Consider the following 72,089-nt stretch of genomic DNA (forward strand, 5'->3'; position numbering starts at 1 on the left):
TGTGCCTCAGTCTGATGTTGCACTGTCTCAGTACTGCTTACTTCTCCCTTTGGGAAGAAATCACTGCTGTCTCAAAAAAGATGAAGAAAAAATTACTTCAGTGGAGCAGATAAATTGGCAAGTAAAGTAGCAGTCAGTAGCCCTAAAACTTTAGAGGAGCATCGCTGAAACGTACCTCAACATCTGACAGTTTGAATTGTGCCCTTCAGGTTTTAAAGCCACAGAAACTTTGGTACACACCCATGTGGAACAGTTTATGTTGCTCAAGCACCACTTTCAATTTTGGCTAATAAAGAAATAAAAATGCAAACCAGCTCCATGACAACCAGCATATAAGTGAGCGAACTGCCCAACTGTGCCTTAATAAAGTTCCTTCCTCTCCTCTCACTGCATGTTGAAGGTCACTTGTTTTAGATAAGCACATGAAGTCATGAAAAGGATGATTAATTTAAAAGCTTGATAACTTTTTTTCCCTTTTTTTGGAACGTCGGTGAGGACTGAGAGCCAGATTAACAAACTAACCGAGAAAGGAAAAAGTGTTCATCCTGGCCACAATGAAAATGTCTAAAACTTCCCCCCCCCCTCCCCTCCCACGGTTCTCCCAGTGACGCCTCCCCTGAGCCAGCGTTACCTAACTTTCACACAAACACGCAGTTTTCAAACAGCTCTGGCTTTCTGTCTGATCACATCTCTGTTTAGGGGAGCACAGGCAAAGAGCTACTACTGAGGGGTTCTGCAGCAACTCTACAAGGTAATCAACTTGTTGGATTTTTACTTTTAGTTTGTAATGCCTAACTAGTGGTTAAGTAGATGGACCAAAAAAATCTTCCTGGCAAACTGTTTGGCTGGAATTTGTAGTAGGAGAAAAGTCTCAATACAAACTCAAAAATAGACTAAACAACACTTTGGCTTGCTTGCTTCCTGCAGGGAAAAAGGCAGTTTTAAAGATCAAGATGTAGTGTAAAATATAAAATCACTAGTATTTCTTTTAATCATGGCTGTCAGTCGTATGTGTTTAAACATGCGTATGCATTCTGATTTAGTTTCAATTCATCACATTAGACAGATTTAGAAAGCAGCAGTCCACGGGGACCATGCTCCAGCTGTTTTGCTCAGCACTGCCACAGGCTGAGTGCCTTTCTGTCCAGCCATACTGCTGCAAAAAGCTATTAATTCTTTGTAGCTTCTTGTACCTTCTGCAGGTCAAGATGCTTCTGCTTCTTTCTGTGGTCACTGGGCTTGCCCTGTCTGCCTCTGGTGTCATGATGGACAAAGAAACTGATCCAAGACAAGAGTCATTTCATGATATACAGAAAAAAGTGAACGACCTCTGGCAGAATTTGCTCTATCCGGTAATGCCTGGTAATGAGACTGATGGGATGATTTACACTACTTGTGAAATGAAGCCTAGCTCCAAAATAGATGCTGACAAGCCACAAGTGACTGGACAAGTCCTATTCAGGCAGTATTACTCATACGGAAGATTAGAAGCCATTTTTTACTTGGATGGGTTTCCGCTGGATAATGATCAATCTGGTAGAGCTATACACATCCACGAGCTTGGGGATCTCAGTAACGGTTGTGACTCTACAGGAGGACACTATAACCCTTTCAGCGTGAATCACCCCCGTCACCCAGGGGATTTTGGCAACTTTTTTCCTAAAGATGGCAAAATCAGAAAATACAAAACAAATCTCTTTGCCACTATGTTTGGTCCATATTCCATCATGGGCAGATCCATTGTGATCCATGAGCAGGAAGACGACATGGGCAAGGGCAACAATAAGGCCAGTTTGGAAAATGGAAATGCTGGGAAACGTCTGGCTTGCTGCGTGATTGGGATATGCAACAAGAACTTGTGGGAAGAGAAACTGTCTGAGGTTACGGACAAGAAGAAGAGAGGGCTCAGTAAGCGAACATAGAACCAGGCTTAAGTGAAGACCAACAAGCCAGCTACAGCCTGGGCAGCACTAAGTACCTTAGGCTGCACCATTGGCCACTAAGATATATGGCTAAAGGATTCCCATTTCTCTTTGCTTGCTCCTCTAAGAAATGCATATCACTTTGTAGAGCCTCCTTTCTGTAAGCCCATCAATAAAACCAGCATCAACTCAATGTTGTGATGTATTTTCTGGAAGAGGAAAGATTCCCTTTTAGGCAGTTTGGGAGCTGAATGTATATAAGAGTACTAACGGATATGGCTGATAGTCTGTAAAGAGTCTGTGCACTGTAAGAGGCTCTTAAGGGATCATAAGTTAGACACCAAAGGAAAAAAAAGTTAATATGAGTAAGTAAGAAATTGCCTCTCATTAGATGCTATTCTGTATTTAGCTGCAAATCTGAAAGGCAAAAAGATCTCTATGCTTTCAACAGTGTTCGGTGTTGTGTTGCAAGACCTGGATAACAGACTTCCCCTAAAAATAAGGGAAAGTACAGACATTTCTGTTTTAAACTTTAGATCCATTACGCTATTCTACTTCTGTTTTCAGGTTTTATTCTCAAACATGTACAAGCTTCTTAACTATTTTTAATTGTCCACATGGCTATAGCTAAGACACACTGTTTACATCTGAAACCAGACTTAAAAGAAATATTCCAGTTTACCGTCACTCCCCAGCAAAAATTCCTTAAAGTTTGTGCCTGTTAGTAACTAAGTTGTATATAAAAGCTTTAATGCTGCTTAGACAATGATGATAAAGTTAGCAGATCAGAGATAAATGTTATTTTCAAAGCCAAAAAATGCTGAGTGTGTTTCTTCATACAAAAATGTAGGAAGTAAATCAGTCAATTTAGACTGGGAGAAGTGACAGTGAAAATATTTAAATCAGATAACTTTCAGACTTAAAACTCTCACTCAATAAAGATTACTTTTTTAATTTAACACAACTCACTGAAAATACTAAAACACTACCTCATGACTATCATTCATCTGATACTGAGAAAAGGAAACAAGCAGGTAGCACAAGCGTATCAGGAAATGTTTTTATTAAAGATGACAAAATGTATTAATATAGTTTAACCATGTTGTGCAGTTAATCCAGGCAGCAACAAAAGAGAGGTTTGCAAATAAATTAAACTGCATAATTCCTAAAGTAAAACTACAAAACAGAAGCTGGTAAACAAATTCATATCTTTTAGAAATGTAGCAGACTTTCAACTTAATCTCAGTTAAGATTTTGATATACATTCCTGAGCTCATACGGATTAAAGAAATCCCACTGTCTTTATTATACAAATTCCCATATGCTTAAAAATAGTCTCACTTAGAAAAGAAGCAGCATTCTAAAAGATGCTTCTTAATCTGTCATTTTCACACACTCACTTTACAAATTCAGTGAACATTGTTTTTCAAATAACCACAACATTGTACTTTCAAATGAAATCCTTCTCATGGACAATGCATGAATTCACTTTTAGGTGAGACAATCTCCTTAAAATCAGTTTGCGAAACGCATCTTCTCCATACCCCTGCCACAACATTCCCTTCTCAATTTGCTTCCCCAAAGCCCAACACCAAAAAGGTTTATATGTCTGGATGCGATTTCTGCATTTCTGAAGTCTTGGAAAAGGGAATACAAGTCTGGAAAAAACCAAACTAACCAACCCAACCACCACCAGCACCACCCCCCACCCCCAACCTAAAGTAGCACTGATTCCACAACAAGACACTAACTACTTTATGGGGGAAAAAAAAAAAAAAATCATTGCTCTAATAGCACAACAATATCAATTAAAGCAATATCCAAAAAAGATACTGACAAGAATATTCAGTTAGTTACCACATAGTGCAGCAAAGATGTCTTACTTTTACAAGTCTCCTGGCTTTGAAGTCTTGTGTTCCTGGGAGAAGGCTAAAAATGTAGCTAGAATAAACATTCACCAGGGCAGAAAGGAGAGGGACAGTATTGCAGCAGTGATATAGCATTAAAAATGAGGTTTCCAGAGATCTAGATATCTCACTGGAATTTAATGATTGCAAAGATATAAAAATGGCATCTAAGAGGGAGAATGGTGCAAGGATAATAACCAAGATGTCCTAATTGCTGGGTTGTACATCACTGTTTTCTCACAGAAAAAACATACTAAAAAGAATCAATGAATGAGGCACTGAAAAGCTGTTGGTCCAGCACCGCTTCTACCTGCTCAAATTTTTGCACCAAGGTCTTCATTAATTAATAGCATTAACTGGCTGTTAAGGGACCAGGAGAAAAATGCTAACTCACACAACAGTGGGTCGGGAAAGGCCCAAGACAGGGAAACAGCATAACACCGTCAACATTTCTGAGCTCAGCTATGTGAAATCCTGACCTTCTTATTCGCTTGCCTCAGTTCTGACTGCACTGATATTTAGCTCTGCGCAGGATTAGTCTGTGAAAGATGGAAAAGAATACATCTTGAATAAAATGCTACCTCATGTGACATTCAAGCATTAAAGGAAAAAATCCTGCCACATTCTCCTGGAGATTTCAGTTTCTGCATCTATTTCTCTTCCGACTTGTCAGTACTGTCAGTTTAAATGAGTCAATAATGCAGTCAGTTACAATTAATGGGCACTGCATAACAATCTTTCAAATACTTAAACTCCTCTTGGTTTTTCAGGTGATGAGGAACTTAATGGTGATCAGGATAATGAAAGAAAAACTTTTTATTGCTTCATGTCCCTAATACGTTTAAATATATAGATGGTTTTTGTTCCTAAGAGCTGCTGCTTATTATCAGTGAAATGCTGCAATGTCAAATTACCTTTAAAGAGAAAGGAAACATATTTGAGGAGCACTGTGAGTATGGCTTTATTGGATGCAGACAGACACTGAAAGGGTTACAGGAATGCACCTGCTAGGGAAAACACATGAGAACAGACAAGCCACATTTTTCACCTTCCCACTATCATTCCTTATATTTATATGTAATAATTTACATACAGCCTTTCTTCTGCTGAATACAAACTGTTCATGGACTCTGACACCTTGATTATTGCAGCACCTGCTAGCTCATCTTCCATCTACAGAAGAGTTTGTCAGTATTGCTAATATAAACTCTGTTTATTCAGTAGCTGACAAGTGGGCCGTAAAAATTTGCAGCTGGCAGTTATTTGTCAAAGGAGGACTCAATCTGGGAGGGATTTTCCTTTTTATTATTAGTATTTTATTAAATTTGGGTTGATTCTCTCTGATTGGTTTCAAGTTCTAAGAGTGAGAAATGAACATTTACAGACAATTAGGTCCCAAGCCAGCAGAAAAATTGCCTTGACGGCTGCTGGCCCATAGAAGCTCCACAGCTGCAGAGACTATTCCTTATGCTACAAACAGGAGAGGAAGGACGTGCCTCCCCTTCTCCAACAGCTGCTAACTTCAACGTTAAGTATTCCCTTGTTGCTGCCTTCCTAGGAGCAGAGTGGCACAGCTCCAGCATCAGGAGCGAGCTAGGGAATGACACAGCAGCCTACAGTTATTATAGGGAAGTTTTCCTATAACTAAACATCAACAAGGGAAGAAGTTTAAGAAAGCGGCAACAATGCAAATAAACCTTCTACCACACCATAGACTGGTGAAACGAGGAGGAAAGGAAGACTTATCCTTAATTCCCAAACATAAGAAAATAAAAAAAGACACAGATTCCTTTAAAAGGGAGGGCATAGATGGAGTAGGCTGAAATCTACCACCCGTTACTCAGCCTGAAGGCTGTTCTGGCTCCTGTAAGTTGAGGACTAAAACTCCAGTAACTGAGAGAGCCAAGTAGGTGGACAGCACATCACAGGTTCTCCTCTTGCTGTTCTCCTTGCTTTGGAACAGCATTGCCGTTTCTCACAGAAGGACTTTTGGCTTCTCTGATGATGTTTCCTTCAGAGCTTCCTTAAATTGGATTCTCAGTATCTGGTGAAATAACTCCCTGCATTTTCATGAGATGAGCTGGGAGAGGGAAGGAAAAATTTTGTACAGTTGAGAAGATATCAAGGTTTGTAATTAGAGAACTACATACATGCAGGGATGGTTTTCAGAAACGTCCTATAAGGGAATAGTGATTTTATTCTAAAGATGTATTTACAGTCACCATATGTAAAGAGACATGGAATCCAGTCTGAGAAACAAGCAAAAGCTTGCAGCCTTAAGATGTGTCTGAATTTATAACTCCAAATTTTTCATCCTTGGAAGACACTTCTAACCATTAAAATACAGTCCAGCACTAGGACCACACATGTTACAGAAGCCTAGTGATAACATGATCAGCCGCTATTGTTGGTCTCTTTGCTACACTAATATAAATTACATCAATCTATGTAGAAACTTCAAATCATTACAAAAAACCAACATGATTAAATCTTATCACTGATTCTTTCCCTTAGGTAATTTATGTTTTTGGTACACTGTAGCCAAAACTAACAGAAAAACACCTTTGTTAGAAATATATTAACAGTTCAAGGTAAAAATCAACCCTATGGCACACTGTTTCACTGATCATACTCACAGAAGCACAGACACTGCTAAAGGATTACAGTGAGATGCTCGAGGGCCTGGATTTCATACCTCAAGCCAAACTGTTATCCAAATATTCACAGTTTTCAGCAAGACTGGATGGTTTCTTGTTTACAGATTCAGGGGGCTCCTCAAAGCTGTTATTTGTGGGTGCAGTTGTAACACTGAGCTCTCCATGCCTTCCAGGGTCCTCGGTACGCACCACATCCACGGTGCTGTTATTTTGACCCCCTCTTTCATTTGGAATTTCACAGTCGCTCTCTGAGGTTTCGTCATTGTCTTTCAGGGCCTCAGTTTCAGCTGTTTGTTCATTCTCTGAGTTGGAGGGATCTGTGGGGTCAGATGGGTCAGGGCTGGAAAGTGGGAACTCTCCCTCAGATGAACCATTAAGCTCTGCTCCAACCACGGTGTTCCGCTCCCCTGCGGAAGCGTCTGCTCTTTTCCCTTCCAGTTCTGCAACTGCCTGCTCTGTCAGTTTAATTATCTGACTTCCAAGCTTGTTTATTTCTTCTTCCTTGGAAGGTAGCTGGGGTAATGAAGGATAAAAATGTTTATTTTGGTTTCTGTTATTTAAGTTTGTTCCCTCTGGAGCCAGGGACTCACTTGCAACAGCACAAGTTTCATCGCGTTCTCCCTTCTGTTCTGCTGAAAGAGAAATGGAACAGAGATGCTCTGGTCAGTCGCAGGTATTTATTATATATCTGACCTGAAGACCATCACCACCAGTGCCAGACTACAGACATATCTACCCCAGTAAGAGTGATTCCCTATCCCATCCCAGACCCATTCTTAGATGATAAGCAATCAACACTAAGTTTCTTGCTGGATCTGGCCCTGTTTTGGAGCCTGTCTTTCCCTAACACCAACAGCTCTAAAAGAGTCATAGTCAATACCATACTGTAGAACAGCAGGGTCAGGCAAACTTTTTCTAAGCAATATCAACTCTAGACAGGGCACTCAGCTACAGAAATTTTTGGCACAGCTTAATGTAAATCCCCACAGCTCTGCCACCTTCAGGGGTTAACATAAGCTCCATTGATTTGGAGCTTTTCACAGGCTTTCGTCCAATAATGAAGCTTCATTATTGGTCCTACAACATTTCTGCTAACATAAAAGATTATTCTAATTCGGGTAGCAGCATAAAACAAAGCAGGACTGGAAGAATTTAAAATATACCATTATACCAAAAGGCAAACACTGAACAAAGTGTCAGAATAGAGAAAACAGCAATGTGTAAACAAACAGCTTTGTGAAAGAGAGAGAATTTGTCCTCATCTTAGTTAAGCACGAAAAGCCTCACTGAAAATAAACTTGTGGAGTCAAGGAAGAAAAATTAGGAAATGCCAGAAGTACGGTTGCATCGACAGCTTAACATGACTCTCATCACGCAGATGCATTACCTTTTAGTATACGAGCATTTACTCTATTTTTCCCCACAGGAATCCTGCCTCGTGCAATGCAGGGAGAGCCTGGCTGCAGGGAGGGACCCGAGCTACACAACACAGGAGCCCACTGTCTCTATCAGACCCTCCTCGTTTATAATTTGGGAGCTGCCGAATGAGTGAGACACGGGTTAGCATGAAGGGAACAGGCACTCTTCCTACCGTTAAGAAAGCTAGGAATGCTACTCTGAAGAGCTGGAATTTAAGTCTGTGGAAGAGGCAGGGATAAATTAACTTTCAAAAGGTGATCACCCACTGGATCTAATCCTCATTACCTGAGCGCTCAGCTGGAAACCTAGGAGCTTGATTTGCAGTACTGCTCTGCTCATGTTGTATATCTAAACACACATACTCCAAGTGCTCCAAAAAAAGCCAACACTTACGTACCTCAAATTGACACTCGAAATTAGCAGGGACACTACCTTATTCTTTGCGTGCCTCAGTTTCCTCCCTCCACAGTGGGATAACATCATCCCACCACCTTGCTGAAATTTTCTGAAGATAAATTGTTTCAAAGCACTACATCACCAGAGAAAAGTTCATAGAAAAAAGGTACTTTTGTCTTCAGGGAATGCTTGAAATAGCACACAGGTAATACAACAGGAACAATGCATTCAACAATGAAGAGGAAAAAAAACAGAATAGCTGTTCATTAGTAGTGTGACGCTAAAGTACAATCTATCCTGCGACACTATCCATCCTATGGATTGGATAAAGTGAGATTTGGTGGCACAGGAGTCTTTAATTTATATGATTGTACCATGTCATTATGCATTTTCACACAGGAACTGCACAGTATATCCTACAGACTTCGACCACCCAGCTTAACTGAAACAATGATAACAAGTACGGACTAAAACAGGCCTTGATGAGACCAGGGTAAGCAGATAGATTAGATAAAAAAAAGCCTGAAAAGCCCTCTGATTACCTGTGGATCTAGCTAGAGCAACATTTGATGTATTATAGAAAGTTCTGATATAGAATGCATGTTAGTGCAAAAGCTAAAAACATTTCCTGGGCCAAAGAGGCACCAAGTATCGATGGTACTATTTAAAGGACCATAGCTGACCGACATAATACCAGGCCTAGCATTTAAAGATATGCATGAATTTCATGGCTATTCTGCTTATCAACTGTTTTCACTCAACTGATCATTCAACTAATAGGAAAATAAAAGTGGTTTTGTTTTTATTTCTGGAATACTTTTAAACCAAGGGCATACTTGCTTGGTAAACAAAGGCAGATGAACACATTCCTATGTTCTTCCCAGCTGCCAAGCTCCCCCAGATTTTGGAGGTACACTGTATAGATGAAAAATTGCAATATGCACCAAGCTCCTAGAATTCAACAGCAGACAGTCATTCTCTATGCAGAGGTGACTCAGTGTATCATGACTCAGTTTTGCTCCCATATAGCTGCTGAATGCGGAGGAGCTGTGTGACTCCAAGCACAGGAACATGCCCTACAGATGAAAACACACTGCTTCCTTTCCAGGCTTCAAAGGGAAGATGGCAGCCCCAACTGCCATTGCTCCACCTACTGCTATAAGCTATGGTGTCCCCTGCACAGCTGGTAGTATATATGTGCTCATCTATGTCTCTGAAAAGTTGGCCCAGTTTATTTAAACTGTCACAGAGGTGAATTTTGTCTGAGTTCTCACTGCATGTTATCAGGTACACTGGGCCACATGCAAAGAGAAAAACCAAGCTGGTTTTTCAGGCAGAACAGTAATTTCTTAACCTACTCCAGTTTAATGACAGGATTTCTCTGACTGATCTTGGCTCTGTTAAGGTTATGGGATGCAAAAGAGGAAAGAGGGTGACAACCTACTGGGAGCTGATTCTTCCCATGACTGCCACAGGCCTAATTCTTGTCTGCCTTCTCCTCTCCAAGGCTGTTTTCTTCTACTCTTCTCTTCCCCTGCCTAGCTCTTTGTTCCTACCCCATATCCCTTTATTTATCCAGTTCCTACACTCACTCTGTCCATTTCCAATCCACCTTTCAATCTTCTTTATCACACCTTGTTTTCACTGTCAGCATTTTGATTCTTTACTCCTATGCTCTGACCTCTGCTCGGTCAGATGCAGGTCGCCCCTCACTCAGACTTCCTTCAATCCCCATCTACCCTAGTCTTCCAATCACTTCAGAGTCCTGACCTCAGCCTTTCTTTCCTCTCTGCTCCAGGTTTTGTTCCCTCTAGGTTTATATTATCTTGAAGGAATCATGCATGCAGAGTTTTACCAGTGTTGGTGGCACAAAACAAGCTCAACAGAATCATTGGTTTGTTTTTTGTTGTTTTTAGCAGATGAGATTTGAAAGTGAATGGTTTAGAATGGGGTAGAAGCTCCAGCCTGTTTTCTCAGGGTGGAAACCTTTTCCCCAGATTTCAAATTCCTTTCAATTATAGATATACTAAATGCTTGCATGTTAAAATAAAAAAAAAAACAACAAAAACCCACATGGTCATCAGAATTTAACACAAAAAAGTGATTTGGCTGACATTAAAAAAATCAGCTGAAGTAGAAAACACAGCATGGAAAGCTTCAGCCCAGAGCTAAAGTTTGGCACTGTTACAAAGCAACAGAAACAGGGTCTGATGAGATTTGACAAGCAGCTTTAATCAAAACTGTAATACCAACCTCACCTAGGACAAATATGTAAAGGAAAGAGCATAATGCCACCAAGTAAATACTTTCAGTAACTGCAGATTTAATTAAAAATCAATGATTAAGCAGGCAAAAAATGAATATTTATGAGTTATTACTCATTGGAGAACTATTCACTAAAGTTTCACTTCTTATTTTTAGCAAAAATATCAGCTGATCAAGATTATAAAAAATTGTCAGTCTGGCTGTCAAGTTTTATCAGATGATGACATGGATAATAAAGTCAAAATTAAGCCATAATCTATTTACTTTCAGGACTAACAAATAAATTGTTTATGATGCTTCATGGTTAGCTGAGTAAGATCTGGGCATCCCAAAACGTTATGCCCATTAAAGAGCTTATCCAACCGCCAATAGGCAAGCATAATAATCCATCTCCCATCCATTATGAAAACTAAGGGGGGGGAAAAAAAAAAAAATCAAGGTTATCAGCAAAACACTATCTTCTGCTACTGTCAAATAAAGTTAAGCTTGACTTTGGAGAGATGTTAAAGCTTGCTATTGGGGAAGGATTTTTAACAAAACACACGCAAGACTGTAAAAAAAGGAGTCAATTTCTTTGGGAAAATGAGTCAGGTATGTCAATTTACTGGGTGCAATCAGGAAGCCTTTCATCTAGATATCAGCTATAATGCAGGAAAGTGCTAAGCCAGTTCCACAGACTGCTTTCCTACTGTGCATTTTAACTGAGGGAAGAAGAGCAGGAGGCAGTTAAGTGTAACATAGATGGCATGAATAACTTCTCACAGTATCAAGTTATATGGCAGGAAAATTCTTTGAGGTGTAAGACCTGATCCCTAGCCCTTGTGCAATCTATTCAACAGTCATTTTTCAGCTGTTTCTTTGCTATTTGTACTGGGACCATCTATCCATTTTACTTGTGGATGATTTATTCAATCTCTGTGACCACTGAAACTTTGCCTTCTACTACCCCAGCATGAAAATTTATTACTTTTTATTTGGAAATAAATGACTGCTCAGCTCTCATCATGTTCTTTACAATACAGGTGCTCACCTTGTACTTCAGTTTTCTGTGGCTTATCAGTAAACGCTAACAATGGTGACCTGGACCGCTGTATAACAGGCAACGTGGGGTCACTGAATGTTATGGTATCCTTTCCACCTGAAACAACCAAAGTGTTAGAACCATTAATTCACCAATTACATCCATTCTGCACTAATGATATTCAAATATATCCTACTGTTTTTTTGCAATGTTATTGAAAAGTGCAGAACAGGAAAAGCATCTCAAATGATCCTTCTACAGCATGGAAAAAAAAAAAAGCTCTGTTCTGGAGCTGGAATATGCATGTCAAATACAGAAAAGGTGTATGTTTTTACCCACAATACGGAGTAAAGGACAGATTTTGAAAGAAGACCAGCTGCTGTATGCAGCTAATTGTATTAGCAATTTGCATTCAATTCAGAATATTAATAATCAGATCATACCAAAAGTTTTACAAAGAGTAATGGATCATTTGCATGTTATTACCAGCAAGTGTTCAGCACTGCCTCTTTACTCTCTATTACTCTGCCTTGATGACGAACCTGCTCGTATCACATACGTAGTTTTACACTACATACACATATTATCCTACAATGCTCCCTTAAAAGAAATATTAAAAGCTTAGCATAACTAAGGACTGAGGGAGCAAACAAGTATACATTGCTGGGGAACAGGATGGATTTTAATCTGAAAATTCCAAAAACGTTTCAGAGGATTTTTGACTTAAACCAAATGGAAAAGGGTAATTTTCCAGCTCTTTCGCAGACAAGATAGTGCAAGAAACTCTCCAGCTGAGGACTGCTGTAGATGCTTAGTCTTTACATATTTTAGCAATACAGAAAGCAACACCTGCAGATCCTTTAGGAAGTCCTCCACTATTCAGGATGCTCATGTTTTTAGTGACTGACACTACCTTAAACCTAGAGGGGAAATGGCAGGAAATGTGCAAGATCAGCTAAGCCTGGTGTTTGTGTGGCCTCCAGAACAACTGCCAACCGATAAGTAATGGCTGGGGAGGCAGCAAGCTACTGCTCTATTTATCTCCATAAGAATGGACATTTATGTAACAACTACTTCTCCCCTCTAAATCTGTTTGTACGTTTCACCTTAAGGCAACATCTTAAATCTAATCACCCATCCAAGACAAAGACTTTCAAAAGAGCACCAGGTCAGGAGATACCCCGAATAAATCCAGCTCTGAGAAAGTTCTGGTACCTGCTAAGAAATAATGAAAGTCAAGCTGCTCCCATGGAGTCTAACTGGACTATTCCAATCTCTAACTACTTTTGAAAGCACCGGCTGCAAATACCTTGATCCCGAAGGTATTAACAATGGTTTTAGATCCTTAACATGCTGGGGTATATAATGCAGCAATATGAATGCAATTAATGCTTTTGAAACATGGATCTTGTCAAGCTTTGATCCCCCTGTCAAGTATGCATCAGAATTCTGCCTTCACCATAGCAAGTAATAAAAAATAATATTAACTAACAGCAAAGTGGAGAACGCCCCCAGTGTAAGGCAAAATTAATTAAAAAGGAAAAAAAAAAAAAAAGGCAAAACAAATCTGACGGCTATTTCAAAATGCAAAAGCCCCTAGACAAATGCACTTTCCTGTAACAGTGAAGGAATTTTGTGTTGGAAGAACTAAATCATACAGGGAGCTAGAGGTATGAAAACATCCAATAGATATTCACACACAGTCAAAAGTAGCCACATATCCAAAAAGGTATAAAAGAATCCAACAGTGTAAAATTCAAAAACATGCTGAATAAAAAAAAAAAATTGTGGGGGGGGAAGCTTTAACAGGAAAATAGAAAGCAGAGTCTTTTTCTTTCTTTTTTTTTTTTTTTTTTTTTTTAAATCAAAAAAAGTAAAGCCTGAGCTAAAGTCCCTGAAGATTGCAAGACAAGCTTCAAAACCAGAAACTTCTTGACTTCCAGCCAGCATTTACACAGTAAACACATTTACTTTCACATTTTTCTCTGAAAACCAACTTGGTTACAAAAAGTAAAGCTAAGCTCAGTATCCACACATCTAAGCAACAGATGTGGCCCACAGAGTCCGATGCATACTTATTTATTAACAGCGACTCACATCCATTCACGAAGAAAGGACGTGGGGGTATTGCTGCCCTATAGTCTGTGAATCATGATCTGAAGTTGGGTTACACACAGGGAATTTCAACTAGCTGCCATGTAAGCTCAGTTTCATAATTTACATAGCTTTGTGTTCCTCTATTTAATGAATTTTTCAGGGACTTCCGTGAAAAGTATACAGATCTCAAAATAAGCAAACAAATATGTTTTCAGTACTAGCAATTCTTAATTTTCTTCTCCAGGGTTGGGTATCCTCTTATACCTGCTGCTGCACCCTACACTGCTGTCACTGGCTATGCCCACAGCAGCTGCTGAGCCCATTAATTCTACCGTGTCTCTGCTCCACGCTGATTACTGCAGAGCAAGAGGCAGTGCTGAAACCTTCTTATCATCCCACAGAGAAAAAGGCTGAGTCATGATTGGCTCTTTTCTTGGGCTTTTTTCAGTGGAAATTTGAAATTTTCAGGAAATGATAAGCTTACCTGAATGTCTAGTGACATCAAACTGTGAGAGGAATAAAGGTGGTGTTTACTATGTACTACTACTGAATACACTTAGTATATTATGAATGCATATTTGAACCACAATGTACCTAAGGCAAAGCAAAGAATTAAATGCTTCTGCGAACATCACATTCTTTGCTTCCTTCTCAAGGCAAGTAGGCTCATAAGAAGAAAATCAGAGCCAAATCTATGGCCAAGCTTGCTTTCTTTTCAGCAATGAACCTCACAAGAAATTTGCTTAATTAAAGCCCATTTTCCAAACAGGGGAAGCTAAAGTTTGGGGTAGGTGGAACTTCTACAGAAAATGAATTACGCTACCAGTTTCACCATTTCAAAAGTTAAACATGCACTTCCTCTTGATTTAGCTTCCCCATAGTTCATTCATCAAAAAGCAGATGACAAATATGTTACCTAACAAAAAATTAGAGGCGGTCAAGCTCTTTCTTCAATAGGATAAAGTTTATTAACATCATTTATTAAAACCATTTGGAAAATATTAATATTATGGTGACAGCAGATGTTATAAATGTTATATGGACAATGATGCCTAAGTAGGAACATTAACTTCAGATTAAAAACCTGCAATTTATAACATGTGTTTATTTCAGTGCTAGATTGAACATCAGCTTTCATCTGCGTATTTTTTCCAATGACAAAAAGTTCAACTCATAACTAAACAATAATTTTTTCTCTCTGGATTTAAGACTGACTAGATGAGATACTCTCCATGCTCTGCCCCTCACCCGAGCCAACATTCAGCTGCAGAGTCCACCGTGGTAGTTCCCACGCTATTTGTTACGTGCTGCTGTTTTATGGAGCAGAAGCTTTCAGTGCTCTGAAAAGAAAACTGGCGACACACCAGGTGTTGCAAGACTCTTTCTGACCACCTTGGGACTAGAGTGCACTTGGAAACAAAAGTACACTCTCGATTTAAAAGGCAAGCAGCAAATCAACAAAGTTTGAGGCTCAACAGAACTCGCAATCCAGCGTAAAATTCCTTTACAACTATTTAAGATCATACTTTCTTACTATTTTCCTCAATTTAAAGGAACTGTCTTGTAGAGCAGCCTCCATTTTTTTGTGGTCATCTAACTCATTTGACTGAACACCTTAATCTGCTGGATATAAAAATGTTCAGATAACATTTCCATTTATTTACATGCAGTGACAATATTTAACGTACTGCTAAAATCAATTACTTAATATATACGTTAAGCAGAACCTACTCCCAAATCCCACTGAGACATTGTAGCTCAGGCCTTCAGGCAGCAAAAGAAAGGAAGGAAAGAGACAGTTGTTATTGTATAAACATTAATTTGATGTCTTACCTACACAGACCGACAATGGTGCAAGAAGTTCCCACTGTTTCATTTTTTTTAATACATTTTGCAAAGATTAGAAATGTTGCATTTATTAGCATATGAATTTCATGGAACACTATTTTTGAAGAAAAAAACTACAGTACCTTAAACTGGTGAGTTTATGATACACATTTGTACTCAGATACAAAACCACATTAGCAGGGTCTTAGACAAATATTTCACCTGCATCTTTTGGAGAATGTGTGGAGGGACAAATGCACTAAGTACACTAGGTGACTAACTGAAGAGTATTCCACGGAAACAAATTTGTGACCTTCAGTTCTGGAAAGCGTCAGGAAGAGAGCCAGTTTCAGGAAGGTGACTAAGAATGCCTACAATGGGCAAGCTACAGTGAAAATATACCACATCAGGCCAAACAGTTGAACAGCAATTGCTTGTCACAAGGTCTCTTCAGCTTTGTCAAATGTCTTCTTCTAGATGGAAAGGTTAGGTGGAAAAAACAGAGACAAAAAAACTACAGAACTACACTATCTCCCACCCCCAGTAGCACTGATAGGAAGCCATAAACAGCAAAGCCTAATGATGCAAATACCAACAATAGAGTAGCATAATTTACAGTGGTTAAAGAAGACACAATTAGGTGTAATGGGAAGAAGGGAAGCAAAAAGTAAATGTAAATTAAATATTGCACATTTTCCTAACAGCGAGGTCTATTAGGAAGCAGATTAATCTCCCATTACTTGAGTAATTCAAAACCAAATACAATACTTAAGATGCTACAGGGAATAAGCCTGTTCTGGAGAGATGGACTAGAAAATTTAAGATCATTTACATTTCCAATTTCTCAGAGTTTATGATTCTACAGAAAAACATTAAAAATACAGTGATAAAATCCATGGAAGTTACAAGAAGTATAAAATTAGTAAATAAAATTTGTTGAAAAGCATAATGGCCAATATCCTTGTGTATCATTTTACACAATTGTTTAAATAAAATAGTTCTTTTTGCCTGCATACTACAGAGACAATTTGATTATTTCCAGTATTTAAAACTTTTTTTTTTTTAGTATACTTATTTGACTTATGAGTTTAAAGAGGCTAGTGATTTTTGGTTTCAACTTAACATTTATTAGAGGTTTCTAATTTTGCAAATGTGCTTAACAGTACATTTGTGAAATCACTGTCATTAAAAAAATTATAGCCAAGCTTTTCTTAAATGCAAATATACCCTTGAAAACTAAATAATGCAAGCTGTTCTCTTGAATTTTTACTAACCTGGAAGACTCCACAAGCCAGCAATTTCCAAAGTCCTTAATTTCTTTTCTAGTTCTGCCACTCGATTACCTAGAATTCTTCAGAAAAAGAAACAAAAACAAAAGCCAGGGATAGTGAGCTGAAATTCCTTGTTATACTAAGGTAACCAAAGCCCCATTGCTTACAGGACTACAGTTGAATTTTTAACTTGTTACTTAACTAGTGCAGTATGCCTGTATCCAGTCATCTGTTTTCACTAACGCAATGGACAAACTTCCCCAGAGTTAAAAGAAGATGAAATATAGTTGTCCAATCTATCTCATGTGTTGTTTTTTTTTTCTTAAAAAAAAAAGGTCTAGGATGTACTGGACATTCAATCTTTGCCCTTTGGTAAAGACAAAGAATAGCAAAAATAGCAACTCACAATATTCATATTTCCTTGCCTGCAAATATTTCTTCCTGGTTACTTTTACTTTCTCTAGAGTTAAAATCAGAAGGTAAAAGCTATGCAGACAAAATATGGAAAACTCAAGACAACATCTAGATTGATTCTGAAGTTCTAAGACACAATTTTGGCCTAGTCCTTTATTCACAGAAGTTTCTCCATCACTACAATTTCTTAAAATGGCAAGGAATATCTTTTCCACTACATCTTTTCTTTTAGTGCTGAACTCTGTTTTCTACTTTACTAAAAAGCTTCAAGCTCTTTAGTGCCTTTATCACCCACTCTTAGTTTTCACTGCATTTCTTGGGTCATCTCTTCTTTTGTATCTGATTCCTACACAAATACTATTTGCAGTTAGCTCTTCTACAGGATTTAACTTTTAGTCTTAATTCTCTCCCCAGATCAAATGAGAGATTGCTATCTTGCAAAGAAAGCTCTTTTTTTCCAATGAATTTTTGAAGTGTTTCTCTCACAGGCACAGCAAGTCTCCTAGAGTCAGAAGTCTTTAGATAAATCCCAAACAATACCCAATAGAGTGAGAAACCTAGACACGGCAGCAATTCTAAACATGACAGCAGAGATAATGGACAGCAAGTTTTACTCATCAAATTACAGGAACAGGATAAGTCAGTTAAATTTGAACTGAACGCTGAGAAGCAGCATATCACAACACAGAAAGGCAATAGCATCTTCCCATGCTCACCAGAGCTGTGTACTACTGCACTGCGTGCTCTCCAGTGAGGGTTTTTATGCTGCAGACATTTGAGCATACTGGGAATGTCATTACTGACAAGATGGCAGAGTCTGGGAAGGATGTGAAGAACAGCAAACCCAGCAAATATAAAAGGGGCTAGAAGAATTGATTAACATGGACTAAGTATTTTTGAAACCTCTACTGTGAGGGCTTGCAATGACACAATAAAAGTCTGTAAGTATTTTAAAGATTCCAAAATAAGATGAGAGAGAGAATGTAGAAGAGAAAGAGAAAGCTTATAATAAATATCAAAGAAAGCACTGAGAACTACAGGGGTGTATATGAATTAAAAAGCAAACAGTCCATCACATTTACAAGCAGAGTAGAGAAGACATTTGGGAGCAGTTATGTTTATTTCCCCATTGAAACTCAGTAATCAGATACGTTACAAAGGTTATGATGGATCTATTAGTCTTCTCCAATTACAAGCAAAATTGTTCAAGTCTAGATTTTGCTTTCAGAATGCTTCCGTCTGGTATGAGAGACTCAGCCTTAATAACTCTATTTTCATATCTCAGCATATGTGCCGACATCCAGCAACTGCATTCTGCAGTACAAAGCAACAGGTAACAGAGAAAGGCATAGAGCAACCTTCAAGAAGCTCTACCTTGCACACAGGGAGCCCACTCCCACCTCCCTGTCTAAGGCCCCACCAAGGGTCAGCTGAAGAACGTGGAGTTCCCCTGGCTTAGAGGGGCATGGAACAGACAGAAATGATGCAAGACTTCTTCTGCATCAAGTTAGCTCAGCCAGGGAGACAACAAAACAATGTTGATTTGGCTAACGATTGTCACCACAAATGGGTCATCAGTTTAGTACTTCTGCCAGGAAAAGAAAAAGTCCTTATTATTTTCGTAAGTAGTTCACCAGTAGATCCAGGGCAGAAAAGAGGGGAAAGATACTGCCCTCCCTGGCAGCTAGCCATATCACAGAAGGAAACTCAACCCTCTGCAGCAAGTTCAGTTATGGCTACTGCTCTTGTTATTCAGACAACAACAGCAAAGCTACTTTTCTCTTGCTTCTCTTAAATTCTATAATTATCAGCTGTACCACACTACCTCTAAAGGTTTTGGAGCAAATATATCCTGGTAATTCCTACTGGATCCCCAGAAGAGGCCCTGAGCTATTTTTTAACCTTTGTTGCAGGTTCTCACATAGAAGGATCATTCTGCGACTCTGAACAAAGGTCGACAAAAAGAGAGGACAATACTTAACACTGCTTCTTTCATTCAAGGAGACAGCAAACTACATTCAGTGATGAATATGATTCTAGTTTGCTTCAAACCACATTATCTGAAGACAGGTGTAGGAGAAATGAACCCTACATAAAACTGCAAATTCTTATAGAAGCATTTTTTGAAAAATAAACGTGTAAGCAATCCTGAACACAGTGTGGTTTATCCCATTCCTTCCTTTCCCCTGTGACTTCCAGATAATTTGCCACCTCCGTATGTATTGTGGGACGCTGTGGTGGCCTGGAACAGTATGTATTTTTAAAAGGGCTGCATGAGTTGGTAGCATCAAATTCCCTAATTTATTTTTTTTTATCTCTAGTCATAGTGGACCAGATCTTTGACTAAAACAGAAGGATCGTGTCATGGACAACCCTGCCGACAGCTATTTCTGTTTTCTTCTGGTCATGTGTCTAATGCAACAATGGAGTTAGTCTAAACCTCCCTCCAGGATTATCCTGGAAGGTTTTACAGAAATCTGCTGTTCACGTAATAGCAGCAATGCTCTCACCTGAATTTAGAAGCTCCCTTCTGGCTCTCCCATGCTTCCCAACATACATGGCCATAATCTGAAGGGAGCTGTGCTGATTACATCACCTGAGCTCTGTTCACCTCTATTTTAACTTAGATCTTGCTACAGAAGACATATACCCTCATACAGACACAATCACCCAAACGCCTGTAAATAGGGTCCATCACAGTCACATATCTAGTTCTGTACATCACATGGAAACATTTACTCAGTTACAGACTGACACAATCCTTTTTGTAGTTTTGGTCATGACTGAGCTTGCCCAAGTTAGAAACGTTAAAATTAGTGCAACATGTCTAAGCAGCAGAGCAGCTTCTACACTGATCTGGCTTGCATGGGTGCTGGCAATTTCAGGAACAAATTACACTAAAAAGAACATCTAATAAATGGTTTATTGCTGGCAGAAGAAAAAAAGATTTTTATCGACTTGCTAGGCAGGGTTAGGACTGTTTATTTTTACATTTATGTAACTATTTAATCTTGCAACACATTACTGCATACAGAATTCATTTACAACTGCCTTTTCAAATTAAGCTAATGTGCTTGTGAAGAAAAACATAGGACGTTACTTAAACTTCGCAGTAGTAGCTACCAATCAGCTGGGGAAAATGAACTGTTTTCTTCCCAAACAAGTTTGGTGGGTTTTTTTGTTTGGTTGGTTTTTTTATTTTTTTTTTTTTAAAAGTGGTGGTAAAAAAATAAAGACTGGATTTAGCCTACTTGTTCCTAGGCACATACTCCCACACCTCCTTTTATCATGCCACATATTCAGAAAAGCAGCAGTAATAACAGTGTGTCTGGTTCCAAGAGAAAGTGGCAACGGATGTTTTTAACAACAGTATAACAGCAGAAAGTCAACTTCAACAGCACATCTGAATTCTAATCTAAGTGAAAAAAGCCCACTGTCTTGTTATTGCTTCAGTTAATCAGAAAGCAAATCTACCATTCTGCTATTGTAAACTTATAGAGCCATATCTCAATCTGCAACCAACAAAAGAGGTTTTGACTTCAGAATAGGTTAACTGGAGGAAAACAAGTTCATACAGTCTGAAAAGTCTCATTTACTGATAATAGAATCACTAATACGTCAATCATCTATCAAATATCAAACCCAGACTTTCCTCCCTGAATGAAACAACCACCCCAAAATCTCCTGTTCTTTACCCAATAAATCTCACTTTCTTCACAAAACAATCTCAAAGAGTAACTGTGTCCTCCATACTCTTTGCACAGGGAAAGCCAGGCAAACAGGACAGAGTGGTGAAGATCATGTCTTCTACCTTCTGATTTACATAAAACCTTTAGTCATTACAATTCTCTCTAACCCCATATTCTTCTCAACTCCCTACTTTGATTGAAGAAATGTCTTCAACAGAAAAATGCATCTTCTACTGTACCAGTTTGTGGACCCGTCTGTTTTACTTGTGCACTGACCTCACTCTCACCTCTAACCTTCTGCAACAGGTGGGCAGTTTCTTCCCCATTTTCAGAAGTCAGCAGACTTTACTTGTAACTTTTTACATGGCAAATAAGTGCTCCCAACAACCTGCTAATGCACCTCAAATAAAGGATGTCCTACCTGCATTTCCCTTTTTCACTTTAACTCTTCTGTGTCTTAGGTGTTTCTACCTGAAGTAGTTTCCATTCCTCCTAGCTCCTTAAAAGCTTCTTTAATCCAACTAAACATAAAAGTGTCAAAATGAACGTGCATACCACATAGGAGTGTTGCTGAGGCTCTTCACTCAGCTTGCTCAGGATTTATCTTTATTTTTTTTCCCCTGAAGCATCCTGAACTGAATATACCACTACAGCTCTGTGCACACTCCTGACCTGGGAGGGATGTGTGTCACCTCCCTTTAAGACTTGATCTTCTATTGGGCATAGAATACTAGTTTGTGTAGGCACCCAGTCTCTAGTCCCGTGGCTATATATGGCCAGCTGGACATGCAGCTAGAAGAATCATACCTCCTTGTAAAGGCTTATCTCAAGAAAACCCATACTCAATAGTTGAAAGCAGAGACAGTGGTACCAGAAAGTGAAGCCATCATTGCAATGATACATTTGAGAGATGCAAGAGGCTGCACGTGAACAAAGAGAAATACAAAATTAAGAAAGAAGTTTGCTACGGTTATAGGCAAGAGTATGCAAACTAGAACACCAGGTAATGATACAGTATCAGGATGTGAAAGGCAAAGATTGGTTATACCTGGAGTAAGAAAAGTTGTTCTCTGGATGTTTTTGTTCTGATGTTACATCAGCAGTAAGAAGTGAGTACGCAGGTGTTAGCCGTTCATTAGCACTGCTCAGTGCAGGAACTCCTCTTGCATTACATGACACACTTACAGCATGAATTGACTGAGCTGCCATCAGTGAGACCTGAGCTACATTTTCACCACTTTAGTCTCCCTTTAGCTGATCAGGCATTTGCTTTCTCAAGAGTATCAAGAGTGGCTATACACTGCTCCTCCACTTCTGTTGCCACATCACTAAGAATTATGCAATGGAGTCTGCCTAGTATCAGAGTTATCAATTTTCAAAATGAATCATCTATTGTAGTGTAATACAGTTTACTTCAGTACTACTCCTTCCTTTCATGAAAGATGTCTGCCTGTTTCTGGCATCTGGTCCTGATGTGCTTTTGAGAAGCCTGAATAACCTCTGATTACCAGTAGTGACTCAGTGCTTAAAAAAAAAAACCAAAACTGAGCACAGAATCAAGGAACACTTCCTAGCTCTGATTTTCATATACTGTATAAGGACACTAATATCAGAATGTCAGAAAATGTGTCAAAAATTATTATATTCTGCCATGATAGGAGCTGTGCAAGACACAAGGAATAGTACTGATGAGCAGAACAGCTAAGAGTAAACAAATTCTCCTTGAAAGTTCAGTTCAGATTTAAAAAAAAAAAATCATATAGTAGCAATCCAACTGTGTTTATCTCCTACAACTTTTGGCAAGGTAACTATAGGAGCAACTGTTATCATTTGTATGACACATAGGCCGCTAGACTGTGACAAACGTTTTTAGATCCTTTCCTAGGTGCAACGTTTACTATTCCCATCAGTGTTCATTAGCAAATTCCTACATTAACAACGAATATCACATGTCTTCTCCTCCAATTCAAGAGTGTCCTTCCTCCCGGCAGCTTTTCTTTAGCCCTCCCTACAGACTACCTGCTAGAAGTCCCCCCTGGGTTATTATGGTTTGTCTTAAACCTGAGCAGCAAACCAATCCTTGCCTAGCAGAAACAGACAGGTCTCTGTCAACCCCAGACTTGACTTTGAAAATGTAATTTTTCTCTAAACACAAACCTGATCTTAAAAACTAAAGAAATTACCAGTTAACAATGACAGTGAATTTTCTGTGAAAATGGATCTTCTTTCCTATTTCCCTGAAACTCCCCCAAACTATGACTTTTCCATAGCTTGATAAGTTCTGTTTTACTTAGAAGTCATGCTACCTACTTGTTGGTTTGCCTTTGGTGTTGTATGACCATGTTTTTTTCATGGATAGTTTCCAGCAATGCAGTGGCCAGTGATTTGAGATCGGAAATGGACTGTGGTGTGGCTGGTAGGCTACATCCATGATCCTCTGACAACAACTCTTGGACTATAATGTTAAAAACACAAATGAGTTTTGGCTTCTCATGCACAGAGATGTGACACAAACATTTACTTCACATTAAAGAACCATTCCCATTACTTAAATTAATACATTTTTTTTTCTTTCAATTAACAAACAAAGCCAAGAGACAGAAATATAATCTCTAGCAGGCATAAAGATGGTGGCTTTCTAATCTGATCATTATTCCCACAGCAATTGCCAGAACAAGTACAGGCAGACACATCTTACATTAATTCTGCTTTTGGAAAATTATTTTTGTTCATAAGGAACAAAACTCATTCTTCTACGGGCCTACAGATTGGTAAAAATCAGTCATTTCTCTCCCACTTCCATTACAACATAAGCCCACAAGGAAGCTTTCATATTACTTTTTAGAATTATTATATCCTTCAGGTTATTTAATACTGATGTGAAAATAATCACCCATGAACTCTTCCTCTGCAGCTTAGAGCCTGTGCCTCCCAACCACACCAGGATGTTTACTATTATCATTAACTTTGGTAACTAGACTCTGGTTCTGCCTCTTTATATATATATATATATGTATGTATGTATGCATGCATGCATGCAAGTACATAGAGAAGAGGACAGAAAAGAAGTCAAAACCAGAAAATCCAGTTTCAGCTTACCATGACAAATACTACTGATCTTGTGTGTGTGTATGAATACACCAACACCTAAACAGTAGGATGCCAGGTATACTCTTTGGCTCAAAGAATTTTCTCTTCCCCTTTCTTTCCTAATCTTGATATTTTCTTTGAAGGGGGAAAAAGAGATTACACCATTTCGCTACCCATGAAGAAACATGGGACAAAACAATTTCTTGCAAAACATCTGAATGTATAAAGTTTCCAAGAACATTAACAGAAAATCTGAATTAGGGCCCCTCCCCTACCACCCAGTCTATTTTGCATTGAAATATGAATTGTGATTACCATCGTTAGCAGAGCAAAGAGATGAACAAAGAAGTGATTTGTCAGGGTCAAAGTTGCAGAGGAGTTTAGAGCTTAAAAAAAAAAAAATTGATAAAACTGACAGGGGAGAGAATGAATGGCAAAAGAGTAACAAAAGGAGAAGCGCTTAAGAGGTAAATTTTATATTGTCAAGTCAACCGAGAAAAGGACAAAAATTAGCACATAGTAATAAACAGGAAAGAGAAGAAAGATTTTGGTTTGGTTGGTGAGGAAAGCGTTACTGAAATTAAAAGGTAAGGTGGAAGGAATTCAATGAGATATGCAACACCACTCCGCATTTACGTAATACCTTGCTTTGCAGACAGGACTCCAGTCAGAGCACTGCTACTGGATCTACTATGAGTCTTTGAATTTTTTCGTCTCTCTAGTGCATTCTAAGGAAAGAACAAATATCTTATTTAGAAAAACTGTAGCCAACAAATCCTTTCACTAGGAGTAAAGAATCTGGAACTTTGGCTTCTGGTTTTAGAACAACTCTGCAGGGCCTGGGGCTTACACCCATAGTAACCTATGGGAGTGTGACTCTCCTGGAGTATTAGTCTCCAGCCAAAACTGTCTTTGCAATGTTACAAAGACTCATTCTGTCTCATTGCAATATCTATATTGTAGTCTCTCCCACCCACTTCCCCCAATGCGTTTTTAAGACTTGCCTATTTTTTTAATAATCTGTTGAGTGCCAGTGAAGATACTGCAGTATCCTGTAGAGAATATCAGTTGGGAACAAAATCAGACTTTTCCCAGCATTTCTTTGGATAGGCTTCAAACACAAAGCTCAGACTCCTCTATCAGGGCTTCTAGAAGCCTTTTTAGTAGCAAATACTGACTTTCAGGAATTAGTAGTAGAATCATCCTGCTACAGAAGTCCAGCTCTTCCAAAACAATTACAGTTCTGTGAAACCTGCCAGACCACAAAGACGCTCAGTTCTTACCAACAAACTAACTCACACTCCGAGAGACCCAAATTGTAAGCGTGAACAAACACTAAAATGAACTTGGTACTTCGAGGAGCTTTGCTCACGCACAAAAAGCAATTAGTGCTGTGACTGCTTCATAGTGGCCTAAATGGCTAAGAAGTCCTATTGACAGTCCTAAGACAAACCTTCTCATGCCCTGACAAGCAGCCCTCCCCTCCCACACCCAAAATCACTTGCAGAAGAAAAGAGAGTGCTTGAGTTCAGGGAAGAGCAAGAATATTTTGCCCTCAGGATTCAGTCCTGAAGGTTTCATGCAAAACAGCATATATCTTAACCCAGGAACAGAAGAACAATGAAGACTTAGCGATCATTAAGATACGTGAAGAAACAGTGCTGCCCTTAGGGAACAGGGCGACAAGACCTGCTTGTGACAGCAGCACAGCTGCAGTCATTCACCACACTCTGCATGACTTGCTACTTTTCACCTATCAGTAGGCTGGAAGGCTGATCACCCCACCCTCAGCAGGAGAAGGGTTCCCCCACAGAAGTTAAAAAAATGTATTGAATTAATTTTTCAAAATACTCTTAATGGGTATCCCTTTGTACTATGTTGGTTAAGAAGCCTACAAGGAAGCCTGAGCATGTCATATGTACACGTACTAATACTGTCAGAATGTTAATGGTGGATTCTTCTTGGAAGACACAACTTTGTTCTTTAAATGCATATAACATGAGGATGAACAATGATCTCCATGAATAACAAAGCACAGTTTAGATGATACACTGAGAGGATCTTACCTTGTATTTAGTAATATTAGACTTAAGAAGGTTAACTTCCTCTTGAAGTTGTTTTAATCTCTCTTGAAGATACCTGAAAAAGAAATGTAATCCTTTACTTCATGCTACCTTCAAGTACTGCCTCAAGCGTTCCTCTTTACTATTTGGCATGTTCTCTCTTTGAACTACTGAGAGTTCTTTTCCCTCTACAGTTCTGTGAGGGATAAAATAACAAAATCTTACTGCTCTTGACCCCATAAAACTTTAAGTAGGGAAACAAATTGCATCAGAAAAGGAGGCTGCCCTTCTGTTAGATTTGTCAAGCACGCTGCACAACCGTTTTATATCGGTCCTCAGGTTTTTGGGGAGAGAAGCTAAAAGGATATATTTATGTCTAGAGGAAATAGTCAGGAAGCATTAACTCGTGTCCTCTGTATTTGAAGGTTTGTGAGATGGACACATGAAGATTTGTATATATGTCAACACAAGACCCAACTATGCAGAAATTTTGCATTGCAATATCTATCACTTACATGGCACTTCTCATTAGCAATCACAAAGTAGAAAATTTAACAGTATAGCTGAAAAATGGTATACAGTTAACTGAAACAGTACGGTTCTTCCTAATAGAATTTATGCACTTGGATTAGATGGCTATTTATACATAGGAAAATATTTTTTTCATGTATAAAGGGTTTATAAAATATCCTCTTTCATGTAGTGCAACTGCAGCTGTATTAGGGTTTGTGACAATTTAACTATTTTAGAGAAAAAAAAAATCATACCACTGTCAGGGGAGCAGGGGGCTTAAACTGATACAAAACTCTGTAGGCCATGCAAAACTGAAAAAAACCCTGCAGTTGATGGGAGGAAGTAATGCCTTTGGTATTACACTTTCCTACCTGAAGCACAAGTCTCTGTAAATGGAAAGTGTTTTACAAGATCTATTTCACTTTAAGGTAATTGTTGACATTAAGGGAGGTACCTGCTATGACTCTGTCAATGACTCCTCCCTGTCATCCTTAGCAGAGACCATAAAACACATTCTTTTCCCAAGGAAGTGGTAAGAATATCTGCATGGGTGATTTCACCAGCAACTTTTGTTGGCAAATCACTTCATGTTGACAACCTCTCCCTGCGGTGAGAATTATGTCCGAAACTGTTAACTCCAGGTACTCAAAGTTCCTGTTTCCAATCCAAGATTAGCCCATACAGCCCACTGAGTTTCTGAAGACACCGATTTTTAATATTCTTGCTTTTGGTGCAGTACAGTGATGGGCATAAAAGGTCTGCACTTCTCCTTTTCCTTGTTTAGCTCTGTTTGTGAATATCACTGACATCTCTGTAGCCAAATAAAACATTGGTAATTTTCTGCAGCTTAACTTTCTCAATATTATTTGATGGTTAGCTACAGTACATACAAAACAGACATAACAAATTACCAAAATCTCTTAACTATTATTCTTAGGTATATTTTCTTTAAAGTTTTGTTGTGACTGACTTCCTGATGCTTCTGTTAAAGCAATATACTGCTTCTTCTAGGGAAACAGTAAGGTTTGCAATGCACTCACCTGTTCTCCATACATAAAGCATCTACATCGATGATACGGTTTTCATGCCCTCCTAAGACATGATTAAGTTCTTGGTTTAGTCTGTCAGACTTATCTTGGTAAAAAGAGCGTTCCTCTTTGACATCCTGTAACTCATCCAATGCAGCCTGAAGATCATATCTCAAAGTCTCAATCTGAGAAGAAAGGAGAGCTGTATGACTATTTTGAAGTTTAAACAAAATATTACATAGCACCCAAACTGAAAACAGCAACAAGCACTGCATGTCTGAACAGGATTGATTTTGGACAGTCAAAAGTCCTTCCAAAGGTCATAAACCCCAGTACCTTTACTCTATTTTGGTATTACTTCATTAATTTGACCTTAAGTAACTTTAGCAGTTAGACATGTTTTACAAAATTTCTAGAAAACAACTAAAATGTAACTGCAAAAGAAACCTTAATCCATACTATAATTCTGCTACAAACATAGGAAGCTGGCTTTAGCATGTAATTTCCAGGACTCCAGGAATGAATTCAACTGAATAAGAATTTGGCAAATTTGGAAGATGAAAAAAAAGTCTATAAGCAAGAATTTATACTCATTCCAGGACTTTCAGCAATGAAGTTCCACAGAATAGGAAGAACTGAGAAAAGTATAAAATAAGCCAGCATGGAGTTGACAGGGTGAGCTTTGCTATCAAGCAAAAGGCTGAAGGAGTCCAGTATGAAAGATACTCAAGGACAAACTTCCAAGGAGAGGAAACGGAGAGTGTGAGAGAAATCTGCAATGAGTTGAGAAGTCTCCACTGGCACCTCAGAAAACACTGATAAGCCAGGAAGAGCAACAGAAGACCGCGTGAAAAGAGGCCAGGTGATGAACAGAGAGAGTGCGAGCTTAGGAACAGATACACCAGAAAGAATCCCACTGGAAAAAGAAGAAGTGCAGTCAACAGTCCTTCTGGTAAGCTAAAGTAGCGCTGCACTTGAGTGAAAACTGAAAAACAAGAAATATGCACCTCATTCTGGCTCACAGAATGGCTCATTCAGGGTGGAACTGACATTGGTAGGAATGAGCGTGAGAACAGAGAACACAAACCCTCAGAATTGTCCAGAAAGCTATGTATCAGTATTAGGAAAGAGTCTGATGAATTGGATGCTGCATGGTACAAAGTATTAACACAGACTATAATGAGGTACGGAAAAGAGGTCTGATGCAAGAATTTTTCAAAAGAGGGGAAGAAATAGCTAAGAGGCAGAAGGAAGAGGAGACTAACAACACTTCTGCAGAAAATTTGATTCAGAGAATGTCTTTAGGAGATTCACCAGCCACCACATACTGTGTTGAATAATTGTAACTGCTTTCGCTAAGGAGTCTCTTCAATGACATTCATTGACAATATTTAATTGTCACAAGTTGTTGCTGCACATTATAAAGAGGAGAATCAATAACCTAGAGAAGGAATTCCTGAGATTAGGAAACTCACTCTAACCACATAAGCATGTATATTAAGTTAGTGCTCAATAAGAACTATTTCAGTAAAAATCCCAACACCTTCACCACTATTTGCAATGTTAATCAGCTACCAGCCTTCCAAACACAATAGAAGCAGTCATTTACTTGCTACTGCACTAGCTCTGTAAAACATGACAGTATATGCCCATTTAGATATTACTTGTTCTCGAGCTTTCTCCAGTTGTTGAACAAGGTCCTCCCGTTCATGTGCTGCAAAGTGGCGAGCCCCAACTTCATCATCTCCAAGTCGCTGCTTAGCTATTGTCATTCGGAGGAGCTGTGATTACAAAACCAGATTCGGTAAGCATGAGAACACAGGCTGTAGCATCAGAGTGCATCTGCATTAGAAAGAGTAAAGCTGTCGTAGATTTCATCTCTTCCAGGCCAAACAGATGGTATTATTTAGACGAGAGGGAATTTTCTGAGCTGAGGACTCAATCCTGTTCTCAGTGAAAAATTCCAGTCAAACAAATCAACAGGAGCTGTATTAGACCCTGCAACAATAGTCACCAGAGTATACAAATGATGAAAGACCAAGTAAACACAGACACGTGGTCAACGTTTTTTGGGAGTGACAGGAACTAATTCCAGTCAGACTACAACTAGAAAATTCTCAGAAAGCCATTTTCATAGATAAACCTTAACATTCTCTGCAGCAGAGAACTCTTTCCAGTTAATAAAAAGGCATGAACTGGCTTGCCCAGCTTCATTTTACTGATACCACGTAAAATCCCACTGCGCTACATCAGTGAAGAATTTGCATTAACAGCTGCTAATACATTTGCTTGTGCATTATTTTTTCATCTACTCACAAAAGTTAATTCATGTTAAAAACAAAAAAAACAGGCCAACAACAAAAAGACTTGGCTAAAGTGCTCAAACAGCTAATGAACTCATGAGCTCTGACTGATGAAAACACTCTGACTTGAATTAATACACAGTTATATTCAATATTCAAAGCAAAAATCAACTACCTTTCAAGGATCATGGAGAATTAAAATAACAGTCTACAAGGCATTCAGCATTTACAATTGTTCATACTGAGTACAGCTAGGCAAAAGTGTTGCCTACCCATGGCCTCATTTGTAGGAGCTCCACAGAGACTAGAGAAACCCACCACAATAACCAGCTTGACTTTCCATGTATCTTTGACTGCACCAAGGAATTAATGTACATCATTATACTGCAGAGTCAGAAAAAAAAAAAATCAGTCTTCTAAAGTAGAAGATTATACATTAAAACCTATCTTTGGTATTTATGGAATGCCAGTCACCATAGCTGCAATGTGCCAATTAAAATCCTGCTGATGCAAGACAGACTACCAAAATCATCCTCCCCATTTATTTCAGCTCCAGTTCAGTGCAAGTCACTGAAGCTAGTACAACTTGTTCTGATACGCAGTTCACTTGTTGAAGGGAAGCTGTGCCCCCAAAAGTAACTGGTTTTGGCAAACTACATTTCCCTGTCCCCACGGGGAAAGTACAAACCACTGCACAGTTAGTAAGGCTGAATGGATCCTAGGAGATATAATTCCTATTAATTTCTTTATCAAAACAAATACATCAAAAAGGCAACTAGCAAATCCTGGAATGGCTTTATAGCTATAGGACTGGTTTTTTAAATGCTAAAAGGCTGATGAACAAAAGGTATGGTAAAGTGATTTAATTCAGTTAGATTAATTTCTAGAATCTCTGGCTAGTGAGAAAGGCAGTAAGAAAAAAATGTAACATTTTGAGGACTCAGTCTAGTTCAGAAAAACTGGAAATAGGAAGGGGAATCACACTTTACCTATGCCTCAAATGCCCACAGCAGAGCAAAACTTCTGCATAACGCTCAGCACCAGGCTGGGAACTGGTTCAGAGCTGTGACTCATGCACTGTGACCAACTCTCCTCCAGCCTGGGAGAGGGTGAGACATAAAATGCAATTACAACTGCAAGCAATTATTACTTGCAAGGTCAACCAGTCTGCCAATAAAAGGAGAACTCTTTATTTACTACTAATTTTTTGGTGAAAAAAAATACGTATGCAGTCTTATGAAAAGAATGCTTCTGAAATCCAAATTCAGCCCGTAAAAGCAGCAGTATAAACATACATAAAATAAAATACCAATCCATAAAATGACAGTGCTTCTTCCAGACAGTTGGCCAATCAGAGAGTTGACAGGGCAGAACAGGCCAAGTCCTTTAATTCTGCATTGTGAATGTCTCATGAGGCAGCACCACCTGCTATAAAATTCTTCCCTGAAAATGCTGTAACCCAAAGAGACACTAAGTGTTATGCCAGAGGGTTAAGGGTTTATTTCATGTATTAGTGCTTTGTTATAAACTTTATACACCTGCCCTCTGGATGCTGTATTTTTATTTCTGTCATTCAGAAATCACTGAGGAAACGACCGCTCAACTTCATTTTGCAGCTGGAGCTACCCCCCAGGATTCTGTGAACAGCATCCGCAGCAGAGTAGATTCAAATTAATGGCACCTTACCAGAGATAGCTACTGTTTGTCAAGAACCCATAGACTGTTAACCAAAACAGTCCCGTGCTGCAAGCCACTAGTCTTTATTATTTTAATATCACTGCTTTTTCTTAATCAGTGTCAGCTAAAATAATTATTAATAAAGTAGTAACTCTGTAGCAGCCCCACAATGCCCCAAACAGGCTTCACTGGAATAGCTGCTCTGTAGACTTGGAGTCCACAGACAATGCCTGTGCCAAAGTTGTACATCCCTGATTACCGATAAAGCATGCAGAACAAAAAGTGAAACAAGCACAACCAGTAAATTCTTCATGGAAGGCAAAAACCATCATGTTAAGCCACAGTCACTGCCAGAAAAAGTGGACCAGAACTATGCAAATTTGCTACCTTAAGTCCCAGTTCTGCCAAAACATACGCACCACATTTAACATTTTGCACTGTTGCTGCTTGAATGATTATCTGCCTTATAATAACAAACTGTCAGTAATACTGCAGCCATTGTTTTCCATGCATCTTCCTCTCGCTTAACTCTGCCCTTGACAGCTTACAAAACCATGTCTTTGCGTGGGTAGGAATTCAAGTGAAGGCAACTGAGTCATCTAGTCTTCCAGAAGCCTCCAGTTTCTCTTACGCTTTTAATTTTATCCTTTACAAGAGAGAATTAGATTTCCTAACTATCCTCTTCTAAGTTTCAGTAATTGTTCTACAAGCATTGCTGCCAGAATGTTAGGAAGAAAAGATTTACAAATAACTATCATAAACACAGAATAGTTTTCATGTGTCAGAGCTGAGAAGAGATTGTGATCAATCATAAAAATAAGGAGTCTTAGATAGCTGTTGCTGGAGCGCTGCAGTGTAACTGTTGCTGTATTTCTCAAACTGCATCAACAAATCCTTCCAGAGACTGCCTGAAGAAGTTATTATTTGTGCCAACAGAATACTAGTTGAAATTAAAGGAAAAAATTAGTCCAGTTAAACCAAATGCGAGTAATTTGTCATTGCCTAACTGATGATGTACTTAACATGACTTCAGCAAGTAAAATGTCACCAGTTTAGTCTTCTTGCTAATCCAAATGACTGTATCCTACTAGTAGCAAACATTAAAGCTGTGAAAAACAAGTCAAGCCATCAAAACATTTCTTTATCAATAGAGCTAATGTGTGATATTTAAAGAGTTTTTTTTCTTTTTTAGTCCTACAAAGCTCTTGCCACTCAGTGACAAAGCCTGCATGAGTCACCCCTGCTCAGACACAGGCAGAATTGTTCATCCATAAGCAGCTTCACTTGCTGCAAAAGCAGCTGTTTGTTCATCTCTTGCCAGAAGTAAGGTTGACGTAGACCAGCTGGGCAGGATGCCCTCCCTCACTTTGGAAAAAGCAGAGAGAAGAATGCAGGGGGAAAATGTAAGAACAAGCAAATTATTATAGTTCTTTGTTTTTGTATATACCATGCATTATCTGGACTCCAGCGCCTGAAGTAACCCAGCTGCCAGTACAGGAGAACTGATGAGCAGAACAGAATGGCTTCAGGAACAAGCCTCGGAATTTTATCACCAAAGCTAGGAGGGAGCAAAATCTGACACAGGAGGAGAGTGTTAAATCCCTCAGAGAGATGGCAATGCTTTTTTAGGCACTTCAAAAAAACAGCAACCTGACTCTAAAATAAGCTCCATTTCTCATTTACTAGGAAAGTGAAGAATGTGTTCCAAAAATGAAAATCCTAGTCTAAATTAATCCCTGTCTGATGCAGTTCTTTCCTCCCCCTCTTTATTTAGTGATGCACTACTTTGCACCTTTTGGAGAGGCGGGGCACAGTGGGCAGAATAACTCTTTTTGTATTTTTCCATTCGTTACGATGATCATGAATTTAACTTCATGCTGAGAATACAGATGTCACAAAGATGACCAGCTAATATCAAGTTAACCCACAAAGGCAAATCTAAACAAAGCCAGTTCAAGCACAAAGAAGTAGGCTCTGTGTTACTAAGGTCATATTGTTATAAGGAATTCGAATAGGTACATAACCTTGATATTTAAATATGTTACAGTTTTACTACCTTTGTGTTCTGTTCGTACTTACAAACCATTGTTATCTGTTCAGGACTGGCTTGGGAAAGGCTGTATGGCATAATATTGATACTGGAGAACTGCAAGGCACTGTCTTCTACACTGTAATAATTCAAACAATAACAGAAATGAAAAGAAACACTGGGAAAGCAGGTCTTTGAAGACTTGAGCAAGTTACACTGAACACTATGCATACTACAAATTCAGGTCTCACTTGACCCTTTCCCAGCTCCCTGCACATCTTCAAGGAAGTCCTTTGTGATAAACAATGAATCAGACTGCATTATCACAATATACTTACGGTTAAAACAAAGTAAATAAAACGAACTTAAATGGAAAGAAAAAAACCCACCTGAATACTTAAAAGCCACATCATTTTTATTCACATTTTAAAATCCTGTAACTTTAAAACTATAGTTGAGGGGGGGAAGCTATAATTCATTATTTGTTTCATTTTTTACTTCGTTAACCACCTCAACTCTCAAATTCAACCTCTCACTAGTTTGATCCCTGAATGTACTTTTGCATACAGCTCCAGCTGTGAATGTTACATACATTTGGCTTGAGTTTAAATATTTCAATTAACAGAGACAACAGGAGTTTGATTAATACCAAATGGCAGATTTTGAGCAATGTTCCATATAAATGCTAAATTTAGCAATAAAATAATTGGTTATGTAAGGGTAATAGGAGGAGAGCTTAATACAAAGCTCACTATGTATACTTGTGATCAACTGCTCCATATTTTTGAAGGGAAAAATTATGCCTTCCCTGGTTTTATCTACTAACATTTTGCATTTTCATTGCAAAAAAATTGAAAATTATCACATGATGAAAACGACATGCTGATCTGTACTTATTTGTGAGAGGAAATACCACTACTGACATATATTTTAAAAAAAAAAGGAAGTCTGAGATCATTAAAGCAAGACTAGGTGCAAAATACCTAGTTAAGGACAACAGAGCAAAAGCAGCATACAAAAACATATAATAAGCTGCACTTACTGGTATCCTGTACAAGCTTCTTTTGTTCTACTGTTTTGCACATTTATTGCAATCAAAGTATTCTAGAAGTTCTGTAACCCATTGTTTTATTTGTTTTCCTAAGAAGTAAATGCAAAACTCCAGCCCAGTTTATACATTCCATCCCATTTACTGATAACAAAAGTTCATAATACCTTATTGTCCCCTTGTACTTCTCCCAGTCTCTGTTGAAGCTCTCGAATCTCTTCTCCAAGATGTTTATTTCGATCTTGAGCCTCACTCAGTAGTTGAGCAAGATTTGCCTAGAAAGGAAGTATCAGTCAGAAGTTAGTGCCTATGGAGAGAAGTCTAAGTGGTGATTGAAAGGAAACCCTAGACTTACTCCTTATCTGCCAACAATCTTCACTTTTATTGTTGTTGGTGCCCAGACTTCATACTTCATTAGAGAGATAACAACAAAAGTCACCAGGGCTCCTTTATCTTTAATAGTAGGAAATACATATTGCATGTGTGCATACACGCTCCCAGAACAGCATACAAACCCCGAACAAGACAAAGTGAAAACATCTACACTAGTTCTGGTATCTTGGCTGGTGGGAAGAGCAAAATGCAGAGTACTCTGACAATATTTATACAAAGTTGCCAAAATAATAGTTTTGAACTTGCATATAATTAGACAAAAGGCACAGCTGAGAAATAATTACGATATAACTATATTCTCTAATAGTGTTTAGAGCAGATTCCTAGCCAGTAAAGAGGATGCCAGCCACAGTCCCTGCCCCTATGCAGAGCTATACCGTGGATACCTAGTAGCACAAAACTTCAAACATGACCTGACTTGTCTTGTTAGCTAGTAGGTAGACATCTAGAAAAAGAGAGGAAAGCTAGAGATTAAAATCAAACACACACCCTCACCCCATTCCCAAATAATCCAGGTCAAAAGTTATCATTCACATTAACCTACTAAATTAGGAGGGTGAGCAGTCTGGACTATAATTTTACAATTAAATTCCATCAGCTTTATCACTAACCAAAAAATAATGCAATCTCCTCTCTTCCTATCTATGACATCTGAAAATGAGCAAATACTACACATAAATTTATTTTTTTTTTCCCCCTAAAAATATCTCATGAGTACACAAACACTGGCCCAGCACAGAAAAAGCCTACCAATGACATCTCTTCTAAGAGAGTTATAATCATAGTGGCTAATGTGCAGCCTTTCAAGACATTGGCTATGGGCAGGTAGGCATGTCATCCATCGCCATAAATCTGAAGAGTATAAAAAGAAATGAAAAAAGAATTTTCAGATCTTCTAAGCATGACTTAATAAAGCCCCATGAGTCAACATTTCTAAGATACCCTTACACCTACTCCCTGGGTTTGAGGCCAATGCATCAACTGACTGTTCCTAGTTCTCTCTTGGTATTTTATGTTTAGTTTTAGATTCCCTACTTGTTGTTTTTCTCTTTCAGCTGCCCCATTTCTCTATTTTGATATCTCTCTTTCACTTTTAGTCCTGCTCTTTTACTCAGTCATTCCCACTACCACTTGACAGTCTCAGAGAATGTTGTGAGTTTTGTCTTTAAAACTCATACACTATCAAACCAACAAGGTGTCTGATAGCCATTCCTGTAATCTTTCCCCTTGTTTACTAACAACTGCTATTTCCACACGTCTTCTTTTGTATTTAAGAGAACTATTAACATGAATATAGCTATATATGCATCTGACCATTTGCAGGATTAGACTATTAAACTATAATCAGCTGGAACTTTTGTAGGCTACTATATGAAGAGGCCGACTCCAGATTCCAATTGGTCTAAAATAGCAATAGCCTCAAACTTTCAAACAGGAGAAATAACTCAAGAAACTGTTATATCCTACCTGATGAACAACAAGCTTAATTCACTGCTACAGCTTCTGTACTTCTGGTGCTCTGAGACCAAAGGTTCAGAATAAGGTAAGTTTCTCCACAGTTTTGGAATGGATTAAAGCATCTATTTAAACTACTGATAAACCTGAAGACTGCACATAAATAATCCGGGAAAAGAGTGCAATAGTAAAAAATGTAAATAGCCAATTATAGGCCCCAAATTAAGCTGCCTCTAATTTTATTTTCAAGACTGCAACCATCCAAGCAATGCAAAAGGTTCCTCAAGTATGCTTTGGTAGAATGATTTTTTTTTTTTCCCCTACACGTTAAACAAATGTGTAATAGTCATTCATATACTGAATGAATCAAGGAGCTTCAGAACACATTCAGTCAATGATTCTGAGAGGTACTTAACGGCTGTTTAAAAGAAAGAAAACAACCCACGTTTGCAGGAAATTGTATTTAAACTGAAGTATCTAAGGCTACTGCTCAGATGTGATTTTCTTTTTTTTTTTAAGACAGCTGACTTTCAATAAAGGCCATCCAGCCACCAGACTGAGTTACTTAAAAGGAACATGATTTGTACAAACCTCTCTGAAACACTTCTATTTATAAAGTCCCTTTTTATGATGAATTTGAACAACTCCTAACACTGCAATAGCACATGTAATTTCAACACCTGGGAAGAACTCAATCTCACTAATCAGTGTTTACAGCCACACCACCAGGATTCTAGCAGTCTGTATTCAAAATCCAGCTCCCAGTAACTGCAGGAAAGGCATTATCATGCCTATACTAAATCTTCCTGCTCAGATTTATTTCCTTTAAAACCATTTCTCTGGGATTGCAATTCTATGCTGAATTTTATTTGTCAGTCATATAAATGACTTAACGTGACAAAAACCTTTATACTCGAGACAAAGATTTTGGAAGAAACTTTAAATGAAGAATTTTAGACACCAAAGTAAAACGGCCTCATTTAAGCATGCTAAGAGCATTACAATTAGCTAAGTATAGACTTGCTCCTTTAATGCAAAGCTTCTATTATACTTCCGTTAAACTAAAACAACCAAGCTATGTCACAGAAGTAGTCTCCAGCAATTATTCATTTCCCTGGCTTAGAGGTTCCATACAAGGTATAATTTAGATTGTTCTGAGTTTTAAAGGTTTTGGCAAGACCTCATTAAAGCTCTCGGTTAACTGTGGATAGAAGGAGAAATATTTGATTTTCAAAAGTGCTCTACTGGGCTTAAAGAGAGCCAGCCAAGAGGATACGTTGAACAACACCTGGACTTGGTACCATTTCTTTGGCATATATAAGAAAGCATACCATATGGTTGAAAGATGATAAAACTAACAATGGAGGACTGGCTTCGTGAACCTGTAAGCACGCATTTTTTGAGGAAAGGGGAGAAATCTATGCAAGGAGAAAGGTGATTCATTTTTCCACCTGGCAACTTCTTTTCAATATTCATAGAACAAACACAGAATTCACTTAGAAATTCAAGACAAGTTACTTCAGCAGACAATAAAGCTCATATCATTTACCTGTGCAACAGAGAACAACTCTGAAAATTAGCCAAATTCAGCTTCTCTAGATTCAATTTCTTCAATAGTTTCTTCTGATTCTAGCTGAAGCCTTAAAAAGACTCCTGTAACTGTCAGAGACTTTACTTCTTTCACTCACACTATTCAAAACTAATGCCAAATACTGATGAAGAGAGATTTCTCAGCCATGGGTAATGGGAGGAAAGATGCAGAGGTCTATACCTTTCTGCTGCCTCATCTTGTCTTGCCTCTGCAACAACTCACAGCAGTGGAAACTATTTGTCTCTCCTACCTTCTCTCAATGCAACTGTTTGTAATACTAAATAACAGATAGTGCTTCATTCAAGTCCCTGATTAACTGCCCGGTATCAGACAATCTTTCTAGAGCTCTGTCCACCTCTGGCAACATTCAGTTTCCAGCAGGTATTCTTGAGCCTCTCCACTACGACAAGCTATTTGTTTTACATCCAACTGTCACAGGAAGCTTGCATGTATCATAGAGTATCTCCAGTTGGAAGGGACAAGTCCAACTCCCTGTTCCTTACAGGACTACCTAAAACTAAACCATATGACTAAAAGCGTCATCCAGACACTCCTTGAACTGTGACAGGCTTGGTGCTGTGACCACTTCCCTGGGGAGCCTGTTCCAGTGACTGACCACCCTCTCAATGAAGTATGATTTGAGCGCAGTCCAAACCCCCACTGCAATACTAGACATAAGAAACTGTGCCCATATTCCTTTTTCCTCTGACCAAAAGCAAGCGTGACCATAGCCAACAATCCCACCAGAAGCTAGAAAGAAAGGAGAAAAAGACCAACGTGAAAGTGCTGAGTGGGAAGTGCCTATCGTTATTACATAGAGGGAAAAAAGCACCATAAATCAGAACAGACCAGAGAGTGAAAGAATCAATGCGATGGAATCACAGACCTCACCCTTTTCCACTTAGACTTTGTTAAAATTTGCAAGAACATTTTTGGGATAGAAGGTGGAAGAGAACCTTACTTTTAGCTACAGATGAGCATCTGAAACTACTGACAAAAATACCTATAAATATTTATAAACATAAGCTAGTGAATACCTCTCAGACAGCAACAGATCTTTGCTCACTACTCACCAATGACCCAAGAAGAAGGAGGTGGGAAAAAAATAGTCACCCCTGGCATTATGCACTACACTTGAATTTGGCTCCTTTAACAATTTTGCAAATCTAGCCACACAGAGTGTTATTTTTCTTCACACCACTTTAAAAATGATGGATAGTAACACAGTCTTTAATATAGCTCTCAATTCTCTTGCACATAAATCTTATCTGACACTTAAAAAAAAAAATAAAAAAAGGACTTTCTACCTTTAGATACTGCCTGAAAAAGTAATTTGGCAAGGGGGAAGAGGGGGAAACTTCCAACATACCTTTGCAGTTTAAAAATATTTTTAAATACAAACAAGCATTTCTATACTGCAGTTTACAGTCTTTTATGTTTCTTTCAGCCACACCTTCAAACGAAGAACACTGAATTATAGGGCTGACAGAAAAAAAAAGGTTGATGAAACATTAAGCACACTTGATAGGTGTGACTGATAGGAAATTTAATTGCAGTTTTTCCTCCAATGCATTCATATGATTGCAATGGCTGAATTAATACAGAAAAACCTGCTGTGCTTACCAACTACCACTGTTCACTCCAAGGTAACCTCCCTTAGCACTAGCCTCCTTACAATAAAAAGCAAAAATTATTGTATTTTTCTCTTTAAGTTGAAAAACCATGTAGAGAAGACTTCTGAAATTGGAGGTCCTGGGCGTACTAAACAAAATATACTTAATATGAGTCGTATTTCCCCACAGAAAAACAAAAGCAAAAATCAGAGCCTTGCCAAGCAGTCACTTGACATAAAACAAGAGAAGAAAATCATCTCCTCCTATGAGTGAGTATCTGCTGCCCTGTGAACCGGGCAGGAATCCTGCCACAGAACCACACCAGTCAAAACTTGACAAGGCTCTGCAAAATAAGACAGACTTGCTCGTGCTCACATACCTCCAAGACACCCAGCAATCGAAATTTTTATAGAGCTGATTAATAGAACAAAAAAGCCATTTTAGCAGTAGACACATAAAATGAATACTTTTTCCCTCTTTTTCAACCAGTCTTCTGTGTGTTAGATTAACACAGTGTTATACAGGACCAAACACCGAGCCACACCTAGAGCATTTGCCAAAGGCTGACAAACAAAATAAAGTTAGCATCAACTACAGACTCATTTATGAGCCCAGTTTTTGCAAAGCAACTTGCTAACATACATCATAAGCAGCAACCAAGGGTGTCAGTATGAACTACTAGTATCATGAGAAGTTACTTGTCAGAAATTCCTTTACTGTGATGGTTCAGTAAGATTCTTCAGTCCCCCCATACTTCAAATAGGCATCAAGATTTTGTTGACAGCAGATGAAGATGTAGTCAAAGAGAAACAATTCATTTGTACTTATACAAAGACTAGCATACTACAATAAAAGAAGATTGTTTCATTGGCTTGTTTTATCAGAAGTATTTTAGCTGCTTTGCGATCTTAAGGACAACTTAAACTTTGAGATAATGCACAAAAAGAATCAAGATCCCTTAAACGTTTTGAGTGTTGTGACTAACAGACTATTCATTGAGAGTATTCAGGTGCAGGGGTGTGGATAAGTGTCTCTCTATTCAATTAAGGTAACAGCAACCAGAGGAGAGGTTGTTGTACACGTCGGGTCTGAAGAGCGCTTCAAATTTTAAAGGGGGACTATCACATTGTATTAGAACCAGCATTTCTTCTCTCCTAGCCTTATGTTTACTGCAGTACCTACGTGTTGAAGAAACAACAGTGTCACTTCACAAAGCATGACTCCTAGTGTGGCTAAGTCCTAGATTTTGCATACTGACACCTGCTTCTGTCAACGGAAGAGCAAGTTTCAGCATGCAGAACCAAAATCTCTCTACGAGCTATGCTCTCAGAGCAGGCACATTTTGAAATCCATGGGAATGTTACTCTCTGATACATTGCAAGGGCAAACGATCTCACTGTTTTCCATCTACCACCTCACACTATGGGAGTCAAACACATGCACCTACAAACTACAGGTCTAAGTTTAGTGCATGCATAATGTTTTTCATCTTCAAACCCTCTGAAGAGAGGAGGAAATCACATTAATCTTCACAGCACCCTTGGGAGATAAATACAAGATGATTGCTTACCCTGTAGTGTATTTTATCTGAAGATTTTATCTCACAGGACTCTGAATGCAGCTTTTGTGCCTTAGCACAAGACTAGCAAACCTTCCCGAATTCATTAATTAACAAGAAACAGTCACACTATAGTCACACTAGTCATTTTTTCTGATGATGTCAAAAACTGTCATAAAGTAATCCCTGAAGTTTGTTTCAAAAGTGAATTGTGACAGCTGAGTAGATTAAGCTAGGAGCTGGAGGTGGAAGGGATCCAAATGGGTCCAATTTGTGGTATGTCACAACATACTCCTGTCTGGAACCTCCGGTCCTTCTGATGTTCCGTTTGCCCCCATATGCCATGTTCATGAGCTTATTCATTAGCAGAAGTCAAGCTGTCTGACCAATATCTTGGTGAGTGGGTAGCATGCTGCTGTGATGTCAATGATTGCTGAAGCAGTCAGAGTCTTGGTTTGAATGAATCACCTCGGCACACCTCCAGATAACTATAACAGAGTTAAGGACCACAACCTTCAGGAAAGATGCACACAGGTTCTCTGATAAGACTTTTTCCTGGCAAAAAGAGTAGGTATCAAGCTGTGCTCTATACTAGGACTATGTCATCCTTATGTTGTGAGGCTCATTATTAAGAACCTCCTGTGGTTCTATGACCACGGGACCCTCTCTAAGGCTCAACAGCTGCTTGCAAGTCAGAGGATCCACTTGACTACATGAGGCAAAAGTATCTTTGCCAATAGGCTGGCCAACTTCATAAGGAAAGTTTTAAACTAGAAATTATGGGGGAGGGAACAAGGAGGCTTGGGATAGGGTAGGCAAGCCAATAGCCTGGGATGATGGGAAGGGAAGGGACATAGCAATTCACAAAGCAACTGAGCTGAAGTGTAATTCCTTTAATCATAGACATGTAAACAAGGAAGTGCTTGCAAAACAGCCTTGTGGGGAAAGCTCTCAAGCCTGTACTGCGGAACCAGCACACCTGGATGCCCCTCAGAGGCCTCTACTCTAACACATGCAGCACGGGGAAGAGTTCAAAGTCTGTATGCACTTACAGGGCTGCAATTTCATTGGGATCATGTAGAAATGATGGGATAGCTGACACAACTGGAGTGCTGTGATGGAGGGATACAGGCTCTTTAGGAAGGACAGCAGGAAGGTGAGGAGGAGTGTTGCCCTTTATGTGATAAGAGTAACTGGAATGAATGGGGCTCTGCCTTGGGACAGGTCAGGAGTCAGCCCAGAGCTTTTGGGTCAAGATTAGTGGGTAGGTCAACATGTATGCTGTTGTACTGGGTCTCTGCTATAGCATTCCTCATCAGGAAGTAGTAAAGTTTTTTTCACACAACTGGAAGAAGCTTCATGTTCACAGGCCTGGGTTCTCATGAGGGACTTTAGCCACCCCAATACCTGCAACTATCTGAACACCACCACTCCCACCCCCCCCTCTTTTTTTACTGTGAGAGTGGTCAAACACTGGAACAGGCTGCCCAGAGAGGCTGTGGAGTCTCCATCCTTGCTGATATTCAAAACCTGACTGGACACAGTCCTAGGCCACCTGCTCTAGGTGACCCTGCTTGAGCAGGGGGACTGGACTAGTTATTTCAAGAGTTGCCTTCCCACCTCAACCATTCTGTAATCTTGTGATGTTTAGCTCCATTTAATTTGATTCCTCATATATTTAAAATACAAATATAAGTCCTCACCAGTGAACATATGCATTGCGGCTTTATTTTTGACACACAGCCCCACTGCAAACCCATTATCTCCAACTGAGTGGTCTCACTGAGATCAAATTAAGCAAAGCGTATTTAGGACTGTGGCCCAGCACAGTCATTTTCCTAACCATGCATTTTACTTCACCTTCGTTTATTCAAAGGATCTTATTTGTATTAAAAGAACTTCCATTTCATATAGAAGGTCAAAGGATTCATTGATCTGTTATTTCAGTGACAAAGCTTCTCCCGAACTGAAGTTATACTGAAAATTTAAGCAATGTGGACAAAAATCATAGTCAATATAAATCAAGCTAAAAATCCCACCTATGTTTTTTTCTTTAAGTTTCCCAGCATGGTAACACTGTCCAACAGATATCCAGTACTTGTTTGCCAAGGTTATAAAAATGTTCTGTATCACAGCAAATGCATATAAATGTATACCACTGCAGAATGGTAGAATTTCTATTTATATAGGATGCACAACAGAGGCTCTGTGGACGAAACAACATTTTAACATGCCTTTCAAAATGGGGAGTATCTGTTGTTTACCTCCTGTGGTAAATGTTAACATCAAAATCAACTCTTCATTATTCCTATCCTTCTGAAACATTTCACCCCTCCATTACTTATCCAAAAATTACTCCTACAACAGACACCACAAGACATTATAAAACTACCTTAAACCACAGCATTTAATTGTGAATGTTTGGTAAGAGGCACCAGGAAAGCACTGACAGCTCACAGGCTGTGATAACAACACTAATGGCAAAACACCTACTGCAGGAAGAGATTTCAATAGCAGAGTTTCTCATTTCCTGCTTTTGTTGGTTGGCAGAAGGCGATACACATAGAGCAATCTTTGGATTATGTCAGAGATGTGTACCACTGCACACACAGCTTTGAGAGGGAAACACTGCAGAGCACTGCCTGTTAAGATACCTTTCAGTAACACCAATTTTACAAAAACACATTCTGAGTTGACTGCTTGCTGATAGAAATTGCCTGGTTATATGATATTTCCATACAAAACACGAAAATTCTGTCTTGCAAAACAGGGACAGAAGGCACAACATGGAAAACAAGTTATTTTAAGTCACAAAGTGTAATTGATAATAAAGGTGAAAAATGAAGAGATGAAGGAGAAGAAAACAGCAATTCCAACCCACCTATTACATTTAAGGTTCTAGATTGCAATTTCAACCATAATTTCTGAGCTGCAGTAAAGAAATGTGTTGTTCAGTTTATCACATTTTCATCTCATTTCTGACCACAAGAACAGCACGTGCTTCTAAGCCACACAAAATTCATTATAGGATTAGGGTCTCTGTTTTTATAAAGTGACTGAGGTCACAAACTTCTCCCAGCCAGCAACTAGGCTTCTGGGCAAAAAGGGGATAGAAAAAGTGCAAAACAGCACAGAGAACGTCACTCTTTCTTACATGAGACAATGCTAAGAAATGTATGTACAGTAACAATGGAATAATATTCATAACTTTATTTTATTATTCTTTGATGCATTTCTCAAAGCAAAACTGTACTCTTTTTCAGAAAGACTCTAACTACTCCAGATTATCCACCTTTTATGCTACAGACATACCTCTCAGGAAAATGAAATCTCAAGAAGTACACTAACAGCCTATTACTGTACAACCTAAAGTCTATATTGTCCTTGGGGAAGACCTATAAACGACCCCATCTGAGAACAAGATTTTCTTTCTTTCTCTGTCACCTAGCATGAATACCTAACTTCCTCAGAAAAAAAAGACCCCCAGCTAGATTATTAAACGGCTTTCCAGGCACTTACCATGGTAAGATTGGCCAAAACTTAATATAATTGCAGCTTCTGAATTTAGACTAAACTTTGCTAGTATTTTAGAAACAAGTATCAGATTTATTTGTTTTGAAAGATGGAAGACAAATTAGAACAACATCCATGGGATGGCAAATCTCCCTCCCTATTTATCTCTGCAATGACCCATATACTGCATTTTTTTTTCCTTTTAATTGTATAATCTTCAGTTCCAATTTTAGTAGTCAGAATGCATAAACCTGTATTTGGCCATAAACTTTTATATGAACTCTGTTGAAATAACAGAATTTCAAATAAATTATGCTAAATAATGAGGAAGTTAAATGGTTCTACACTGAGCCACTGACTTCTTGGCAGCTATTTGTTTCACTGCCTGAAGGAGTAATTATATTGCCTCTGAAAGTTTAGTTTGAAACAACCAAAACCGTAAGCCCCTAAAATTTTAAGAAAATAGCAAGAACTACATGGAAGCTTCCAGGGAAATGATGATTGGTAAAACTTCTGATCCATTAAGAGAATGCAATAACCATGTTTTAAACATGGTTAAAAGACTTGCAGGACTAGCAATTACAGGAAAAATTTTAGTTCTTTTGGGTTGTCCTCCTCCCCCTGCTCACACACTGTGCTTTGGGTGCCATTTTTCTCTAAAAATTAAGATAATTTTAAGATGTGACAACCAACACTCCACATGAGGGACACACTACATGGATCTCCGGCAACAACAAAAAAAAAAGTGAGCAGGCAAGAAGTTTTTCAGGGGAATCATAAAATGCAATTACCATTGTTCTTACCATTTATAACTCATAGAGCCAGAGTGACCTGGGAGAGTACCTAATGGAAAACAGTACTCACAACAATAAATTAACAATTATGGAATGCAGACAATGCATTTCCAGATTGCTTTTATGTATGAGAAGTCCTGTCACAAACCCATTTTAGGACTCAATACAAGAAGGATAAACAACAAAGAGAACAATCTCAAGTCTCCATACACTGACCAATTTCAGTCTCAGGTGAACATAAAAGCAATAGCCATATATTCTAATTAATGATAGTTCAGGTATTTCAGACTGAAACATGTTTAGACAAAAGCACAAGAGTCCACAGTTTAAAGACTGAGCTTTTCAACAGACAGAAATGCTTGCTTTTTACCAGATTTCTTAGCTAATATTTTCATAATTTTGCAAAGTACTTTTGTAGCTGATAAATAATGTCAACTGAAAAATAAATCCTACCTGTTTCCTTTTTTCAGGTGGAAGGGATGGATCCCCATCCTACAAATAAATGGACATATTTTATTGGTAACTTATTTCTGAAGCCAGCAACTATATTAACTTTGTGGATCAAGTTTTAAAATATGTATTTCAACTAAAATGTTATCAAAATTATTTCTAAAATACCGCATCTTGATTAACACCAGTAATATTAATTTCAACTCAAAAAATTGTCCAAGGCTGAAGATTTGTTTACATTTCTAGAACAGCAGGTCATTACAAATTTATGTTGCATTATTTTTCATAACGGTACATTAAGCTGCTGTGGAATAATAATACCGCAGTCAGTTTTTAAATGGAATTATGACTGAAACTAATTTCCTCAGAGCACGCACTGTCTTTCTGTGTCTTATATAACAGGCACTACCTCATCAATGCGGAACAAATGAGTAATAATATGATCAGGGCTGTACAACTGCAGGACTACTGTAAACAAGTACCTAAACATTTTTACAGCAGTCATTATGGACTTCTTTCCATTTTTTTTGAGGTTCACCTTTGTCCCCCCATTATACAGTACTCATAAAGAATAACCTACAATCAGCTCCCGATACTTCTTTTTCAGAGACTGGTGTCGTTCCCGCAACTGATTGGCCATAAGCTTGTACTGGTCTCTTTCTTGTTGACACGTATCCAGCTCTTTGGAAAGGATAAGCAATGCCTCCTTTTTACTTTCAAGCTTCCTTTTGCACACCAGATACTGCAGAAGAGAAAAAAACCATCATTGTAACAAGCCATTTTTACCCCAGCCAGTACTGGATTCAAGAGGCTCAAGTTTTTCTCTGAAAAGATGGAGGAAGACTCTCTGCATGAGATCAAAGTCTGACACAAGTCATCTTAGTTTATTAATAACAATCATGGGAAACAAATCTGTTGTATCAGAAGCCTGAAATTCATTTAAGGCCACATTCTCAACTGACCACCGTGAGTTAGAAAAATTCAGCAATTCAAGTTTCTCCTCTTTTTCCTCATATGCAATAGTATGGGGACCCTCACAATTTGACATGCAGCCCTGGGAAGACTGCTAGAAGGAAGAAGTCTTTGTGAACTCCCTTTTCTACTTGTGTCCACAATACCCAGCTCTGAGTTAGCAACCAACATTTCCCACCTCATTCCCCCTTCTCTTCTCTTCCTCTCCCCAGCTACCAGCAATGTTCTCTAGGCTCAGCCTCCCACCTGGACAGTGAAACAGGACCGTGTTCAGCAGAAACAGTAGCACGAGTGCCAACCAAAACTTACTTTGAGTCTGAAACAATTGCAGTGTGATACTTTATTAGCATAGATAAAAGAAACTAATTCAGCTGGGATGCTATGTGCATGTGCTTGTTGAGTCAAAAGAATGAGAAATAATGCAGGAATATTGCAAACACCTGAATGGGGAGGGAAGGCAGAGAGGTGAGCCTTCCCCTCAGCCACTGCCTCTTTTGTGTAGGGCTCATGCACAAAGCAAAGCAGAACTTCCAAATCTTAGCTGTTCTGAGTCTGATCTGCTTCACTGCCTTTCCCCACTGAGAGGAAGAAGTAACATGTATGCCACCCTTTCCTGCTGTGGCTGAATGTTACCTATCAGAAGTTTCAGGCAACTTTTTTCACTTAACGTGATGTTCAATCAGCAGATTCTTCTTACCCGTCACTTGACACTGCTTGTGCTAAAGCCTATATTTCTATTTCTGGTGTTACTCACATAAGACGTGGCACTAAATACTTTCTGAATGTGCTCTGCAAGAGACCAAATATCACAGCAGTCATGAAAACAATTTATAGTTTCATTATATACTCTGACAAGAACACTTTGTCATTATGGGCTCTTGCACAAAGCAAGAGCATCAGCACTTCCATACTGTTCAAGTCAGTGCTGTTCTTTGGGACAAAAATCATTACTAGTGTGTACTACTTGCTTGGAATCGACTTTGTTAACCTCAATTTTGAGTCAATGAGAAAGGGAAAAGTGAGTTTGGTATATTAGTACAGCCAATGTTTCCCAAAAATGGTAAAGGCTTAGTTGCAAAAAAGGAGGAAGGGAATGAGAAAAGTAATTCCAAGAAGGATTTGAACTCTCAAAAAGGACACTTCCACCTTGGATTAATTTCATTTCTGGCAATACTGAAGTTGAAATCCTGCCATAAATTTTCCGGATTATGATGCCTTGGCATCAACGAAGGCAAATGTACCTATGTACTTATGTCCTTACTGATACCTTACACAAATGTCAAGTCCCCTGATAAAGCACTGAAAGGTATCAGAAGCTAAACTTTAATATTGTCAGCAAGTGATTATAGCGACATGGTAAACTGCTTCAAACTTGATAAAATAATTCCTTCCCTTACAGTGAAATATTTGCCTCTGACAATCTCTCATCTTTTTTTTTCAGTTTCATTTCATGTCTTAGTCAATTCTAAAATATGCTTTCACTAAATTGTTTTTAAATGCTAAATATTAAATAAATCTGATACAGTAATTGCAAATAAAACCAAGTAAATGCAAACCTCACAATCACTTTAAAAACACCCAACAGCCCAGGCCCCTGAACCTACAGGTAGTAGCCCGTCCTGTTCCTTTCACCACCAGGAAGAATGAAGCTGGCCCATCCAGCCAACACCTAAGGGGGTGGATCAGAACAGCCTCTACAATGTACACAGTGGGAGGGGAGCAAAGCTAGACATCTTGCTTTCGGGCACCCAACACCACCAGCAGGTGCCTCCGAGCCTTGCCACAACCACTGCTATACAAAACAGTGCACGAAAGAGTTGGAAGCTAACTGGAGCATGTGGATAAGACTATAAAAAATAATACTTATCAGGCAGCAAATGCAAACGTGGTGCTAAACAAATCTTGCTTCTGCCATGAGTCACAGCCCTCCACAAAGGACACAAAGAGTAAAAGGCAGCTTCACCTTTCACAGCAGCACTGGCAGGGGCAAGGGAATTCTCCATATCGCCTAGGTTGAGGATAATGAACTATAAACAGATTGTGGGGACAGTTGTGTTCAGGGTCTAAATGAGAAGGAATAATGGTCTCCTCCTTGTTTAAAGTATATTTTATTTTAATGAATTATACACTGATGATGTGCCATAGGGAAGGAAGGGCCATGGCATCTCTCATCAATGTACAGTTTGGATTTTACTATAAAAATGACCACCTAGACTTTTTGAAGCCATTTTTGCATTTTGCATGTATCGACTTTCCCAAATAAATGAGGTAAAAATAGTAATAATGTATATTAATTTGTTTCCATGGGCTAACAGTACAAGAAACAATAAAGCCACAGCATTTCTGTGGAAGCTGATTATTTGACAGAGCTATTTTTCCAATTTCCATTATCATTTTGAAGGAAAAACAAATTATACAAACCTTAAAGACGTTATTCAATATATATGCTTCTGAATGTTGGAAAAAAAGTACTTATAATGGCCATAAACTGACCTAACAACTGTACACCAGAAACGGATTCTACTCAGGGAAACACCTGAGTCCCACCAACAATTTCCCATATATGGACAAATAAGTGCAGCAAAACTGGTATGCTGTCAAAAAGAATACAGGACTTTAACAGTCTTTTTGGAGCAATGCAAACAATGAGGAAAATTTTCCCATACACTCTGAGAAAGAACAATCAATAGATGCTTCTGGCATTCATACAGAGATTTCTTCCTCTGCAATTGAAGGAAAGCCTACATCTCGCATACTATCAACGAGACAAACAAGTGAATTCTGTTATGCACTATAGTTACTACAAAATATTCTTATTGTCTTTTGTTTCTTTTTAACTGATGTTCCAAAATAATCTTTACGTTTAAAAACCAAAGTTAACCAAGAACCAGCTGCTATACTTTCAGTCTAAAAGCTACAACGTACAACTTTTCATATCTGTCTAGTAACTTTTATCTACCAATTCACTGTTATCTGCAATAAAGCAAATTATAATTGCTACAAGGAAGATCATAATAATTAAAGGAATATATACGACATCCTACATTACTGCCTGAACTGCTTTACAGCCAGATAACTACTTTAGTGAAATAGAGTAAAAAGAGACTGACATTACAGGAGAGTGTAACTGCTCCAAGGTGACCCTCTACATTGAACACTTACTATTTGTCCATTGCTATTTTTAGTGACAAATCTGGATAGATCTCATTAACGACACTGTAGACATGGTCTAATAATCTGATGAGCTGGGACACTGTCAAGGTTTTAGACTTTCTTTTTTTAAACCAACAAACACTGAATTCCTATCACAAAACAATTTCTTGTACATTTGAGCAAATTACTGGCCTATACTTGGGTATTTAACGGCAGTCAGTGCCAAGATGGAAAATATCTAATTTTCTGAAGGTAAAAGCAGAGATACTATCTCCAGACTGTGCTTTGGAATCACTATGGATCATATTCTGTGTTCTGTCAACACTTTAGGACCTAGTGTCCTCCCAAATGCCAATAGGCCACCACACCGTATGTGGGCCTGGAAACTATCGTCCACCATGCTCTCAGAGAAACCATCAACTCTGCTTATCATCTTTTAGACAACAGATACACAACTGCTATTGAACTGCCTGAGGTTTTATCCAATTTTTCCTCACTGTACTCTTGGAGGCAATTTTGTTGTGAAAATGACAAAGTGAAAAGTTCCAAAATGCATTGCAACATCACTATTCAGGGTGTTTGTTGAGTGTTTCAGTAATGTTGCTCCCCTTGACTTCAGATTAAACTGTTCAATTTATCTGAAAGAGTCAAGCATTCAAACCCAGAGAAATACACAATTACTGGCCATTTGCCTGCTATCTCATGTCCTCATCTCTGATAAAACCTGAGACAATGCAGCGTCCTTGGTTTTATCCCACAAAATCAATTCTGCCCTTCCTGCTGCCCAGCGCTTGCTTCACTAGCTACCTCCCAACTGCTGAAACACAAAGCAGGCTCGTATCATTCACTGATGATATAAGGGATATAAGCAGCTTTCCAGAACACCATGTCTTGTCTTGATGATAGTATTGCACCACATGATCTTCACTGGTCATTTAAGAACTACCATCATTTGGTCTGATAGTCAAAATAACACTATTTTGCAATGTGGCCCAGCCTTTAAAAGTTCTGTATGTTGTGCATCAGATTACATCATTAATTTCCCTGTGTTTGTTCCTCAACATCCCTGTGGATATCTTAGTCTGGACTGGAATACAGAAACAGAAGAAGCAAACACTTTTTTGTTGCCTGAAAGCCCAACATGCAGGTCTCCATAGCACCTCTCCCATAGCTCCCTGAGAACTTTGGAGAGCAGTAAGTCACAGTGCCAGTTCTTTCAGCATTTCCACTTTCTTGTCCAAATGACAAAGCCATTACAATGCCAGACACCTAGGGAGGGACCTCAGAGCATCCACTCCAATTTGTTCTTCCCTGCAGCCACTGGCATTTCCCGGCGTTTAGAAAAGCTCTGAAATCAGTGGCTCCAAAGCCTGTTGGGTGCCCTCACATAAGTCTGGTGAATTACATTTCATGCTCTGTTTGAAAAGGCAACGTGACAGAAAGTTAGAGAGATATTATAAACATGAAAATGTCACTAATTTTCCTTCCTCTTCTCTCTTGTCCACATAAAAAAAAAAAAGTGCAACCAATGGAAAAGGTATGCTCTGTCACTTACAAGCAGGTTAGGTTTCTCACTCTTATCAGAATTCATGTCTGGAACATTTAGCTACTTCAACTAGAACTACTGCTCAATAGTTACACGTTAGATAAATACTTCCCCAAAACTCTTTCAAGTTTTAAGTTGGCAATTACTATGCAAGGGAGCTCAAGAGCACAAGCATATTGCTTCCCTCTGTGGTGCCAAAGACCATACACAGCTAATAACCAAAAAATAACCTCTTGAGAATCACAAATTAAATGGAGACTAAATTTCTTCAAACTAACATTAGGAGACACAGTCACACATGAGTAGCTGTAAATAGCATACAGTAAATGCTCTAATATGTGGGAGGTGACAAGGAAAAAAGAAGCATTTTGACATTGGATTTAATTCCAGAAGTTGGCAAATCCAATAGAGAAGCTAGCAGAAAGGATGGAGGACAACCACTATAGTTTTATGGGTTCCCTAGGAAACCTTTCTTGCTTTCAGTGGGAAACACCACCAGAAGTACACATTTTCCAAGCAGTATTAAATTAGGACTAGTGCCAACTCTCAATGAAGTGAATGGAAGCACACTCACCGACTTCAGCAGAAAGGAGTCAGAACTTGTAGAAGTCAGCTCTCTAAAGCAAGGACAGAGATGGCCTTGCAGATGATGTAAAAGTGTTTTTCCCTACCACACATGATCTCCCAGTACTATTCAACTCATCCTACCACCCCAAGATCATGCTACCACCTACTCCTTTCTCTATCACTGATTCTGTCACCATCCTTAAATCAAATTATTCTATGACAGATTACATGGAATTCAGACAAGAACTGAAATCACACCCTTCCCCACAACACAATATACAGAGTTGAAAGCTTCTGTAACCTGTCAAAAAGAAGCCCCCAACTACCCTCAAAGTTCATATATCATGTTTTACATTCATATTCATGGGATTTAGTTATGTCTCATCTTCCTTATAGAAACAGGAAAACTGAGCCTCTAAGGAGCTGACTCACGTGAGTTTGTGTAAATCAGCAGCTTAGCATATCCATAAACGTGGCTGTCAGGCTAAGAAAAGAAGTAAGTATGGACATTTAAAAGCAAACAAACAAAACTCTGCAACCAAGATTTTGGTGACCAAAATTATTTTGAAGAATTCTGTTCTCTTCAGTGAAGAGTACAATGTAATTATCTCTCCATGGCTGCTTTCTAGCAGGGCACTCAGCAAAGCAACTAGTAACTGTCACACTTTCCTGTTTTCATCCTCTTCCAGATAGGAGAGGTATTTTGTTTCCACCAAGGATTTTTTTTTAAATAAGAGACATTCAAAGGCACGTTTAAAGGAATGGACATTACTCTTGGGATAGTATTTTGAGATTTATGAAGATTACTTATTTCTGGAGGACTTAGACTACCATCTCAGTCCAGCTAGCAAGAAAGTTCTTGCTACAGCTCAGTTTCATTTGTGTCAAACAACAGTTATTGACCAGGTCTTCATCCTACAGCTTTACACTGGCTTTTCAATATCCTAAACATGGGTCATTCAGTGAGGTAAATGTCAAGACAAAACCCCATACTCCAAGCAAAAATTACGTGGTAACCCAACAGAGTACTTTTTATATATATTCACTCACCATCAATACTTGAACTCATCTAAAGAATGAGCAAAATTTATGTGGATTCTCACTCCTAAAGCTTGTTCTTTTGCATTCAGTTTGCAAGATTATCGATGGAAATAATGACTCTTTCTGCTCCTTCAGTATCTGCTAAGTTGGCTTTGCCCCAGTATTCCTTCATACGTCATCCTATTCAGAGTTAGTTTAAAGAATGTTTAGGGTACATGTGGTGCAAAGATTGTTCAGAGTACCAAGTGCACACTAGGCCTGAAATACACGTGGCTGTAGAGTAAGTGGAAAAATACATAAACATGGAGGCAAAAGAACAAGCAACAGGTTGCTGATGAACATAATGCAAGCAGAGGGTATATACATGAACGGGTACAGAGCAAAAGGCACTGAAATGGAACAAAAGTCAAAAGGAAAAAAAAGAGTAAACACAAAAAAACCCTGGAACACACCAAAAAAACCAAGCATTCTTTTTATCTGATGAAGAATGAAAAGCCAAGCTACAAAAATATACAGCTCTGTGTGTGTACAAGTGTTTGTGTATGTATATATAAGGACCAAAAATACATCTGACCACTTTTCTTAACACCTGCAATACCAGACTTTAGAAAATATTACAGCTGTTTTGACAAATATTTGAATTACTCCTAGCTTTCAAATTTGGAGGACTGAGCTTGTGGAAATGAAAAAGAACATGACCATGGATCTGAACCCACCAGCTTCTGGACTTTTATACCAAGATTTTGAACCCCATTCTGTTTTAACTGTCCAGCATCAGCAATGTGAGAGTGTTCATTTAGAGCTACCATGTCTTCTCCTGCCTATGTTATCTTATATTTTGAAAGCACTTCAAAATGTTTACAAAATGTGTAGGGAACAAAACTTAAATTACCTAGTAGACACTGAAGCTAAGGGGCCTGGAGAAGCTCTGTACCACTGAGGGATACAGTAAACTGCAAAAACTTACTACAAGTTACTTCAGAAGTCAGAGCCACCTTCTCATATTAGCATGTTGGAGTTAATGGGTAAATCACACAAAGTTAATCACAACAGCCAAAGGAAGAGGAAGGCAAAAGAATGAAGCCTATACCCTGACAGCATATGCTACAGACTTCACGCAGAAAAACAGTCTGTAAGCCTGCTGTGGGAACAGAGAGAAAGGAAGGAAAAATGGAATATAAATCACTAGGCCTCTAATTGTTCCTGAAAAAAAAGAAATTACATGTATGCTTAAGTATTTGCAAGAATGTAGCTTAGCACAGTCAAGAAGCCCCTAAACCAGAAATAAGCGTTCAATTTCAGGACTGAGTTTCTACATTAAATTGTATCAAAAGTAAAAAAGTTCCAAAGTAATTCTAAATTATTTTTAAAGCCAAGAATAAGGACATTTCCTTTGAATACACCTTGTGAGTTGTCTCCTACTTTTCCCCGCCATGTGACACCACCCCCACCCCCAAATAAAATGCCATTTGTGACATGAGATGTCAGATGCAACACTGCACTATCAGGATACCACTAAAAGTACACTTTTCACTTTCTTCTGGATTATTTTATATGTTTGCAAGCACTGTGTACCTAGGTAGACCCCAATTCTGGATGTACCGTACTAGCACAGATCTGGGCCCACACAAACTCCCACTGAAATCACCAGGAGAAGTGACAGGTTCCGGACCCTGAACTCATGCATCTTTTTGACAGGTCTGGGCCTTAAGCCATGCTCACATAATATAACAGAGGCAAAGCCCTCCTGAAATCAGAGGAATTCACCTGTGTGCATTGTATTCTATGACAGTAGACTCAGTCAGGCTGATCTAGGCCCACGCCATTTGCACAGAAGCTTTGTTTGCTAGCTGTAAACATAAAAATACTATTTTTATACTTATGCAAAATTAATGCAATGCAAAATGCAATGCAAAAATCAGCATGCCAACCTACTTCAAACTCCATGGTTCTGTCTATTAAACAGACTTGACTTGGATGATATTAAATTATATTGACCTCAACTTGTTTTGAGTCTGGTAACTTGTCCTACACAAAAGTGCAGCTGTAAACATTGTGGATCATTTAATGTGGACGTAGCAGATAATATTTTTCTACTCGTGTATTCTGAAAATCCTCTACCTGTTGAAGCTCATTGCCACTGTGCTATTACAGATTTTTCTCCCATTTTATAGTTGACACCACAGGTCTCAAAACCCTTTCATTTGTGTTTCAAGTGAAGTAAGAAAACAAAACGTACGCCAGAGGAGCCAACTCGGAGGAGCAGACCCGTCACCCACGCTGGCTGTCAGGGACCTCCCGCCCAGCTGCAGCAGTGCGAGGCCCGAGGCCTCGGCCCCACGGGCCACCGCCACGGCTGAATGCCTGGTGATTTCACGCCAACAGCAGGCTCGGCGCCTAAAGGCCCCTTTTCGGGCAGCCCCAAGCGAGAAGTTCGCAGACACTCGTCCCGGTATTCAGCAGCCGTGCAGGGGGTCGGGGCCGCGGCCGGCGGCGTGAGGGCGGTTCGGGGCAGGGCTGTGCCGCAGGGCAGACGTGGCCGTACAGCTCAGCCTCGCCAGGCTACAGCTCAGTGCTCCCCCCGCCCCCGCCGGCTCCACCTGCTGCCGCCCCAGCCGCGGGGGTCGGGGCCCCTCTCGGCCCCGCGCCGGGCCGGGGTCGCCTCCCGCCGCCTCTACCCCTCGCTCCAGCAGTTTCCCCAAGAGGCGGGGCGGCAGCCGGGCGCCGCGGCGGGGCCGGTCCGCCCGCCCGCCCGTCTCCCCCGGCGGCCCCGGAGGGGCCGGTGCCCGGCTCCAGGCCGCGCCGCGGGAGGCTGGGCGCCCCGGCCCGCGGCTGCCCCCGCCCCGCCGCCTCACCTCGCTCACCAGCCCCTGCCAGTCGCTCTCGCTGCGGTGGGAGCTCATGGCTCCAGCGGGCCGCGGCGGCATGCGGCGGTAAGCTGCTCCGCCCGCCCCGGTCTTCCGCCGAGGAGCCTGCGGGGGGAGGCGGGGCCTGCGGCCGCCTCTTGCCGGCCGGCCGGGGCCGCCCCGCGGCGTCCCGGGCACGGGCCTGCCTGAGCCGGGCCTGCGGCGGCGCCTTGCCGACCGCGGCCTAGCGCGGCCCTGCCCGCGGAGCGGTGCCGGACCCAGGCCGCCTCCACACCGCGAAGCACCCGACGGAGTTGTGCAGGGCCGTGGTGGCCGGGCGGGAGGAGGAGAGGGTCACACCACACCGCGGTGCCCGGCCTGCTGAGGAGAGGGGCGCACCGCAGACACCCGCCGAGAGCTGCGCAGAAGTATCCTGAGATGCGCTGCCCAGAGAAGGGTCCCCCTCGCCTTACCGCCTAAATAACAGCAGGGGTCTGCTGCCATCCCAGGCACTGAACAGCCAGACATACCTGTAGAGCGGTCGTTGAAGGGATGGGCATCAGGACATACGGTGCTGTCGTAGAGACTTTAACAGAGAATCCCAGAACGGTTTGGGTTGGAAGGGATCTCAGAGACCATCTAGTTCCAACCCCCCTGCCATGGGCAGAGACACCTTCCACTAGACCAGGTTGCTCAAAGCCCCGTCCAACCTGGCCTTGAACACTGCCAGGGAGGGGGCAGCCACAACTTCTCTGGGCAACCTGTTTCAGTGTCTCACCATCCTCACAATAAAGAATTTCTTCCTTAGGTCTCATCTAAATCTACCCTCTTGTCAGTTTAAAGCCGTTACCCCTCATTCTATCACTACACTCCCTGATCAAGGGTCCCTCCCCATCTTTCCTGTAGCCCCCTTTAAGTACTGGAAGGCCGCTATAAGGTCTCCCCAGAGCCTTCTCCAGGCTGAACAACCCCAACTCTCTCAGCCTGTCCTCATAAGGGAGGTGCTCCAGCTCCCTGATCATCTTGGTGGCCTCCTCTGGACCCGCTCAAGCAGGTGTATGTCCTTACACTGGGGGCCCCAGAGCTGAACACAGTACTGCAGGTGGGGTCTCACGAGAGTGAAGCAGAGGGGGAGAATCACTTCTGTTGATGTAGGCCAGAATACAGTTGGCTTTCTGGGCTCTGAGTGCACATTGCTGGCTCATGTCCAATTTTTTGTCCACCATAGATATCACTTGTATGTAACAAAACCCCCGAAAATTAGGTACACACTCATATTGTATATGTAAAGTAAGACACAGCAGGAGGACAAAGAAGTAGAAAACCACCTACTCAAAACGTGGTACTGTTACACTGCCCACTCTGGGCACAGATCTCTATTGTCACCCTGTTCACAAAGATGTAAATAGTGTAAATAATGACCCAGGCCTTGGTCTGGCTTCTTTTTCTCCCTGCTCATGCAGACTCCTCCATCAGCACTGAAACCCAAGCACACTACCTACGTGGCTCTCCACACCCTTCCAGATACCTTCATGGCTCAGCCATGTGGTTTGGCATCCAGACACAATGTCCTTCCATTCTCTAAAATGGCTGAGAGATCCTCCTTTGACTTCACATCCCTTCAAGCAGGTGATGCCTCAGCCTCGCCACTGACAACATTTCTGTTCCAGGTGCTTAACTAACAGCTTATATGAAAGGTGACATAGGCAGAATATATAGAAAGAAACATCTAAACCCAGCAGGAACTCTCTTTAAATGTAAGATAATCAAGTTTAATAAATGCATGTGGTTATCTGCATATAAAAATAGTCCAGGAGAGCAGCTAGCTTTAGTATGGAACTTTAGGTTGCTAAATACAAGTTCATACATTTTACCTGCAAATTGTAAATCAAACTTAGTCATTTTCTCCAAATTATAACCTATTTTCTCCTAAATTAGCTGTTCCTCATCTCTAGGAATTCTGTAACTTTAGTGCTCTAGAGGGAACATTTGTCTTTCCTCTTTGTTCATATTTTTCTGTGGTTTATGTTGTCCTGTGTGTGATATATCAAAATCCTGCATGTCCTCGCAGGCTTCTTGGCAAACCATTGCTGAAAACAGCATCTTGTTTGCACAGGCAAATAGCAAATAATGAAAATTAAATGAACAGGAACTACAATTTAAACCCACTGATCAAAAGAATCGTTAATGATATTAGAAACTTGGTAATTTTCATAGTATTGTTAATAGTTAAAGCAAAGCTATACAACTGCTAGTGTAGATGAAACAAATAGAATCTTTTTCCCAGGTCTGCTTCTCATTTGCAGAATTTCTCTCCGTTTTCTTGGTCTCGTATTACTCCAGACTCAGAATGCTCTTGCAGAAAGAGCTCCACTTGTAAGAAAGATAACCATCTAATAGCCCTCATTTTTGAGGGATGTCACTCATTTTAATCCCAAAGCTTCTTGCACTTCCCACAAACATAAGGTTTTAATTTTTATTGATGATAATTATTCAAATGAGAAGTAAATATTCATGAAAGAGAGGTTATTAAAACAAAAGGAACTCTCAGTGTTTCCAGCTCTTATGATTTTATCAAAAGTCTGATGAGAGCTGGTGTTTTTCAGAAAGCCCAAGCTCTTGGATGAGAATAACCACTTTCTTTTGAAGTAAAAGAAAGATTCAAGGGAATAAATAAAATATAAGCTGAAATGTGCCTTGAGTACGCTTGATAGAATCAGAAAGGAAATAAAAGAACCCAAATATGTATTTTTAAGTAATCACTTCTAGTGCATGATATCAAGCCTTTTGGCAGCTTCTTCAGCTCTCCTGATCCTCTGCCTTACTTACCAGTAGTTACTGTGACACTCCTATGTAATGGTCCCAGTTGGGACCAAGTTACTCTACTAGCCTCTAGGCAGACACGCATTGAGATGTGGTTCCTGTCTTAACTCAGACAAACAAGTCAAGAAGAAGATGATAGAAAACAAATACTATCACCCTAGTTTATAAATAGGAAACTGAATAGAGAAGTAATTGCCTTGCCCAAGAAAACCAAAGTTTCAAACATAACCAGGAAGCGAAATTGCAGGTTTCAGGAGTACCAGTCTGCTGTTTTAGTTACAAAACTAACGAGGTGCCTTGATTCTTCTACCTGCTGCAGTAACTGCTTTTGCACCGTCACCTTGCCAACATCAGAAGAATACAGTATTGTCATTGAACGTCTGAGGAAAAAAAAAAATCTCTCAACCTTCCTCTTCAGCTACCATCCTGTTGTCGTTGTCTCTAGATCTGTTATCTTCTTTACTTTCTTCCTCTACACATTCACTAGATAAACTTATCTGCTTCTAGTGTTTCATCTCCCTTCTCTGCAATTCTGCTTTGTGATCAGTCTTTCCCTCAGTATCTTGAGTTCATCTGTCTTTTCACCAGATTACTCTCCACTTTTCTAAGCATTTTCTACATTTCATTAAGAAGGCTCTAGACTTTCTAAAAAACTTTTTTCTGCCTGGACAAATTACTCATTCAGAATCAGATCCAGGCTCTTTGATGCAACTACTCAGGTAAACATATGTAGGAGATTTAACCAACAGTTTTCACTTGTAGGAGATTTAATCAATAGTTTCAAAACAGCTCTCAGAAATCAGTGTCTTTGTCAGACATTAAGAAAGAAAACCCATTTTTTTATCCATAGGTAAGCCAATGAATGGATCACTTCAAATTTTGCTGCTTATTTTTGTCATCATTTGTCTACTGCACTAACGTGATCATTACATCCATGTCCAACTCTAAAGAAATATATGATTAAAAACCAGTGTAAATCCTCAAAATCTGGACAGGCTACATGATTGAAATGTAATGAAAACATGTAGTGTTTGTCCCCTGAAGAATGATTCAATCTGACTCTCCACAGATGTTTCAGGGTTCCATTTAATCAGGGTTTAAATACCTCTGAATGAAGATATAACCTATCATAGATAAAACATCCATTATAGTACCTTTGGTAATTTATATCAGCATTATTTTAGTTCATGTTCTTGCTAATCTGATGATAGATAAATACATGCTCAAACCCTCATGCACACATTTTGGAGGAAGCATCCTATTTTGGGGGGGTTACTATTACTTTTAGTGTTTAAATGCACTCCTATCTGTTTTCTTTCCTTTGCTTTTGCCTTTCCTTGTCAGAGGCTGCTTTTTGTCCATTTGTATTCCAGCTGTGTCTTCTCAATTTTCTCAGGTTCATTGCTGGTTTCACTATCCTGTATCAGCTCTTCTACTTCACATGCATGATCTGTCAGCAGGACAATATGATCTGCAGATCAGAAGCAGTTTAGCAGTTATTCATTTATGTTGAATCCTTTTGTGCCCAGTCAAGTCCGTGAAGGACACATCTTAGGCAAACAACAAAGATCTTTAAAGTGATGGTGTTTCTTTTTTCCTCTTCAACAGTTTTGGACCTTCAATGTATTGTATTTCTTTGTGTATTAGATGCTGCATGTAACATTAAAATTGGAGACAGTCTTTTTTTTTTTTAAGCTATTGTATTACTGTTAGCTGGTGCAACTGGATACTGGAGTTCGGAGTAGAGTGGCTCTCTCTGAGACAGAGAGATTGGAAAAAAGAGAATTTGAGGGAAGAGGCAGAAACTGACTGTGATCTGCACAGGCCAGCTCTGGGAAGGAGCTAGGCAGTGAGATCTGGCCAAAGGAGGGAAGGGAGAAGCTACACAAAGCAGCAGCCAAGAGGGAGAAGTGCAGGTAATGGGTGGGATACCTGTGGAAAGAATTGAGAGGGAAGCTGTAAGGTGGTGGAGCAGAGCAGAGACCACAAGTTTCAAAACAAACTAATTTTGAAAATTAATGAACACATATAAGCAAGAGAACAATCCTAACTCTGAGCTTTTCTGAGTGATTGAGAATCCAAAGTCAATCATGTTCTGTTGTATGGATTTTCTAGGAGCACTGTACTATGTATAACTTCATATGCAAGTACTTCAAACAATTTTATTTTAAAGGCTGATTTCTTCAAGGCCCTGTGATGTTGCAGCATCTAACTCTTAGGCACACTTCTGTCTAGAAAAATCTTCATCCTTAGGTAATATAGGAGGTTTCCATGAAAAACAGCTGGTTGGGTGCTTCCTAGCTACCTGTGGCTGAAATGCTCAGAAAATGGATAGGATAGTGGGCACAGGTGTTTGAGCAGGTCACCAACCTTTAGATATTGCTAGTAAACACCCATTATACAGAACTGCTCAGTCCAAACACTCTTGTGTGGACAAACAGCCTGACACCAAGTCCCCCAAGACCACCAGGCTGTGGATGAGGCTCTGAAAGATGCTGGGAGGAGTTCAAATCCAACTCGGCCAAGAAGGCTCTAAATTCTTTAAGAGCATCTATAAAATTAGGAGCATCTATAAAATTAACTGATTTGATCTAGGCTGTATTGGAAAAGTTTGGCACTGCTGTCTGCTAGCAATAGTAGGTAACTGTGTAGGAATTGTGAGTATGTTATTTTATGTTCACCAGCGGAATTCATGGCTCTTCTTCCCCTCACCCTAAGAATAAGGAAAACTCAGTAGAAACTAGAACCAAGCAGTAAAAAAACAAGTACCAAATCTCAGAGCCTGTTTTAAGGCCTTGTCATTACAATTGAATATAAAGTTAATGTAAATGAATTCTGTTTTCCCAGAGGCATCAAACTCCTCCTGTCAAGACAGTCTCTCAGGAGAGACTGGAAAGTCTCTCACTGCCCTCCTTCTGCATTATTATTATTTCCCTTAAAATATCTTGCTATTGATGTAACTAAAAATGCAGTATAAGATCAGAGAAAATATTTTGTCAAGTGACTCAGACAGGCACAACTGACAGGTACTAAGGAAACGTGTACTGCATTTTATGTTCCTCTGAGTGTGTTAGAAAAATATAAAAAATAGTTCATTTTACTAAGAAATGCAGGTGGGGAATTCAGACTACTTTCTGTTATTATGAATTGAAGAGTGACCTACTACTGTCATCAGATTTGACATATAAGTGGCTTTTCAGACTTGTAAGTTAATTTTTCAACTGGTGGGGTATATCAAATTCCCAAAAGCTGTCTGACCATTGCAGAGACATTTATTGCTGTGACCACACCAGACTCTTTAGCACAAAGACCATCGCTTTACATATGTGGTCAATACTCAGCAGAATGTAAGCAAAGAACAAGGTGGAGAATATGAAGGACAACCAGTTGGATACTGTTCTTCCTAGCCCATTTAGAGGGAATAAAGCTCACTGAATGAAAGCAGAAAAATTACAGTGAGACAGAACTTGTTGAGAATATCACAGAAAAATAATTTCCATTTGAAAATGTCTATCTGGAAAAAAACAAAATGTACCTGCTTTGGTAAGCAGTTTTTCTGGATTAATGAGGAAATTTCTCATCAAACCCTGGCTTCACACCTCAGAACGGGCAATGGCACCATACAGAGACACTGAGCTGAAGTTTGCCTGTTTTACATTCAAATTGTAAAGACCTTTGGGACTTCGACCTCACTCTCTTCTAAGTGAAGTTTGGTGAGCATTTTTTTATCTCCATGGAAGCTTCTCCTGTTGGTAAAAGCACTTAAATGTTAATTGAGCCGAGGAACTGAAGCTTGTGCTTCATAAATGGCAGGATATAACCTCCCTCTCTTCACATAAATACTTAGTTATAAAAGTGCAACACCTTTAACAGAAGAAATTAAGAGATCTGTCTCTATGGTCCAGGTTTGAATCAGATGGAAAGAAATTAAACCTCATAATTCCTCTATCATAGGAGCCATTGGAGTAGTTGCTGTTCTAGAGTGACCATCTCTTTCTTCGCCCCTGCTGCTTTCTTGTATTGGTGACAATTTTACTGATGAGATTATGGTCCTATTAAATTATTATTCCAGTGAAAGTAGATCTGTACCTTTAATTTATTCATTGCTGCTTGCTTTACCTTTGAATTTCGTATCTTTTTAATCTCAGTTCCTAACTGTTTATTTTTAAAACAAACCCTTTTGCCAAGAAAGGGTTTTTTCTTCATGCGTGTTGGTCTCTGAATCAATTTAAAATATAATCTCCTGGTTCTAGTGAGAGGTCATATGTGGATTGGTATGTTTATTTATTTACTTTGACAAATGGTGGAGGCACCAGTCAGCACCAAGAAGAACCCCATAAAACTAGATAAGATAAGGGCTGAGGGCTCTGACTTGTATTCAGCAGTGGGCAGAAATCACAGCCTGAAGTGGGTACTCTCCCTGGCCCTTGCCTTGTCCTCCAGAGGCAGATTGTAGGGACAAATGAAAATTATGAAACAGCTTCTGAATCACAATTTTAAACCAAGCGTACTGAAATGAATGAAAATGTATTTCAATTAATTTGTGTATGCCATGCATATCTATGGTACTTTCTTTAGCCATCTATTTTATATCTGCGTTCTTTTGTGAGTGAGATTCCTGAAACCTGCCAACAGGGGCACAAGGGGTGGTTGTGCAGATGTGTACTAGCGATTTGATGTAGTTAGCTGTATGCTACATAAGGAGCCAAAGACATTCAGATCTCTGCTGAATAGGTCAGACCCTACACGTTTTTTCCAGAAATATTTTCTCCATCAAAGGTTTTCTCCATCATGGACTTAAAATTTTTGTATCTTCACTGAAAGGGTTGTCAAGCATTGGAACAGGCTCCCCAGGGAAGTGGTTGAGTCACCATCCCTGGAGGTATTTAAATGATGTGTAGATGTGACACTTAGGGACACGGTTTAGTGGTGGACTTGGCAGTGATAGGTTTGCAGTTGGACTCGAAGGTTTTAGGGTCTTTCCCAACATAAGTGATTCTATGATTCCATGATTCTATGATTCTATATCAAGATTCCTGCCAAGTAGAAGCATATTTGCTTTACAAAAATATGTACATTTAAAGGCTAGAATAAATAAAATTAACTAGTGCTTTCACCACTGGAGGTGGTATCCAAGAGGACCACACTAAGCAACTTTAGGGCTAGAAGGTGTGGAGAGACCCGTGGTGGAACTTTAAATGCTATGAGGACTCTAATTCCCACCAAACTTTAAGACATCTGGCCTTTCTGCTTTAAAAGAAGCAATAACACTGTCATCTAACAGAGTGTACTGAGTAACGTGGCCCCTTGGTTTTTCCATGTTTGAGTAGGATGGCAGCCAATTTGTGTATGCAAGGCATAAGATTTTGGTGGAACATTGCCAGTTTTTAGGACCCTCCTATGATCTTGTTGTGCTCAGTCATAGTTCTTCTCAGTTCTAGACTGTTCTCGGTCTATTCCTAAAAGAAAGAGAAAAAATCCACACAGTAAGAGAAAAAGAAGTCAAAGCCTGGTTAAGACACTTCCTTGGACATTTTGCTGATGGAGAGTGCACTCTGCACTCTCCAGCCCTCCAATTCTGCACTGTTCATGGGTTTCACTAAAGTACAATGTCATTTTTCTTAACTTCAGTGGTTGGGCATATTACGACACACCAGGAAAATGTATATGTTTCAATTTGGTATTTAACAAGGTGCACAGATGGTGTTAAAAAGCAGGTTAATCACCTGTGAATTTTAGGCATTTTTCTGCTGTCCATAGAGGACTTTAGAAGTGCATTTACTGCATGGGTTTCTCCATGATGATTTGCATTTTCATGGTTGTTTTCAATCAATCACCCCAGAGAGGTTTGCAGATCTTTTTATTCCAAAGCAGTGAAGACCTGTCCATGTCCACGTTCCTAGTGCAACAAATGATTTGGGACCTGAATCATGTGGTATTAAGTATTCGCGTTCAGGCATATCCGTACCTCATCGCACCCTGAATTGTTTCATTTTACTGACACCATCTGTTTCTTGTGCCTAAACCAATTTGTATTCCATTTCAAGAGTTGTCCCCTATGCTCAGCTTTCTGTCCTTGTAAATCGATCTCCTGTACAGTCTGTAACAAATACTTTCCTGAAATCTGGATGAATTATGTCAACGAGTTCATCTTTATCATTTCAGCAATGCATTAAAATGACCCTAATACATTTGTCATACATGATCTTCTTTTAACAGAGCCATACAGCTTTCCTTTTACTAAATCACATCTCTAACTGAATTATAATCTTCTTCCTTATGAATGTTTCCATTATCTTCTCACTATTACAGTCAGTCTTACAAGACTCTATTTTGTTGGGTATTCCCAGTGTCTCTTTTTGACAGCTACTGAAGCTACTCAACAGTGAAGTGCATTTCAGGTAAATATCAATGATATGCTCCTTAAATGAAAAAGAAAAAAATTAAAACCTAGTAAAATATACTCCTGGCATTCAATAGTAGCTTTAGAAATTCACTGAAATGAATGGAGAATAAAGAAGGATTTCTTTATTGCTGGCAGTTAGTGGCATTGATGGATCATGGCATAGCCGTTCTCGGTATGGCCAAATAATTCCACTGTATAGAGTTTTATATAGCTACACCTAAAATTCAATGAACTGATTCAGAAGGTTCAGGATAAACTATAACAATAAGTTAAGCCCTTAAATCGATTTAGTATTTTAAAAGGATAGGGAGCAGCAAGATGTCATCTTCCTTCACAGATGTAACTTTAACTGGAACTGTAAATCCAAAGCAGAGTATTGGGGGATAAGGGTATATAATGTGTGATTTAAGACCCATCCTGGAAATCAGTGAGGATTTGAGTACACCAACTCTAAAACATAATCGGAGCGTTATAAGAGTCCATCCAGAAAGTTAGGAGGATATTTTTTAGAAGAATAAAGATAAATTTCATATCTTAAAGAGGCTATTTTTGAAGAGTGCCAGGCAAGATGAGAAAAGAAAATGACTGTGAAAGAAGAAGCAGAGCAGCAGAGGCATAGATAACCACTCATCCTACTATCCTCTCAAGATATGAGCTGGGGATGATTTCTATCAACGACTTCCAAATATAACATTATTCAGCTTTCATTATGTTGTCAATCTAATTTGAATGTAAATTATTCAGAGCACATGGCTGTTTTGCCTTTGTATTTGGCTGTAAAGCACTGCACACCCCAAGCCAGGAAAAAAAGAGAGAATTTGCGGATTAGAGGAGATAACGTCCTCATTGAAAGTGCTGTGTGCAAATGCTTGTTTTCTAATCACCTTTGTGAAACCTGCCCCTGCTATACCACACAGAGCAATTCCTTTAAAGTAAGAATTGCAGCTTATTTTATACTAACTCTGGACAGCCTCTCCACTTATGAGGAATGGGAGAAACTCCTGCCAACTTTCATTATTTTCTGGGAAAAAACACCTGACTCCCAAGATTTGGCTTTGGTGATGACCTTAAGTTCACGGAGCTCTCAGTATTGAACAAACTCTGCGTTTGAGATGAAATCTTGAATTCACACTGAAGTGAAATAGAGTTTTTTCACTGATGTTAGAAAGGCCAAGGTTTCAATTCTTCTTTTTGAGACAGGAGTTATAAAAGTTTTTGCATGCTGTGGCATGGTTACATCAAAATTGAGTGCTGTAGAGATAGCCCACAAGTAATACAGAAAATATTATCCCTGGGGCTGCAAGATCTAAGGTAGTCACTGTGACCTAAAATAGTAGCTCGTTATGTGCTGACAAGTTCATCTTCCTTTTCTTAACTCTAAATAAAAGCATAAAAGTTTAACTGAAGGGACAATTAGAGCCTGAGAATGTGCATCTACCTGCCCTTTATTAGCCTACTGGGTAATTTTCTAGCTTTCAGCTTCCCTTTCCATTTTTCCCCCTCTTTACAATAAATCTAGTCTAAATTTCCCTATTTTTGTTGCATTGTCTCTTTTTCCTCCTCTTCGTATTTTCTTTTTGATCTCTTTCTGCCCTTTGGCTCTAGATGGGACTTTTTCTCTCTATTTTGTGCATCTGTCTTTGAGCAGCTTTCCATGCTCTCCACCCCAGGGCCTGATTGAAGGACTAGTTCACAATTACAAAAGACCAGATCAGAGAAGGTTTCCTCTCCTGAATCCCCAGATCTGTCACTGTCCCATCTGTGGCTCCCATCTCATTCTCAAACGAGGCCAGTGAGGACTACTGTCTTTGCTGTGACTCTGACACTTGCTTTTGGGCACAAGGTGCATTTGCAGTTTGATCAGAAGCCATTGCAGAGCATCGTGAAGAAAGCACTTGCGAGGCACTACAGCACATCCTACCTGAGTCTCCAGTAACATGAGCCAAGGATAAAGTCAGTCCACGAGAGTAACTACCAGCAGCAGACTGAGCAGCACACTTGGACCAAGGTGTAAGCAGAGATCGTGTGTGACAGACATGGATCGGTCGGTGTGCTGTTGGACCGCTGCCTTTCCCTGGTGCAATACACAAGAGCTGGGTCCAGCAGATCAGTCCACAGCTCTCACAGAGAGTTCACTCCACTCCCTTCGAGGGTGGGCTGAGTATGTGAGGCAGGACTTTGAAAAATGCCAGCTAATGATGGAAAGCACAAGAATTGACCAAACAAGATGAATACCTACCATATAAAGCTAGGGATCTAAAAGTTATAGTCTTGAGCTAAGCCAAATGCATTGAATATCCAGCTGAGAGTATAATGGGAACAGTTTCATATATGAAGACAATACTGTTTCCATCTCAAAGCCAAAAAAAGAAAATGGAAAAAAAAAGAAAGGAGGTTATTACATGGGAAAAAGCCAGAGGATGTTTCTTGCTTTCATACAACAGAATGTACATACTGGTGGTGTGATATATTCCAGTTCTGAGATCTGGGCTACACTGTTCACAGTGGCAGGAGGTGTGTCCAGGCACATGATGCAAAACATGGCATGTCTGAGCGCATAGAGCAGGTCAGTTAGTGGTGATGGTGTGCAGCTGCAGAATGAAAAAGGCTCAGCGGGGAGTACCTCCTTGCCAAGAAACGCAAGGGATGAAGGATAGGAACAGAACAGAGGAAGAGTGCTAGTGATGGTGGATGTCACTACAGTCCTAAGACTAAAACGTAGCCGAGCAGAGGCTGACAGGTGGAAGAACCAGCACCCGAACAACTTACAAAGGGCACAGGAGCAACTTGGACATCACCAAGTTGGGCTGAAAGTGTGTTTCTGCAGCAGAGTCAAAGCACTAGGCCATTACCTGCCAGCAAGCAAGTCTGGGTGCAGGCACTAAACACCTCCCCAAGCAACAGGGGAGAGTGGTACATCAAAGCAGAGGAGAGACAGATTTTCAGGAAAGCGATGGAGACCAAGGTGCTCAGATCCCAGCCCAAGCAGAGGGGTCCTGACATGGAAGAGCAAGCTCCACACTGCGCAAACTACACAGAATCTTATCTACATAAGAGGCAAAGAGCTGTCCCATGCAGACTGCACCTGAGATGTTCCCCCACAACCATCTTGTGGGCAGCAGGGCTGTGTCAGTGCTTGTGTGACCTGGACTGTGTGCACCACACCAGCAAGAGGCAATGTGGGAGTGAACCCCCCTGCTGCATTGCCTCTTGGGTTCATGCCTGCCACTACAGCTACTATTTTTCTTTTTTGTTAAGGAAAGGATTTAAATCAGCTCCCAAGTTTTACACTGGCATAATGTTAGGACGAAAGCAGTTAGTAACCAGTGGGGAAAAAAACACTGCCACAAAAAATAAATAGAAATGAGGTATTCTGTTACAGTATTGGGGCATTTCAACCCTCAGGGGTTATTCATGTAAATGAATCTTGTGCTTATTCTGTCAGGGAACACAAATTAATAGCACATGAAGAAATAAGAACCAACGATCTTAAAACCCCAGATGAAATCAAACCACACAAATCAGATCCCATTATAGATTTCAGGACCATGCTCTTGATCAGAGAGAATTTTGCTTCTGTGTATAAAGTTGTTAAAGGCAACCCCATATTAGGGTGAGAGTTTTGAACTTACCTCCCAAAACATCTGAGGTGTTTGGACCACAGTTTTTCTTTTGGATTGTGCCTGTCACTGCATAAAGATGAAAGGTCTGCAAATATGGTTTATTTGGAGAGCATGTGAAGGTTTGATTGATCCCAGAGCTCTATCAGCATAGAGATTTACCAAAGTGTACTTTCAGGAAAACATAGTTGACTGTTCAACAGCACTTCTTCTGCTTAGCTATAACACTAAACAACATGTAAAGTTGAACTATGAAAGGGAATACTCCCTGTAATTCCATTCCTGAATATCTCCAAATACTGAAAAAATAACAAAATTTAGACTAGAACAGAAGTAAAAAAAAAAAAAAATCAAAGTTTCAGTGATATAAACAGTGATCACAATAAAGAGAAATCAGTCTTGATATCAACACCACTAGCAATCCAAATATCTGAAATTTACCTGCTGTCTTGTCATCTGCTCATCAGAGTCACAACGTTGGGGTTTTTTTTGTCTTCTTGTCTCTGAACACTGAGTTTCCACTAGCTCACACTTTCAAACTGTTTAGAGGTGATATGAAAGCAAGGGATGAAAAGAAGGAAGATTTTTGCTTTGTCACTTGAACCTTGGATTTGGAGATCTAAATTACCTGAGAGTAATCTAAATTACCTAATTCACTTCTAATGAGAGTGAATTACAATGTTTAGTCTGAATCAGAATGGCTTTCAGTCTATGAAAGGCATGTTTTGCATCTCACAGAGAATGCATAGTTCCATAGCAAAGGAATTCAGATTCAGCCCCTATCTGCACTAGCCATACTGGTACCTTGCTTATTTGTCTTTAGAGGTCTTTGTTCAGCAAGAGAGTGTCACTTTGGTCTTTCTACAGCTTGTTATGTTGTTCACAATCCTACTCAGGCTGCTGTTGAAAATGCTTTTTTCCTCTTCCAAGTCTGAATGTAGACATGCTGTTACTGTTTACAGAAAATATGCTAGCATGACTATGCAAGCTAAGGAGGAACATACATGCGCTGGTGTATTTGTTGTAATATTTTCACAGAAAGTTGAATATATAGAATTTTTAAATAGTTTTGGTGTCAAGATGGGTCATTTTGCAAAGGAAAAGAAAAAAAGCTCAAACTCAATTTGTGGAACATATAGTGAAAGGAATAACCTGAAAGTGTGACCTGCTGTTAATAACTTCTTAGGAACTGGCCTAATTTTGGTGACCTCTTAGAGGAACATGATACTACTGAGTCTGTTCAGAGGTAGTATATTCTTTCCAGAAAAAAAAAAAGCTGTAGATTAGTGCAAGTAGAAAGCTTGAAAATGATATTCCGGACAAATTACTTCCAATTTCATTTGTACCTATACAACGCAGTCTGTGAGACGCTTTACAGAGATGTGGTCCAACCTCTAAGGAACTGCCAGACTTGCAGACTTCAAAATTTATCATTGAGACTGGGAGCAGGAGGCTGCTCTCTGAAGTCGTGAAATTACATGTAGATATTTAAAGCCTATATGGTGGTTTTTGTCCTGCCTTTAGAACTCACCCTGCCTACTTCTAGCATATGTGTGTATATGTGTGTATGAATTAAAACATGTTGCCCCCTCTTGGTAATATAAAAGACCTTGTCAATTAATGCATCAAAAGGACTTTGGTATCTATCATAAAATCATAGAATAATTGAGGCTAAAGGGACCTCTGGAGGTCATTTTGTCCAACACCCGGCTCAAAGCAGGGAAAATGTCAAAGTTAGGTCAGGTTACTGAGGCTTTGTGCAGTCTAGTTCTGAGTAGCTCCAAGGATGGAGATCCCACAACCTCCCTGGGCAACATGGTGCAGTGTTTGCCCACACTCATTGAGATTAATTTCTTTTCTTCTATCTAACCAGAATGTCCATTACAGCAACTTGTGTCCGTTGCCTCTTGTCCTTTTGCTGTGCAGTACTTAAACATAGAAGAAAAATTGTTCTCTGTTCCATTTGATTCTACATAGACCTACCCATCTTACAAGGCAGGGAGAATGAAGATATTTTCTGGCTATTACAGTTTCTTTTTGCAGGCTGCCCTAAATTAAATTATACAGTCAATTCTCCATTATCAGAAAGTAATGGCTGAATTCAATGTATTTTATTGATGCATCACATTGGTGTTCAGATATGGGATTTCCCATGCCTCAAGGCTGCCTTTACAACAATTAACAAATCTTCATTTCTGTGGCAGAAATACACTAGATTTTTCATGTTTATGAGAAATATGAGGAGCTAGTGATATTCAGTCACTCTTCTACTTTGTCCTTAAAACATATGTGGCAGACTATAACCACTGAAGTAGCTAGTTAACAGTTATAAATGTATTTATATTAGTGAACATATAGGTAGACTGTGTGAAAGGGAGATTACCACACTGACTGGCTTGCTTCATTTTTGTTTAACTGAGTTACAAAGAGAGTCTGTATTATAATCTTTCATTTAAAAATTAAGAATTCTATTAATCATAATTATTTTTATACCATAGATAAATAATAAATTAGGTGGCTACCTTGATAATACATCTGGATGATTAGGAAATATGGTTATCAAATGTTAAGGTCGGGAAGTGAGGTAGTGTGAGGCTAATGACAAAATCCGCAATTAGTGCTTGCATTGGACCTTGGGCTTGGACTCCTATGTTCTGCCTAAGGCTGCAATCCCCCATGCCCTAGCTAACACCATAAATTTTGCAGGTAAGGTTCACTGGGCACCTGCAGTTATGCTTGTGCTTGTCATCAGCACCACCTTTCAGTTTGGACTGAACAACCACATATCCGTCTTATTATTAAGTCTGGCTGAAAACCTCCAGGACGGCTTTCCTCTAGCTAAATCTCCAGATTTGCTCCACTGTGTCTCAGAGCACAGCTGAATAGTCTACAGTGATCACAACCACTTTAATTTAAAAACAGTATTGCAGGAGAAGCTACTGAAGATAAGGGTGACCTCTGCTCCACCTAAAAGCCCCCAAGCGCTGATGAGCAATCATACACATTTCCCACGGGCTGAGGCAAGGTGCCACTCTGCAGTGAGTCATTTTCCCTTTGAGAGGTCCCCAGATGCATACACTTCCTTGCTTTCACAGAGGTGAAAGTTACCCTG

General features: G+C 39.5%; 2 protein-coding genes across 7 annotated transcripts; one reads left to right on the top strand and one right to left on the bottom strand.

The window, feature by feature from the left end:
* Nucleotides 1–616: 616 nt before the first annotated feature.
* On the top strand, nt 617–2,115 carry SOD3 (superoxide dismutase 3). 2 transcript variants are annotated; one of them, XM_074821372.1, is made up of 2 exons: nt 617–751; nt 1,203–2,115. In XM_074821372.1, the coding sequence occupies exon 2, from the start codon at nt 1,209–1,211 to the stop codon at nt 1,920–1,922; it is 714 nt and encodes a 237-aa protein (XP_074677473.1). In that variant the 5' UTR covers nt 617–751; nt 1,203–1,208; the 3' UTR covers nt 1,923–2,115. The 2 variants fall into 2 exon arrangements, with proteins under 2 accessions (XP_074677473.1, XP_074677474.1); XM_074821373.1 differs by having other exon boundaries at nt 632–751; nt 1,184–2,115.
* Nucleotides 2,116–2,968: 853 nt separating this feature from the next.
* CCDC149 (coiled-coil domain containing 149) lies at nt 2,969–56,244 on the bottom strand. 5 transcript variants are annotated; one of them, XM_074822265.1, is made up of 14 exons: nt 56,138–56,244; nt 46,584–46,745; nt 46,007–46,045; nt 34,804–34,911; nt 29,244–29,360; nt 27,592–27,764; nt 26,042–26,114; nt 24,619–24,703; nt 23,196–23,340; nt 16,786–16,862; nt 15,416–15,448; nt 11,597–11,704; nt 6,525–7,115; nt 2,969–5,909 (listed from the first exon to the last, which is right to left on the bottom strand). In XM_074822265.1, the coding sequence occupies exons 1-13, from the start codon at nt 56,207–56,209 to the stop codon at nt 6,526–6,528; spliced, it is 1,782 nt and encodes a 593-aa protein (XP_074678366.1). In that variant the 5' UTR covers nt 56,210–56,244; the 3' UTR covers nt 2,969–5,909; nt 6,525. The 5 variants fall into 5 exon arrangements, with proteins under 5 accessions (XP_074678366.1, XP_074678365.1, XP_074678369.1 ...); XM_074822264.1 differs by having other exon boundaries at nt 6,525–7,118; XM_074822268.1 differs by lacking the exon at nt 15,416–15,448.
* Nucleotides 56,245–72,089: the final 15,845 nt, after the last annotated feature.

Source organism: Strix aluco, chromosome 4 (assembly GCF_031877795.1).
Source record: "Strix aluco isolate bStrAlu1 chromosome 4, bStrAlu1.hap1, whole genome shotgun sequence".
Taxonomy (NCBI): domain Eukaryota; kingdom Metazoa; phylum Chordata; class Aves; order Strigiformes; family Strigidae; genus Strix; species Strix aluco.

Bases quoted from the DNA above. Each gene is read 5' to 3' on its own strand.
- SOD3 (XM_074821372.1), top strand. From the start codon at position 1,209: ATGCTTCTGCTTCTTTCTGTGGTCACTGGGCTTGCCCTGTCTGCCTCT.
- CCDC149 (XM_074822264.1), bottom strand. From the start codon at position 56,209: ATGCCGCCGCGGCCCGCTGGAGCCATGAGCTCCCACCGCAGCGAGAGC. The intron at 16,863-23,195 runs GTAGGTAGCATG...CTTTTTCTGAAG, and splicing joins CACCAAAGGCAAACCAACAA to AATTCTAGGTAATCGAGTGG. The intron at 7,119-11,596 runs GTGAGCACCTGT...TTTCTCTTTCAG, and splicing joins ACAGAAAACTGAAGTACAAG to CAGAACAGAAGGGAGAACGC.